At 34.3% G+C, this 72089-nt stretch overlaps 4 protein-coding genes across 4 annotated transcripts; 1 reads left to right on the top strand and 3 right to left on the bottom strand.

Moving 5' to 3' along the window:
• Positions 1–36567: 36567 nt before the first annotated feature.
• Positions 36568–38071, bottom strand: LOC110736633. The gene is made up of 3 exons (XM_021916908.1): positions 37939–38071; positions 36937–37165; positions 36568–36868 (listed from the first exon to the last, which is right to left on the bottom strand). The coding sequence occupies exons 1-3, from the start codon at positions 38069–38071 to the stop codon at positions 36568–36570; spliced, it is 663 nt and encodes a 220-aa protein (XP_021772600.1).
• Positions 38072–42282: 4211 nt separating this feature from the next.
• LOC110736642 (protein MAIN-LIKE 1-like) lies at positions 42283–44047 on the top strand. Its single transcript, XM_021916920.1, has 2 exons — positions 42283–43827; positions 43925–44047. The coding sequence occupies exons 1-2, from the start codon at positions 42283–42285 to the stop codon at positions 44045–44047; spliced, it is 1668 nt and encodes a 555-aa protein (XP_021772612.1).
• A 218-nt stretch (positions 44048–44265) lies between these two features.
• LOC110736649 lies at positions 44266–44824 on the bottom strand. The gene is made up of 2 exons (XM_021916933.1): positions 44476–44824; positions 44266–44360 (listed from the first exon to the last, which is right to left on the bottom strand). Exons 1-2 carry the CDS (start codon positions 44822–44824, stop codon positions 44266–44268), a joined length of 444 nt encoding a protein of 147 aa, XP_021772625.1.
• Positions 44825–47943: 3119 nt separating this feature from the next.
• On the bottom strand, positions 47944–55840 carry LOC110736301 (ras-related protein RIC2). Its single transcript, XM_021916498.1, has 2 exons — positions 55339–55840; positions 47944–48707 (listed from the first exon to the last, which is right to left on the bottom strand). The coding sequence occupies exons 1-2, from the start codon at positions 55557–55559 to the stop codon at positions 48275–48277; spliced, it is 654 nt and encodes a 217-aa protein (XP_021772190.1). The 5' UTR covers positions 55560–55840; the 3' UTR covers positions 47944–48274.
• Between the last annotated feature and the right edge of the window lie 16249 nt (positions 55841–72089).

Here is a 72089-nt window from a genome sequence, read left to right on the forward strand (position 1 = left end):
GCTAGGATTGATGAATTAGCTAGCTAGTAAACGATATTTACAAATTAAATGTGATGTAGGTCGCCAACATCTCTCGAATTACATGGAGTTCCTCGCTCGTGTATGGCTGTCCCGTTTGCCCCTTGAAAAACTTAGAATACACAAAACGTGAGTTAGTAGAAGTGAATTAATAATAATTGGGGTTAGTTAGTAGGAATGACCCGAACAAAACTTGGAATAATACACAAAACGTAAGTGAAATCATACTTAGCTTACTCATAACAAAAACATGACATTATTACTTAGTTATATGTGACTAAGGAATGAAATTACAAGAAAATAGCAATATGAGGTTTTAGGTCGCATTTTCGATCAAAATAGCCCAAGGAAGGCCATTTTGGCTTCTATGATGCCTATTTTCTATAATTCTTGTCTATTGAACTCATAAATAGTTAAAACATGTCATAATCACTTAGTTATAGGTGACTAATGCTTGAGATTACAAGAAAAGAGCAAGTAAGAGGTTTTGGGACGCAATTTCAACCAAAATGGCTCAAGTAAGGCCATTTTGGCTACTAGGATGCCTATTTTCTATATTTCTTGTCTATTGAACTCATAAATAGTTAAACAAGTCATAATCACTTAGTTAGGTTCCTAATGCTTGAGATTACAAGAAAAGAGCAAGTAAGAGGTTTTGGGACGCAATTTCAACCAAAATGGCTCAAGTAAGGCCATTTTGGCTACTAGGATGCCTATTTGCTATATTTCTTGTCTATTGAACTCATAACTAGTTAAAACATGTCATAATCACTTATTTATAGGTGACTAATGCTTGAGATTACAAGAAAAGAGCAAGTAAGAGGTTTTGGGACGTAATTTCAACCAAAATGGCTCAAGTAAGGCCATTTTGGCTACTAGGATGCCTATTTTCTATATTTCTTGTCTATTGAACTCATAAATAGTTAAAACATGTCATAATCACTTATTTATAGGTGACTAAGGCTTGATATTTCAAGAAAAGAGAAAGTAAGAGGTTTTGGGACGTAATTTCAACCAAAATGGCTCAAGTAAGGCCATTTTGGCTACTAGGATGCCTATTTTCTATATTTCTTGTCTATTGAACTCATAAATAGTTAAAAAATGTCAAAAAAACTTTGTTATAGGTTCCTAATGCTTGAAATTACAAGAAAAGAGCAAGTAAGAGGTTTTGGGACGCAATTTCAACCAAAATGGCTCAAGTAAGACCATTTTGGCTACTAGGATACCTATTTTCTATATTTCTTGTCTATTGAACTCGTAAATAGTTAAAACATGTCATAATCACTTATTTATAGGTGACTAATTCTTGAGATTTCAAGAAAAGAGCAAGTAAGAGGTTTTGGGACGTAATTTCAACCAAAATGGCTCAAGTAAGGCCATTTTGGCTACTAGGATGCCTATTTTCTATATTTCTTGTCTATTGAACTCATAAATAGTTAAAAAATGTCATAATAACTTTGTTATAGGTGCCTAATGCTTGAGATTACAAAAAAAGAGCAAGTAAGAGGTTTTGGGACGCAATTTCAACCAAAATGGCTCAAGTAAGGCCATTTTGGCTACTAGGATGCCTTTTTTCTATATTTTTGTCTATTGAACTTATAACTAGTTAAAAACATGTCATAATAACTTATTTATAGGTGTCTAATGCTTGAGATTACATGAAAAGAGCAAGTAAGAGGTTTTAGGACGTAATTTCAACCAAAATGGCTCAAGTAAGGCCATTTTGGCTACTAGGATGCCTATTTTCTATATTTCTTGTATATTGAACTCATAAATAGTTAAAACATGTCATAATAACTTACTTATAGGTGTCTAATGCTTGAGATTACAAGAAAAGAGCAAGTAAGAGGTTTTGGGATGCAATTTCAACCAAAATGGCTCAAGTAAGGCCATTTTGGCTACTAGGATGCCTTTTTTCTATATTTCTTGTCTATTGATATTAGAACTAGTTAAAACATTTCATAATCACTTAGTTATAGGTGCCTAATGCTTGAGATTACAAGAAAAGAGCAAGTAAGTGGTTTTGGGACGCAATTTTAACCAAAATGGCTCAAGTAAGGCCATTTTGGCTACTAGGATGCCTTTTTTCTATATTTCTTGTCTATTGAACGCATAACTAGTTAAAACATGTCATAATCACTTAGTTATAGAAGACTAATGCTTGAGATTACAAGAAAAGAGCAAGTAAGTGGTTTTGGGACGCAATTTCAACCAAAATGGCATACCTCTTCAAGCTGACGTGTGTCTGTACAATGACTCATCACTATGTCATACATGAATCTCATCACGTATAGGCCACATTCAACTCCGTTTTGTTGTTGTGCGCACTAGCATGAGGAACAAAGCACATGAATCAAAATGCATAGCAAATAAGCAACATCTTAAGCATTGTAAAGTAAGAAAATCACAACATCATGGGTGAATTACCTTGGGTGCTTTCCATGTAGGACCTCGAGGAGATCGAGGATTTATCTTCTTCATGGTACTACAAAAAATCAAAGTAATAAGTTCAAATTTGACTAGTATAATCAATACATATGAGTTACGATATGAAAATCAATAACAAGAATTGAAACAAACTAGATATTTACTTTTGCAGTATGGACCTCACGAGGCGCTTTCTTACTTGAGGTAACCGAGCAGAATCAAAGTAGAAGATTGTATTACTGGAAACACAACTCACAAGTAGGGTCCAATGATAACTACACACGAGACAAACAAATCAATAGTTAGCCTATTACAACAAATAAACTGGGAAAACAAATGAACTTGACTAGCATAATCAGACGTACTCCTCATAATACGGGACGAATATAAACTTGTCTCCCACACTCATTGATTGCCTGATACCCCGTTTAGCATAGTACAACACGTCAGCGGAGTTGCCTAAGACTCTAGCAGTGGACATCTGCTCAGGGCATAACCACCCAACTTGACAAGGAGATTCAAGCTCCCATATTTGCTCCTAGAGTGCTCTGCATGCATGATAACAAAATATTAATCGAAAACCAAACGACAAACACCACTAAACTGAATAACATAAATTGAGTACCAGTTGAATTACCTCATGCATATTTGAATGAGGGAAATGTTAAGCATTGCACCACTTAGAAATTCCTTCACACCTTCTTTGAATAGCCATGCTGTTGCATCATCATCGTAGTGGAACATTTCCTTAGGAAGTTTAATTTGGATGAGGCTGTCATTAGGCAACACGCAAACACGGTTATGCAAATAAGCTAACTCCTGAGATAGCGATTGAAGCACCGTGTCTTCAACTAATGGAGTAGCTTGTGTAGTTGAACCTCGTGAGCTTGCCTTCATCGACGCTTTTCCACTCACCAAGCCATGTTCACTCATCTCCTTTGGCCCCTCCACCCTCTTCTTTGGAGTTTGGCTTTTCCTCGATGGCTAATAAGACAAATAACACAAATGGTTAGAAAAGATTTCCATCCAACTCTTGGAAAGAAAATCGGGTATAGATTAAAGCGTGAAATCTAAATCTTAATTACCTGGTTCATCAACCGTATCCAAGCAGATGGCCATTGCACAAAACTACCTTTTGCTGCCCAGAGTGTAGTGTACTCATCCTCCTCCACGAGCACAGGTATTAAGATGTCCTCGAACCCGGGAACCACAGAATGGATCCCGACAGAATAATGCTCAGGCAGAAGAGGTCGCAAATGGACCGTACCTTGTTCGGCCGATTGTGCACTACCATAGGCAACAACATTCAAAGGTCCATCAAATAATTCGCCCAGGTGAAGAATTTCACAACGGGCCTCTTCCTGCACCAATTAGGAAGATACTTCATTTAAATATTCATAACTAAATATCTTATGTGTAATATAGGAGTTAATTCAAGCATTGAGCTAAAATCATGAAAAATGGGCAAGTTAGAAGTCATTTTGCCCATTTTGAACCGTACATACTCTAAATGAACCTAAAACTTGTAAATTTTCTTTTTTTATATTGTTTCAAGCCATAAATATTCATAACTAAGTATCTTAGGTGTAATATAGGAGTTAATTCAAGCATTGAGCTAAAATCATGAAAAATGGGCAAGTTAGAAGTCATTTTGCCCATTTTGAACCGTAAATACTCTAAATGAACCTAAAACTTGTAAATTTACTTTTTTTTTATATTGTTTCAAGCCATAAATATTCATAACTAAGTATCTTATGTGTAATATAGGAGTTAATTCAAGCATTGAGCTAAAATCATGAAAAATGGGCAAGTTAGAAGTCATTTTGCCCATTTTGAACCGTAAATACACTAAATGAACCTAAAACTTGTAAATTTGCTTTTTTATATTGTTTCAAGCCATAAATATTCATAACTAAGTATCTTAGGTGCAAAAAAAAAGAAAAAAAAAAACCGAAACGAGTGCAAACAAAAAAAAAAAAAAAAAACCGGGCGGGAAGGGCAACTGCTGCACAGCTGCTGCGAGGCTGCACAATAGCACAACAGCAACAGCAACAACAAAACCAGCAACACAACAACAATTACATACAGCAACACAACAACAACATACAGCAACACAACAGCAACAGCAACACAACAGCAACAGCAACAGCAACAGCAATTACATACAGCAACATACAGCAACACATCAACAACATACAACAACACAACAGCAACATAACAGCAACATACAGCAACACAACAGCAACAACAAAACCAGCAACACAACATCAACGAACAACAACATTAGCTTAGCAACAGCAATTATAAAAGAACAACAACAACATCAACATCAACACCACCAACAACGACAACACAAACACAACACAATCTAAAAAAGTAAGTAAAAAATCACTTGTAGAATAGGAATGTCATGAGGTGTCGGAGTATCAAACCCCCTTGAGTACGCATGTGAAGGAGTACCAATCTGCAATAGTGTATTGATAGTGAAACATTAATTAGAACCGTACCCACGTAACTCAAACATATCAAAACTTATAGAGTTGAATTCTAATCATGTACCTCCTCGCGTGCATTTATCTCCTGTTCTCCTTCTCTTCGTGGGTGGCTACTTGAGTCGACCGGTGTTGTCGAGGAAAAGGGCATGGTCGGCAAATTCATTTGCTTCGCCCATGCATTGAACTCTTCGCGCATCTCATTGCGCACTTGTTCTTTAATTGATGCCACCGTGGCATCGAAGTTCTGTGGCGAGTTCACACTTGCTCGGGATCTTCCAGATTTGGTATATTCGGGACCCATTACCTTCTCCCATCCTAGCAAGCTCCCCCCAGCACCTAATACCCATCCTGGATGGTAGGGCTTTCCCATAGCCAAGGTGAAGGGGTCCTTCTCTACCGTCGGGACGAGCTTGCCTTCAACAAGCTCTCCAGTGTACTCAAGCTTTAGCAAAAACAAAATGGCAACATGAAGTAAGTGTTTATATAAAGTGATATACATGCAAATGAATAATGTAGTTCACTAGTTCATAGTTGCTTACTAGCTTATCTGTCATTTCTTTGGTTTCCGGAGCCTTGATGGACCATTTTCCGGTTTTCTTGTTCCGCGAATGCATAGAGCAAAAAAAATCCCCAGCACGACTCACCAAAGTACTGGTCGTGGAGTCAGATGGCACTGTGGAGGACCCTAGAAGCGCGGTGGGGTATACTCCTTCACTCACCCACGTATCCCTCCATTCATCATACGTCATTGCTCCCAGATGATGGTGGTATTGCTTTTGCAATGCATTCTTGAAATTCTGCTCCCTCATTTCCTACATAAAAAGATATGTTAGTTTCATTACTAATAAAAAAGAAGATATATTACAACACAATTTTCATCAGAGTTCTTTAAACTTACAATTTCTTCTTTTTTAAATTTTTGAAGAACGAAAGCTTCCCAATCATCCTTCGATATGCTAGGCCATATTTGCCATGGGAGTTTCTCTTCATCGATGACATCATCATCACTGGCATCTCCTTTCTTGTTCTTTGGTTTCCTCACAAGTTTCTTTGTGATAAACCGACGAACTAAGTTACACTTGAAGCTTCTGAATCTTGCCGCAAGTAAGGATTCAAACACCCTTCGCTTGGCGTACTCATTTGGAATGTTAAATAGACTCTGCAAGCACAAATAACAAACATTATTAGTTTGCCCATAACATAACAATAAATTGAAATTGTTTATAAATAACCCTTGTATCATTCCAAAACATGTCAATCAAGCTTGTAGGTACGTCGCTCATACGAAGCGTAATGGGGATTTTGCGCGCACAAATGCCAACTTGACCAGCATACTGACGACGCCATTTACTTGAGGGTTGGCCTACCCTGTCATACTCCAAGACCATAGGACTAACAGGTTTCTTGAAAGCTGTCGTCGGACCCCTCAGCTTTTTCTTCGATGGTGCCTGCACCCCCCCCCCCTCCACTTTGATCCTCACGAAACAACTCCATAATGGCATTATCGATTGGAGGCGCTTGCTCAGCTGCAATTTCAAAGTCATCTATCATTCTCCTTAATACATCTTGCGCCTGATCTTCTGGCTCACCCATATCAGGTTCCTTGTTCACATCATACAGCTGGTCCCCATCATTAGATGAATCATCATCATTAGATTCAACATCCTCAACTCAAACACGGTATTGATCGTCCGCCATTAGATGTTAAAACCTGTCATTACAAATATAACATGTTATTAGCTGCTGAATTGTAAGGTTAACTTATAATCATATATAAATTGCTGAATTATAATACAAATAAACATAGAAAATGGTGAAGCAAGTTACTTTATTCATTATAAAGAGTATAAGAAAAATGGGCAAGAAATTCAACAATTTCATTCATTTTCACCTAAAATGTGATTTTTTAATTTTTTCTACGCCTGCAATTCAAACTAACAGAAAATATACAGTACCTCAATCTAATATTCCTTCATCGTGGTCTGATCTCATGTAATTGGCTTGGTCGTCTATCTCATTTGGCACAGCAGGTCTAGGAACAGTGAAAGGTGTCGAGTCATCAAAGGGATCATATTCTTCCTCATCCTCGACATCTCCAATGCCAAGGATTCTTCTTTTGCCGGCTAGCACAATAGACCATTTTGAGTCGGCAGGGTTAGATACATAAAACACCTGCTTAGCTTGAGATGCAAGGATGAATGGCTCCGCACTATCATTCAGGTTGTCAAGATCTACAAGAGTAAAGTCATCAAATTTGACGTTACGCCTGATATTATCAACCTACTTACACCGGAAAAGAGCAATCATGAAGTCACAATAATCAAGCTCCCATATTTCTTGAATTCGACCGTAGTATGACAACTCTGCATCAACGGGTGATTTATCCTTAGCACTTGCAAACTCCCTTGACGATGCCACAACCGTTACACCACTGTTTTGGGTCGAGGATGATTTCAAATCTTGACGCTCAGTCCAAAATGTGTACCCATTTATGTCATATCCCTCAAATGAGCGAACATCATCCCTAGGACCATAAGCAAGCCACCTTACTGTAGGTGTGACACCCTCATCCATTCCACCCATCACTCGATCACGAAACCAACTCACAAACTTCTTATTGTGCAACTGCATCAGTGCTCTTTCACCTTTCGACGGAAACTCATCACACAAACTAGCCATGTGCTCGTCTAAATATGGGTGAACATCTGCAACATGGTGCAACACATATAGGTGTGCTTGTAAGAACTTCTCTCGATCAGGTGACATTCGTTTTGACCCGATTGTGCCATGACCATCAAGTCTCCCTTCATGTCGAGAAGTAGGAATGACAATAGGTTCAGCAACGGCTATATATTCGGCCACAAAATTACCAATCTCCTCGACCACGGTCCCTTGAATCATACTTCCTTCCGGGTGAGCCCGATTCCTAACTTTATCTTGCAATGTACCCATGTGTCTTTCAAAAGGATAGCACCACCTCATGAACACTGGACCGAACAACTTAATCTCACACACCAAATGAAGAATCAAATGCACCATTATGTCGAAAAACGAGGGTGGGAAGTACATCTCAAATTTGCACAAAGTCACAACCACATCTGCCTGTAAAGCATCAAGTGTACAAGGATCAAGCACTTTGCTATATATTGTATTGAAAAACGAACAAAGGCTTGTAATAGCTTCCCTCGCGTGCTTTGGTAAAATACCACGTATTGCAATTGGTAGAAAAACTTGCATCAGAACATGACAATCACGGGATTTCATACTTATCAGCTTCAATTCTCCCTAAGGATACAAATCTTTTCATGTTATATGCGTACCCTGATGGAACCTTAATGCCATACAGACATGCACAAAACATCCGTTTTTCTACCCTTAACAATGTGTAGCAAGCCGGAGGTAAGTAGGCCTTCCCCTCCTTGGCTTTTCCCTCATTTTTCTTCTTCGACGCATCCGCAGCCTTTCCCTTTCCCTTGCTCTTCTCCTTTCCCTTTTTCGAACCCATTTCTTTTTCCTTTTCCTGTTCCTTTCCCTTACTAAACCTTTGCTGAACCCACAATTCTGGACGCACCCCCATCTTTTCCAAATCTAAACGTGTACCCTTTCCGTCCTTTGTCTTGTTTTGAATATTCATCAGCGTTCCCACAAGAGCGTCACACACATTCCTCTCTATATGCATTACATCAAGACAGTGCCTAACGTCATGTTCTTTCCAGTACGGGAGCAACCAAAAGATTGATTCTTTTTTAAAGAGAGCAACTGATTCCGCCGCTTTTTCAGATTTCCCAAATACTGTTCGTACACCCTTAACCCGAGCGTAAACCTCCTCACCAGTTAGTGGCCTAGGAGCAGTCCCCTCTTCCACTGTCCCATCGAAAGCCTTTTTCTGCCGACGGTACGGGTGATCGCGCCTGAGCAACCTTCTTATCCTCAAATACACCTCTTTGAAAGAATGATCAAGGCGTCTGCTTGGCGTATCATCAATACAAATGGGACATGACTTTTTCCCTTTATTCTTATACCCAGACAAGTTGCCATATGCAGGAAAATAATTAACGGTCCACATAAGAGCTGCACGCAATGTGAACATCTCATTCTTATGAGCATCAAACACGGAAACCCCTTCGTCCCACATCTTTCTCAAATCATCAACCAGTGGCCCAAGATACACATCTATGTCGTTTCCAGGTTGTCATGGCCCCGATATCAAAAGTGAAAGCATTACATATTTCCGTTTCATGCATAACTAAGGAGGAAAATTGTAGATCACTAAAAGTACCGGCCATGTGTTGTGCTGGTAACTAAGAGTGCCAAATGGATTCATCCCGTCCGTGCACAAACCAAGCCTTAAATTTCTGACTTCGTCACCAAATTCCCCAAACTTCATATCAAGGTTCTTCCATTGCGGGGAGTCGGCTGGGTGCTTCAGAATTCTGTTTTTCTTTCTTCCTTTTGCATGCCACCTCAAGTTTTTAGCGTCTTTTGGTAAAGAGAACAGACGCTTAAACCTTGGAATTATGGGAAGATACCACAACACCTTAGCAGGAGGTCCCTTCGTACCAGCATTGTAACTCTTGCGCTTGTAGCGCGAATTCTTGCATCGTGGACACTCCTCCAATTGTTCATATTCATTTCGGTAAAGAATACAATCATTAGGACATGCATGTATCTTCTTATACTCCAAACCAAATGGACACATGAGCTTCTTAGCGTAATATTAAGACTTTGGAATTTCATTCCCATCGGGCAACATCTCACTTAACACGCTCAACAAGGAAGTAAAACTACTGTCCGTCCACCCATGCTTCGACTTAATGTTAAAAAGCGTTAGCACATCACTTAGTTTGGAGTATTTTTGGCACCCAGGATACAAAGGCTTTTTAGAAGCCTCTGATAATGACTCAAACACGTCACCTTCAAAACCACGCATCATCTCATCCACACCTTCATCCTCAACCTCATCCACATGATCATCCTAAAATCCCTCCTCAGCACCATCATCAACAATATGTTCATCATTCTTGTATTCCTCGTCCACACGGATATCATTGCTTCCATCATCATGCACATCATACCCAATAACATCCCCACTGTACTCTCCTTCTTCACCACGCCAAATCCACACATGATATTTAACCCTAAACCCACGACAAACTACATGATCTCTAATGATATCAACACTATTGTCCACCTTCACATTATTACAATCAACACAAGGACAATAGAGGCACTCGAAACCCATTCTGCGCTGATAAGATGAAGCCGTCTTGCAAAACTCTTGAACCCCATTAAAGAATTCCAATGTACCACGTCTACCATACATCCATCCACGATCCTTTTCCATTAAGTAAATTGTCTCTAAACATGGCAACATATTATGAATAATGTATTTATAATTGCTACATCTATTATATATATAAATCAAATTCAAACACACAACATTCATATTAAAAAATGCATATATGCTTCCAAAGGGTCCTTATCACTCCAACCTAAACCATCATTGAACGTTTACTCTCACTAGTGAATGTATGTCAGATTTCCAATTTTAAGTAAAATCCGGCAGCATTTCCCCCCAGTTCTCCAAGTACACGACGTAGGTAATAACTTACCCACATATGTACCCAGAGAACATGGTGATCGAGGAAATGGTAAGCCAAGATGTTCCTTAAAATCGGAAAAAAGGACATACATTCACCACCTAAGTGAGAGTAAACGTTCAAGAACAGTCCCAACCGGGGACTATTCAAGACTTTCTCCTAATGAGAAAGCCTTGAACGGGTATCTAGGCATATGATGATACATGCAATCAATTAAAAAACAATGGATTAATCACACATCATGATAGAAGATGCACTAAAGTTATATCACACACCATCTCCACAAAAATGTGCAACCAGGAACTTATTTAAAGCACATAAAGTTATATATATATATATATATATATATATATATATATATATATATATATATATATATATATATATATATATACCTGAGTACCTATAAAGGCTCAACACTCTCAAATAGAAGGTCAATGCCAAGGTCTATGCTTCGCCCAAAAATTCCTGATAATCTTTTTTATTGTAACCTATATAGAACACAAATAGAAAACCAGATTAAGTGAAAAGATAAGAATGATATTAGTGAGCAAGAATAAGGACAGTCAGAGTAAGATACCAGGATGTTTTCCGCCCACTCTCCAAACTGATGATCTTACCCTAGAAGCCCTTGACACCCATTTCTTAGCCTGAAACACGCATATATATAGTGAGAAGCAACTCATAAAGAAAAGTATATTCAAACCCTAAACCCTAAACCCTAAACCCTAAACTCTCAACTTTGTTCTCTTAAATAAAAAGGACTATTTTATCCTATAAACAAAATAAAATTCTCAACTTTATTAGTGATGATAAATAAGTTCTCATAACAATTTAGAAATATAGGTAAATGTAGCTTGTACTAAATACAATTCTTAGCTTATAAACAGCAACAATAACAACTAAAAAAGGCCTTACATTTGTGGAGGGGGAGCCTTATGCGTTCAATGGAGGGGGAGCTGAGCCTTGCGCGTATAAATGGAGGAGTTAAGTAGCAATTATTGACAAACCCTAGCCATTACAAGAAACTTGTCAATATTAACTAAAGACCAATTCCTCAAAAACCATAACAATGGAGGAGCGCTATTACGACTTACCTAGCTAGGTCTACGCTGCTACATACTTCAATAATGCAAGCATATATGGAGGGAGGCAGAAGAGAAGATCTGAGTGCGCGTGAGGAGAAGAACAAACCCAGACCCACTGCGTGCGTGAGGAGGCAAAAGCTTCAATGGACCCTTCAATGGAAGCTTCAATGGAGGAATGGTTTGGGGAGAGCTGAGGGAAGGCGCGCGTTTTTGGAGGTGAAAGTAAAAACAGAGAACTCACGCAACGAGGGAGTATACAGTACGTAGTATACAAAAACCCGGGGGTTTTTTTTTAAATTGGCAACGGTTTGGCAACAGTTAACCGTTGCCAACTCTACCCCCTTTTTTTTTAAAAAAAAAAAATTTACAATTGGCAATGGTTAACCGTTGCCATAGGGGGTATACAGTAGTATAAAAAACCCGGGTTTTTTTTTTAAATTGGCAACGGTTAACCGTTGCCAACTCTACCCCCTTTTTTAAAAAATAAAATTTAATCAATTGGCAATGGTTAACCGTTGCCATAGGGGGATATTAAAAATGGCGCTCACTTAAGTTTGCAACGATTTTCATGAACCGTTGCCGTAGGGAGGTTGCCTATTTCTTTTTTTCTACTAGTGCAACCACAACCCTCCATTAACACAACTCAGCATTCATATCAAGCATTTAAAGGTCCAAGTAGCCAACCTGTTACTAGGTCAAAGAAGTATGGGAAAGGAAAGAACAAAGTCTAATCTGTCCTGTAGCTTACTGAACTAAGACCAAGTTGGGTTTTTTTTTTTTTTTTTTTTTTTTTTTTTTGTAAATGACAGTGTAATTGCTTAGCTTTGTTTTGGTTTATGAACTAAGGTTTATATATGATCTGTACTTTGACTTGATCATATGTCTTTTTTTTTACATTGCCATGGAATTTTAATTTCATGTTATAATGCAATCTCATTTAGCTCTTGAGTGCTTTCTGGAATGTTGGAATAATTTGAACTCTGTGCAACTTTTTAATCTGTTACACTACATTAGGGACTAAATTATCATGAACCTCAACTTTGTTTCATTAACAACACATGTAAATATAATAGAAAGCAAGTACCATAACTGAGTTTTTATTTATACTTGGTTAAATTACATAACTGCATTCATAAAACCCATACAAATTGCATCACTACCCTGATTACATAACTTAATTAGGATTGAACTACTTGATACTCCTCTTTCCTTCATTACCTTGTTTACATCATTTAAGGTAAAAAAAAGAAACAAATTAATAATATGATATTAGCAATCTTCATATGCCTCTTGCAGCAAACAAAAAGGTCTTCCACCATGTTATGTATTACGACAATCTCAAAATTTGATGAAGCATCATAAGAACTCACATCATCTTCAGTCACCCAGTCAAAAAATTCGCAACCTCTGAATTTTTCCCTGCATTTGTAGTATGGCTTGTTTGGATTGCTCATGGAATCAGAAAACCTAACCTCAGTGTTTTTGGGAGGGTTGCAATTGCAGTGCTTCATCCTTACCCAATTGAAACTTCCATCAATTGCGCCCCTCTTCCTTGAAGAAACTCCATGAAAATTCATGGTGAAAACCTTTTTGAAGAAACTCAACGATTGTGCGAATTCCGTGGAGGTTAGGTTTTGGATTTGGTGGAGGTTAAAGGAAGAGGAAAGGGTTTGGGATTTTTTTCTTGATGCATGTCGAGCAAACACTAGAAATGCAGTGGCCATTAATGAAAAGAGGAGGGAATCAATTAATTCAGAGGTAGGTTAGTCTTTTTGTGTAATGTAGTTAAGAAAATGAGCCATTTAGTAGCTGGTTAGCCCATTTAATGATAATTAGGCCATTGAAATCAAATTAGTGAAACCAGAGTGCCACTAAAGAGAGTTAAAAAAAACTTCGTCTTCCACGTAGAAAATTTAAAACCATGAGGCCACCATGTAGAATTTCCCATTTTTTTATTCATCATATGACATATATCATATAGAAGCTATTGCGTAAGGCTTGCCTCACGCATAGTTTCGTGAGGCAAGCCTTAAAACAAAAAGCCCATCAATAATAAAAAGTGTGCGGGTTATATCAGCCAACTGATCGACGTCTAATATCAGCCAACAATAGGATGATATCAGCCAACAGTGATATGATATCATCCAATTGATGCCTGATATCAACAACCAATAGGATGATATCAGCCAATAGTGATATGATATCAGCCAACTAATACCCGATATCAGTCAATAAAAGATGATTCAGACAACAAAATAATGATATTTGTAACACCCTAGAAATTCCTTTCCTTTAAAATACCTTTTTTGCTCCTTTTTAAATACGAAACAGGAAATTCTAAGACATTACCGCCACCGTAAAAAAAACGGCTAAGGCAACTATCAAAGACACACAACGGAAGACTCCCTTTAAAACCATTCAAAACAAGTAAACTTAAAAAGTTAAACCAAAATGAAAGTAAAGTCAACCAGATTCAAACAAAATCAACCTACAACTTGAAACCATTGTAAACCCTTAACAAAACCGAGATAAAACATTTGAAAACCTTTGCGTTAGTCTCACAAGCAAAATATACAAAAATCAAAGCAATAAACCACATCATATTCTTATGAAAACTAAATATGATTCACTCTTCACCCATGCCCATTATGAATATGCTTCCACACCTAAAAAGCTCCTCTTTACTTTATCCCCACTACTCGCCATTAGAAATGGGTCGTCGTAGGGCCAAGATAAAGACAAGGCCAAATCAACATACAAACACGGGAGCTAACCGTGCCAGTATAAAAGAACCAATCGTAAGTGGCGGAATTCCTGCGCATAATAAAAAGAAAGTACAGCGTCCTGTACCCCCAGTAGAAGTTATGGTCAAATATAAAGTCGTACAACGCCCCCCATATGTTCATACTCGAGGTATATACGTTCCAAGAGTTTTGGTGTGTAATCTCTTTCACTTTACGTTGTTTACAAATTTTAGACTTGGTGATGACTCTCAAACCATCATACAATCAATCATAATAAATCATTTAAGCAATCAAACATACCAATTTAATTCTTGAATAATCAGTGACCACATAAATTTTAATGTTGAACCATTTTTTAACTATCTTGGTGTTAAATAACACCTTAAACGCATAATGCGCCACAAATCCTATCCCTCGATGTTTAAAACACCTTAAGTGCACTTAGGCACCAAAATATAATTAATCCTCGTGTACGTAGACACTTAAATAGCTCTTTTCCCATGCTTATAGCATCAATAAAAATTATATGAACCATAATAAAATTCCCTTTTTATATTCCAAATCAAATTAAACATTTAGTTTAATTAAACATGCTCTCAATTATGCCAATAATAAAAGTGTGGTTCATATTCAACATGCCAACATAACTAATTCCAATCATCGATTCACCACAAGTAATCCATACTTCACAAATCAATCACCAACATCATTCCAATCAACAATTCCAACCAACACCTATCATGATACTACCTTGGAATTAATTAAACAAGCCTAGCATGCTTCTATATACTTAAATAATTACCAAGTACGCGAACGTACCTTGAATATGATCTCAAAATCGTCACAACTACACGAAATCACTCACTTGGAAATCTCCTACAACCCAAAATTACTAAGAGACATTAATACCTATTCAATATAAATTTTCAACAATATATACAGGCTTTAAATCACTTATAAATCCTCTAAAACAAGCTGAAAATTAATTTTAAACCCCTACTTTTATTCCCAATTAATGGGTAATTAAAAATCCTTTCAAGAAACATAATTCTAACCTTTATATAAAAAATCCAACTTTATAAAAACATGTAAATTGCTATAATTATGTTAGAAACATCTAATTTAATAGTTTTAATCACCTACAATCAATTTCCATCAACATACATTAATTTAGAAACCTATGGTTTTCAATTTGGGGCTTTTTAATTCAAAAACTAAATCTGAAAATTATATACATAATAATTATAATCAAACATCATAAAAATCATCACACAGCCCAAAAATAATATTTGAATCAAGGCTAGAATAATTTTAAAACAAAAGAAGAGTTTTTTTTTTCAAAACACGCGCACAACAAGGGTAAGGGAGGACGGCTGCTGGCGGTGGCCGACCGGTGATAGTGGTGGTGGCAGCCGGCCACCGTGTGGGGTGTGTGTGTGTCGTGTGATGTGATGTGAGAAGAGGGGAGGGGATCGGAAAAATTAAAGGAGAGAGAAAGATAGTTTACCTTTAGGTATTCTCCACCTTGGGCAAGATCTAACTTGCTCATAAGATACCCCTTCTCTAAAAACCCTCCTAAGCTTAAATTTCCTTTCTACCCTTAATGATCCCTTCTCTTAGTCAAACTAGTCATTTGACTTTCTTTAAATATCATTGACTTTAAATTTCCTTTTATAAAATAATATGCCCCAAAGTTTCTAAATAATAAAATAAAATATTTTTACAGCAATTAAATAAATAAAAATGGACCTTTAATTAAAATAATTCTTTTTTAAATTAATAAAATGCCATAAATAATTCATTTCAAGTTATTTAAATACTTCATAAAATAATAATTTAAATTAAAATACGTATAATAATACGGGGTATTACAATATCAGCCAACAAAAGGATGATATTAGTAAATTGATTAGTGATATAATATAATACACATAATCTAACATGTAGTACATATCAGCCATCGATAACTTCATATTGGCTATCATATTACATATATCATCTATCTTGAAACATATTTCACCTGTCTTATGAAACATTAGATGTGACATATTATCTAAACTATGGTACATATCATAAATCATGTAATACGTACATATAGCTAACTATTGATAGATATCATCCAATAGAAGATTAATATCAGTCAACTATATGATGATATCATTCTATAAGGGTGATATTATTCAATAACACATATGATATTATCAGCCAACAAAAGATAAAATATTAGCCATCAGAAATTTAATACTACGTATTAGCCAACAGTAGGATGATATCAGACAACTGATATCTGATATCAGCCAACGGTCGGACGATATCAGCCAACCAATGCATAACATCAGCCAACAATAGGATGATATCAGCCAACTGATAACTGATATAATATAATACACAACTTCATATCATCTATTCACAACTTTATATCAGCTATCATATAATATATATCATCTATCTTAAAACACATTTCAGCTATTCTATAACACATTATCTATAACATATCATCTAAACTAGGGTGCATATCATTAATCATTTATCATGTAATTAATCATATCATCCACGACTATTAATATCATCTAATCAGTTAATCATATCATCCAGTCTAGACACTTAAAGATATCATTGAAACAATTAATCGTATCATCCAAACAATGAATGATATCATTAGACCTAGAAATTAAAGATATCATCCTAATAGTTACTGAAATCATCTAGACAATTAACCATGCCAGATATCATCTACGGAGTACATAATTAGTCATATAATAAATCAATACTCCATAAAATTGATAAATTTGCAAATCAACTCTAGAAAACAATTCAAAACACTTGTTACATTATACGAGTACAGATTATTCCACAATTGAAATATCTAAACTAAGAAATTAAAATTTAATTCCTAAGGGCTACACCCCACTTAGGCATAGCTCCCTACACCCCACCCCCCCCCCCCCGGAAATTACCATATACCCCTTACCCACACCCCCTTCCCCCCACTAATCACACAGTACCCTACAATAACTTCCAACCAACCACGGTTACTGCAAGTAACCGCCCCTACCCCACATATATATACAAAAAAAAAAAATTAAAACCGCTATTTCAAACCCAAAAAAATTTCTTCGTCAATTTAATTATCTTCAAAACCAAAAAGTCGCAACAACATCACTACAAATTGCTTCAAAATTACTGCAAATTGCATCAAAATTACTAAAAATGTCTGACATTCGCGATGAAGTTCTTCAATCGCAACTACATTCTGAGAAAAAAGAGTAAGAATTTGTTCATTTTAGAAGAATTTTGTGTATAAACCCTAGATTTTAAATTTTAATTTGCGTTTTGATGTTCTGAAACATAATCTAATATGATTACATTTATTTCTGTGCAAAAATGACTAAAATCTACTATATTTGGTGGTATTTTTGTAGAATCGAAACAGAGAAGAACACTTTGAAGAAGAAAACTTCAGAGAAGATTCCGTCGGAGAAGACAGATTCAGAAGAAATGTAAGTTTCATTTCAAATAAATGTATAATTGTTAGTTAAATAATGGATTTATTTGAAAAACATTAACAAATTGGTTAAAAAAACAGAGATGATGATGATCAACCTATTCAAACAAGAGTAGGAAAACTTAAAAAAAGCCGCGAACAAAAGTCACCAGTTTTAGATCCAGATCTTATAAATGAAATAAAAAAAATCTTGTGGTACTGATCTAAGGTAATATATGTTCATGTCCTGAAAATTATGTGTTCATTTACCAAGTAATATATATTCATTTGTTTAATTGACTTTATATGCCAAAATAACAAATGTTCATTTTCATGAGACGTTATGCACATTTATGAAATTCATAAATAATCATTTGAGTATGCAGATATATTTATATGCCTACGAAAACGTTTGATCATTTATGAAATTCGAAATGTTCAATTATATGTATAGTATGTTCATTTTTAAATATATGTTTATATTGGTTTATTTGTGTATACATATATGTTTTTATGCCTAAATATCAAATGTTAATTTCTTTTAAACACACTGCACATATAATATTGATAATATGCATTTTATTTGTATGCCTAAATATAAAATATTCATTTCTATATTGTAATGATGTACCATCTAAAGTGAAACACTTGCTTCAATTTAAAGATGGAAAATCTGAACCATAAACTCTAGAGAAGGTTATAGGAAAATATGAATTGGGTTGTAGTTATCAAAGATACACATTGAACAACAAGTTTATACGTATAAACATAATTATTTTTATATGCAATCATTGTGTATTGTGTGTATATATATCAAACTTATTAGGTAATTCTTAAAATTTTAGTGAAAAAAAAAGGTTCGACTGAAATTTGTATTGTCAAAATCAAGACCACCAGAGACAAATCAACCAATAAGGTATAAAAACGTTATACCAAATATTCGAGTTCTCATCATTATATAAATTAGTTCATACTTGAATATAATATTATAACAATGATTCTAATTTTTTTAGTGAACAAAGTGAGAATGTACCCGTTGTTCATATCACAACTGAGATTAGAAATCAATCTGAATCAGTGGAGCCAGAGTATGTTCAACACCAATTACTTTTTAGAATGTTCAATCTAAACAAATTTTTTCATCTTGATAATCCACATTCTAATCTATGAAATGTAAATAATATTCAGAGAGGACAAACAGGATGAAAAAGATGACAAACAAGAAAGGAATCAAAGGTATGCTCAATATTAATTCATATATGATACAATACAAAAACAATGCTCACTTTTGTATACATAAATGTCCATTTTGCATACAATTTTTGTTCATTTGTTATAGTCCACATTCTAATTAATGAAATTTAAAAAATATTCAGTGAAAAGGACAACGGGAAGGATGTGGAGCAAAAACAGGATACAAATACCTCAGAAAAGGACTGTGCATTTTTGTTAATAGTATTACTTAATATTGGTTTTAGCAAGCTGGAAGCTATTCGGATCAGATTTGAAAAAAAATCCAGAGAAGAATACTGAAGATAAAATACCTTCGGCCCAAAGTAAGATATATGAAATGTTCATTTTTTGTACACTTTATGTTCATTTTCATATTTTCTTGGTCACAATTATAAATTCAAAAATATTTCTAAATGGTTTATTAGAAAACCCAAAGGTGATGGTCAAGTGAAGCCAGCAAGGAAAAAGAATCAATAAAAAATAATCACTCTAAAGGGGAAGATGTAAAAAATACAATTAGACATAGAGAATAACCCAAAGTATGTTCATAATTGAATAACTAAATGATATTAAATAATTATAGTCCATATATTAAGATTTCATAATACTATCTCACATTTACAGGCAGTATAAAGAATCAACTATCAGAATTATGCAAAATCTGAAGAGAATGGAAAAGGCAAGCAAAATAAACAAAAAGGTGGAAAAAGAAAGCAAGAAGTTGAAGGAAGGTAAATGTTCATATATAAAACATATATTGAATATTTTCTATTGAATGTTTATAAATATCTATTATAATAATACTATTAATTTTCCAGGTGGATAAAAATCAACAAAACCAAAGGAAAAAAGCCTTGAAAAGATAACAGAGGTAAAATGTACATATTTATTATATAAAATGTTCAACTTTATTATTTATAATGAACATTTTTATTGTATTTACATCTGATAAGAAAGATGAAACAAACACATTAAAGGACTATGTCCTAGTTGAGGATGAGACTCACCTCCTGCAAAGAGAAAACGAAGCAGATAAAGAAAAGGAGACAGCTGGTCTATTAGCTGGAATAAGTAAAAAAAAATAACTTCATCTGATTTGAGTGAAGGGGCATCACACAAAAAAGAAAAAAATGACTAAAAATGGTTGCAAGAAGAGTTGGGAAAAAAAACAGCCCTTCAGTAGATGAGATATCAAGTGGAAGAATTACAAGAAGCAAGGGTATATATAATTGTCCTAATCTAATTTATAAAATTTTTATAAAGCTTCGACATTGCCATATAAACCTAGAGAAGTAGGAAATGCTGAATTTGAAGCATCACAATCTGCACCTGCTGAGAAGGGAGTTGCTCTTGCTGGAGCAAAAACATCAACACCTGCTAAAAAGAATCGGTAAAAGGAGTTTCTCCTATTCAAAAAAGGCAGGTGCTCCTACTGAAGCAAAACAACCAGCACCTGCTGCAAGAGGCCAAAAAACAAAATTACTCCTATTCAAAAGAAGGCAGGTGCTCCTACTGAAAATAATCACAAAAGATCAATTAAAGGACATTAGTCCTATTCAAAAGAGGGCAGGTGCTCCTGCTGAAAAAATAATCACAAAAGGTAAATGTTCAATATCTTATAACATAATTATAAAATTTATAAATTGTGAAACTAGTAACTAAATTTATTTGATAAATTTATATAGGAGGAAAAAAGAAACCTGCTCCCACACCAGCAGGAGGAGTGAAGAAGATTTCTAAGAAATCAGGTATAATCGTGCTCTTTTTAAATGTTCATTTTCAAAAAAATAGAATAATCATATATAGTAACATTTATGTTCATTCATTGTTTAGAATAAAACAGCCAATGAACATTATATATATAAATGTACATTTTACATATATCGAATAATCATTGGTAATAACATTTATACACCATTTAATGTGAATAAGAAAATGTAAATAATCATCATTTGATAAATGTTCATTGTCAATACATTGACTTTTATATTGATTTCAATTTTTAGTTGTCAACCCTCCCAATAAGAATGTTGGAAGAGGAAAAAAAATACAAGAAGTTCCATCTGATGAACCATCTCAGGATCCAACTGATGAAAAATCCACTAACGGTGGTGATGATAGTAAAGATTCTGTTTATAAAGCTGAAACGGAGCCTGCCAGTGAGGAAGCAGAAGAATTGGATATTGTATAGTTTTGAAGAGAGTAGTCAGACTTTTAAATTGCCAAAGAATGGAAAAAATAGAAGTTGAGGTAGATGGTGTGAGCGTAGTTTATGGCTTGCCTACAGGAGAAATTCCCATTGTTGAGGCAAAGTCTGAAAAAAACAAGTGAGGAATTTGGGGAATTTCTGAAGAAATGGAAAAAGACATGGGAAGGAAAAATTCCATTGGTGAGTCAGGTATGATCATAAACTATACAAATGTTCATTTTCAATACATTAAATGATCAAATATTGTAAATATTTTGTTCATTTTCTTTTCAGATTGTGAATAGATACATACATGAAAGTTTCAAGAACAAAAAACCACCAAGTGAGCATTTCATAACCAACTTTTTAGCAGTAGCTGTGAATTGCAAGATGAAATGCAAAGCAAACAATCAGTATCATTTCAAGTTTCTTTATTCAATGATGGATAAAGAAAGAATAAGAAATTTGAATTGGTGTCAATATGTAAATGACTCAATTATCAAAAGCCATGTTGATTGGAGAAAGCAGCAAAACAAGGGATTCTACAAAGGCCCTCTTCAATTTTGATGGTAAATTCATATATACAAAGTTTTATAAAATGTTCATTTATATCAAAATTAATGTTCACTTTATTTTCATTAATGTACATTTTCTATTTTTCCTGTAGCTGTTTTATTTTGATAGGGTTCAAAGGTTAGACAAACGACCTCCAAGAACATTCCCCATTATATCTGCATGGAAAAAAGACATGGTTCTTGAAAGGTTAAAAACTGAATATGAATTGGGGTTTGGAAGAGGGAAAATTCAACCAAGAATTGCTATAAAAGTTGAACAAAGTCCTCAGGTTAGAAAAATGATCAATTTCATTGACATAAATTTTCAGTTTTGTTATCGGTAAATATAATTATTTGATTATAATCTAGATTTTCATGGATGATTATTGTTACCCTGGTGAATGAAACTGGTGCATGCCTATCAAAAATCTCAACTAAATTGGTCAAGGCAAAGGAAATATTTCCTGAAAATGATTTGTTCAAAAAAGTTGATGAAGTTTTAGGAAAGATGGCTACTAGGAAACAATCAATCCTAAGGCAAGATGAAGCAACTGAAAAGGAAAGGAACAAAAAGGGAAAGCAGAAAGCACAAGAATATGACATCAGAAAAGCATTCACCTTACTATTAACTCCACCATCTCCGGCCATTGGTAAATACTAACTAAAATCTGTTTATTTGCAAAATTCTCTTTCACTAACTAGGTTTAATTCAAAACAAAAACAGGTCCAACTTCTTCAACAAAAGTTGTTATTATTGAACCTATAGTTCCTGAACAATGTAAGATGTTCATATTCAATTTTTTTTATAATAAATCATGTTATATAGTTTAATTTCTAAAATATATTTTCATCTTCTACAGCAGATAAAAATGTAGCCTCTGCTTCAGAATCAATTGGAAAGGCTAATGAAGGAACTTCTATTTTAGGTATAATATGTTCATATTTAATAGTAATAATGTTCGTTTTCAAATTTCTAAATATATTTCATCCTCAACGTTCATGTCTATGATGTATAATAGAATTCATTTTCTATATTTGAATTTCTAAAATAATTTTATCATGTCTTACAGAAGAAAGGAATGTAGCCTCTACTTCAGAAGCAACTGGAAAAGCTAATGAAAGAACTTCAGCTTTAGGTAAAAAATGTTCATATTTAATAATAATAATGATCATTTTCAAATTTTTAAATGTATTTCATCTTCAATTTTCATGTCTATAATTTATAATGATCATTTTCAGTTATTACAGATGTTACAGATCCAAAGAGTGGTGCAACAAACCTTGATCAACCAGAAAAATTAAATTAAGAAAGTTTGCCCACTGGAGAAAGAAATGAAGAAGATATTTCTGACCTTTTATCTTCCCCAACATGCACAAATGAAGTTTAAATGATGACAAGGCCAACAAGGATGGTGCACAGAGGTAAAAACAACACTTCAAGATCTGTTGTGTACTAGTGGTGTTTATGCAGTATAAAATGAACAATTAAATTATTTTGGTATGTAACTATTATGGATATTTAGTTTAATTTACAACAATTAAGTAATGTAATTTATGTAATTCATTATGGACTTATTATGGTTGTATTATTAAAGTTTTTAAGTATTGAGTATAAGAATGTTGTGCAAAGAAAGTTATTTTAAAATGAACATTTAATGATGTATGATTGTTCATTTTCATTACCTACTAACTTTCTTTGATGTTTCAGTGAAAACAAGGAAAAAGATTCATCATCAGCAAAACTCAAAGAAAGGTAAACAATGCTTAGATTATTTCTTTTCTAATAATAATAAATAATCATATTTTTGAAGCCACATATACATGATCATTCTTGTAAAGGTAAATGTTCATTTGTAAAATGTAATATGTTCAGGAAGATGAGAAGAAGCTCATTGAGGACAAAAACAAGGAAACAAATCTAAGGTATTTTATTCAAAATCTATCTTAAAGTTGATAATTTCTAAATAGGAAAATGCTCATTTTTTATTTTATTTTTTAAACAGTGAAAAAAAGGTAGATGAAAAGAAAGTCTATTGTAGAAAAGCACAAAAAGCTTGGAAAGGAAATAGTTTAAAGCTATAATTTCAAACTTCCTCATATACATTATAAATGTTCATTAATAAAAGAAATAATGTTCTTAATTTAATTGAACTATTTTTAATGAAACAACCAGACCACTACGTGAAAGCCAAACGGTTCCTCTTGCTTTCCGGTCTCCGTACATGGTCAAATACAAAGATCTATTCAAAGATGAAAAAGCAATGAATCAAATTGCAGTAGACTTTGCTCTCAGTGAAAAAGATGACAGGTAATTACTTATACTGATTTAACTTAAGGTTAAATATGTTTTTAGACAATATATTTAGATTGATATGACCAAATGTTCATATTGCAGTGCACTTCTACATTCTGATGGGATGAATCTCATTAATAGAAAAGAAATGAAAACACTTGGAGATGATGTTGAAGTGACAAATTGTGTGATAGATGCATGGTCAAAATTTCTTAATCAAAAAGAGTGAGAAGTAAGATTTACTTCTCAACAATGCTTCATGTTAGTTTTACATCCTTTAATTATAATACAAGTGTTGTTTTATATGATTGTTTATATTTCCCTATAATATTTAATTACAAAATTCATTAATTTTGTATATGCATATGCAAATCACTGCACATTATGCGTACAAATAGAGTTTATCCAGAAGGCTCATCCATGGAGACAAAAATTAAAGCCTTCATAGAAAGAATTGACAATGAGTTGAAGCTAAATAAGATTGATAGCATTGTTGGATACAAATAGGTATTGCTATGAAGTTCATATAAAAATGTTCAATTATGCTTAGTTAAATGATCAATAACACTTTATTATTTGTTCAGTTCTTCTTCCCAATAGCAACTTCTCAACATTTTTATCTCTTGTGCATCAATCATATGGAAGACAAAATTCATATAATTGACAATAAGAAACTACCACAACATGTCACAGTCCAATCGAAGTATCTTGACCAATTAAAAATGATTATGAGTAAACATGTTCAATTATGCTTAGTTAAATGATTAATAATGTTTAATTATTTGTTCAGGTCTTCTTCACAGTAGCAACTTCATAACATTTTTATCTCTTGTTTTTACTAATTCATTGTACTTATGTATCAGTTAAAAGGAATGGCAGAATACATGAAAAACCTTGGATATGAAGATGCAAAGAGAATTGAAGACTATGCAGTTGTTTTGGAGAAAATGAAATGGTGTAGCAATGCTGATTATACGAATTGCGGAGTACATATTATGAAACACATGGAGACCTTCACTACTAATCCTAATGAGAGTTGGATTTGCGATTTGAAACCAAACAATGTAAGTGTGTTAAATGTTCAACAATGTAAGATATATTGTTCATTTATAAAACAATGCATAATAATTAACATTTTTTAATTCATTTTGTTCAACAGGTGGACCAAATTAGGAAGCTAAAGATGTAATACATAGCAGAACTGATGTTATTTGAAGAAAACACTGAATCTAGGTTAAATAGAACAAAAGCAAGAAAGAAAGTTTGCAAACGAGTAGTGTCATATGTTCATTTATGAATGCATATATGCTCATATACATATATAGATTTAAGATTTTATGTTTTTTACAAAGTATTCTATATGATATTTATTTTAATTATATTTATGTAAACAATATTTCTATATTTCTTAGATTCAATTTATATGAAAATTGCGAATTTTATAAATTTGTTCTTGTCCTTGAATTTTAATTATTTATATGTAAACAAAATAATTAAAATGTTAATTACCAATAGGGAATATGCTCATTACCAAAACCAAATTTGTTCATTAACATCACTTATCAGAAAAATATTAAAAGATTGAACTCAACTTGGAGTATAATAGTTCAACAAAACAAATTATTACTTGTTATTGTTTGCCAACCTCTTAGCTACATTAGTATCAAAAAAAGCTAAAAACCTATCGTACTTATAAGAAACATGTTGACCACCATGTTGAATGCCTTGAACATGTGAAAAAGGTTGAACATTTGAAAGAGGTTAATCATTTGAAGGAGGTTGAACATTTGAAGGAGCTTTAACAGTTGTGGTAACTTTAACTCTTCTTGAAGATGGTGGAGGAACTTGAACATTTCTTGAAACACTTAAAGAATCATGAACATTACTTGAAACATTTAAATCCTTCTCCTGTATACAAAATATTAAAAATTATCAAAAATATAAATGTACATATTGAAAATTATAAATGACATTATAAAAGAATAAATAAACATGATAAAAATCCAAATATAAAACCGTAGCAATGGCAGAAATATCTTCATCAAAAGATAAATTGGATCCAAAAGAACTTTCAACAACAACCTATAAAAAATAATACAATTAAGCAACAAAACAATAATATAAAATTATATTAACATAATTAATATAATTTTTAAAATAATGGAAAAAAATAATTAAAAACAAATACCTGATTAAAACCATTAAAAATACTTTCATCAGATTCATTAGAACAAAAAGGAACATTTTCTACAGAAGATGTCTTCCTAGCAACCTAAAATATAAAAAATAGAATCGATCATTCATAAAAACATAAATGAATAAATTTAAGGAAAAAAAAGAATTATAAAAATATTTTAGAAGGTGGGTTTTTCAATATGACCAATTCATTAGAATTAGCATAAAAAACTGGAAGTCCATTCTCATCCAATTCCTATAAAAAGGAAATGAACATAAGTATGAGACTAACTGATCAAACATAAAAGCTTTTATGTTCAATATTACCTGAACTCCTGCTTTTCATGTCAGGTGTATATGATGACTTTCTCTTCCTCCAATTACCCCTAGCTTTATTACTCTCCTTTTCTACAGTACTCTTAGGCCGTACATTTCTCTCACCAACAGGCCTTTTTTTGGGAGGAATATTAAATTCATGATCAACAATTTCAATACCTTCAGTAGCCTCATTGAAATCAACTGTACCCTTAACACTCTCAACTTTGTTTTTTAAAATATTAAAATAGCAGTAACTTCTGCTCTTGCAGGCAAAGAATTTTGACAACTAGTTACCAACTTCACAAACTTCCTTAGTGTTTGTGACCTCCAAACAGTAGAAGATACAATATTAGTTCTCGAAAAAGGTTTACTAACAGTAGTATGAGTACACATGGCAACCTTAGTCCAACACTTCACCAGGGGCGAATCTGGGCCGGAACGAGACGGCCGACGGAACAGGACCCCAAAATTTGAGGGGCCCCAAAATCTAGATATATGTAATTAAGTTTGGTATAATATCATGAAATTGTAGTTGGAGTAGTGGTTAGAGCAAGTATACCGTGTATACAAGATCTTGGGCTCGAGCCATGCATGATACAATTTTTTAATTTTTTGGGAGCTGGACAGCTGGCATTGAATGTACCATTCCTCTAGAAACCTCCAAATACATTGAATGTACCCTCCCTCTAGAAACCTCCGCCCAAACCAGCAAACCCATTATAATTCCCAAAATTTCCCAAAAATTCAGATATCTTTCTTCCCAAATTTTTTTCAATCTACCATTCTAATTCCCAAAAAAAAACTCTATATCTTCTAAAACTCTATATTTTCTTATTTACTTTCTATTATTATCTTCATTTTCTTCAATTATTCAATAAATTTTCAAATTTTTTCATCTCCCAAAATTATTTTTCCCATATTAATTCATAATTTCAACGGCTAAATCTTCAATTTTAAGATGAAATTAATTATTAAATCGTTGTTAATCTCCCAAATTTTCCTATATATTCATTTTATTCACTCTTTCAATTTTACAAATAAAAAAGAAATCTTTAAGATAATCTTAATTCCAAAATTCTTTGTAAGTATTGTGAGTATAGGCCATAGCTAGTAATCGGAAAAAATTTCATCACAAACCTCTTCGGATTCAACACTGGATACAACTTTTTGTTAAATTTTAATATCTGGGTATGTGGAAGTATTTCATGTTGTTTAATTTAAGTGCATTTTTCTGATTTTTGTTAACTTTTTTTTTGTCGATATAGAGAATGTCATCGATGATTTTGCTACAAAACATGCAAAAAGAGCTACTCTTTTTAAGTGATTTCTAGGATTTTAATTTAATTTTGACGAATTTTCTGATGTAATGAATTTTTTTATCAAATAAAAATTGGGTATTAAATTTATCGAGTAGAAGGCCTATTTTGAAAAGTTGAACAGGGCCCCATAAATAATTTGCAATTTTAGCCCCGGCACTGCGCTTCATAATATATTCATCCGGAATCTTAGGTACACAATGTAAATGATATACTTGAAGAGAATGAGAGCAAAACAATCCCATTTCACTAAAATACATGCATGTGCAGCATATAGCATGAGTTTGCTTGTTGAAAACAACTTCATGCCTAATCAAATCCTTCCCAGATCTCCATAAATAGTATGACTATTCAGGGAAATGAAGACCAGCATCAGAATGATCATATGTAGTACCCTTAATGAACTCTTCTTCAAAAATAATATATGCTTGAATGGTGAACAAAGATCTAGCATGAACTAAAATGCTAATGCGAGCAACAGCAAGATGACGATTACCTTTCAATGTATTACAATCATTTCCATTTTCGTTGCTCCTCCACTCAGAGATAACATCAAGGAAAACATGGTAGAAGTCACACAAACCTTGTGTTTTATTAAGCCTTTCCGAAACAGATTTATTTATAGTTTCACTTTGTTGAGATGATAAAACACCACCAGACCAATGCTTATTAGAATAGACTGGACACCACATCTCTTTAATCTTGTATAAATCACACAACCAATCATCCTTTTCACATTCATATTTCATTAACATTCTGCATAAAAAAAAATGATCATTAGATAATGTGAAAATGAACAAAGTGTATATCAGAATGTACATATATATAAAGTAAAATGATCATATTTCTAAAGATAAATAAACAAATTCAAAATAGATGTTATATGAACCAATCATCCTTTTCACATTCATATTTCATCAACATTCTTCAAAAATAAAGTGATCAATACATAATGTGAAAATGAAAAAGCTATCTAATAAAATGTACATATATGTAACGGAAAATAATCATATTAGTAAAGGTAAATAAACAAATTCCAAAATAGATGTTATATTTAAAAAAAAATTAAAATACCTATTTCAAACATGTTCAAATTAAACAGTAGTTTCACAAACTTCAGCAAATAACCAAACAAATCTGTAAACCATCCAAAGCTCTCAAAGCACCAATATGCTTCTTTGAATTTTGCTCAATGTGCCAAACACGAAGACGATGATTGATGGGCGTTAGAACGGTCGCACATTCCACACTCAATCAAATAAATTTATAAATCCTAAAACTAACCCCTAAACAAGTCTAGTGGTAAGTTCGGAGTCGAACCACAAGGAACGATAATGCTATATTGTTCTTAATCTAATGCCTAAGTTATGCCGAAGTCGATTTACGGATAAAGGACACTACAACTACACTAAAACACATATAAAGAACAAGATATGATAAAGTCTACTAGGGGAAAAGATCCACTTAGAACAATTAATAAGCTAATGAGAATCCATTTGATAATCAATCACGCAAAGAAAGAATTATAATGAGAATTAACTACACTCAAAAGTAATCTCTCAAATTCCTAGCCTAGATCCCTCATTGACTAGGTGCATAGAAGAAAATTACCCAAAATGCAATCAAATATATCAATTCTAATTCACAATCCCTTGTCAAACTAAAACCAATATGCAATTAAGTGTGCTATCATGGGAGATCAATCCAATCTAAAACAAACAACATGCCAACATCAATTCAATCAATTTAATCACACAATTATCATCAAATTTATCTCAAATAACTCAAATAATCATTACAAAGCCTCACTCAACACCTAGTAGAAGGGAAACTACTCAAGCATAATGAAAGCAACTAAATAAAGCATAAAGAGAAGAGAAAGTAAGAAATGTTCATTGATATAAGATGGAGATCTTAAAATTCCTCATTTGATTATCCAAAATCTATGAAAACCATTGTGCTCCTCACTTTCTCTCTCTAAAATTTTGAGAGTTTCTCTCTCTAAAACCTAAAACTAACCTAAAATCTATTCTAAACTGAAAAATCCTTTTTCTTTAATGAGCAAAAAAATCTATTTATACCCCTTACAAAATTGCTTAGGAAGCTCCGCAAAAAGTCAGCTGAAACGGGAAAAGGTCCGACCGAACTCTGGGTAGGTTCGGTCGGACTCAGGGTAGGTTCGGTCGAACTCAGGGTAGGTTCGGTCGAACTTCCCTGATCCTTTTTTGGTCGAACTTTCCTGGTTCGACCCGTCCTGTAAACATGCTGAAAACTTGGTTGAAACTGCCTTGGAGGTTCGGTCGAACTTTTCAAAAGTTTGACCACACCTTGGTTCGACCGAACCTCTTAGAGGTTCGGCCACACCTCCTCTTGAACTTCCTCTTCTTTCTTCCTCTCCTTCCCTTTTGCTCCTCTTGTCTTTGTCCATGCCTCCATACTTGGCCAAGGGGCCTCCTACCGTGCTTAGGACCGCCATGGAACCTGCAAAAGATAGCAAAGATCACGAGAGCATGGGGATGATAAAATAATGCATAAAGATTATCAAAACAAGCGCAAATAAGCATACTTTTCATCCACAAAAAAAAGGAAGCCATAAGAGGAGAAAAGAGGTAGAAAAACCTAAGAAAAACAGGAGAATAGAGACCAATACACTACCCCTAAGGGTAACATAAATGTCACTCATCAAACACCCCCAAGCTTAACTTTTGCTCATCCTCGAGCAAAACAAAACAAACACAACGGAAAACGATGTATTTTTTTTTTTTTAAAAAAAAAAATAAAATAAAATAAAACTAGAAGAGAAAGAATATACACTAACTCACTTTCGTAGGAATCACGAATGCATTTAGCGCATGCATCAAGCACTTTAAACCCCATAGATCGCTCTAGAGGACGAGTATGCTCTCGTAAGGGTATCCTAAGAGTTTAACCCATAACTCTTGACAAAAATCAAGGCAAAGCAATAAACAAATAGATAAAATAAATTGAAGTAAAAGAGAGGTTACAAGCGTTCATAAGTGGATTTTTACAATGGAACAAGCACTAAAGAATGTCAATCTTTCTAAAAAAAAAAATAAAGGTATGCACGTTCTAAGATGTCCAAGGTTGATTGAAACATAGCATATGCTAAGCATAGAGAACTAACAGAAACACATTCCACCTTTTGTTCCAACTAATCAAACCACAACCTCTCTACAAGTTTCAAATCCACTTTCAAGTTAGCTTCTCATGATTCCACGAAGGAACCGGAAAATAAGTACGAAATTCAAAACATGAGAAGGTTACCCAACATCTTGGCTATGCAAACTCGCTCTATAGGCTTGATTCCTATTTCCCGCCACCACTAAATGACTTAACCCTCTAGGATCAAAAGGACTTTTAAGGTTGTAATACATAGGCTAGGAGAGTAAAGGTGTGGAAAACTTTTGAAATTAGTGGTAAACCTACATGTGAAGCTCGGGTGGAACTTTTTCCACAAGATCCAAACGAATCCAAAACAAAAGTACCAACTATGCTCATAAAATAAATTTCCCCCAAGCTTATTTAAAACAAACTAACAAAAATAGGGGAAAAAAACAACTATAACAAAATCATTTTGTGCTTTTCATTCTTCTTTTACCCTTTTTTTTCGACAATTTTTTTTTTTTTTCATTTAAAAGTCCTTGCCTCTTTAACTTTGGACGACTTTTTCTCAAAATGCATTTGCTTTTATGCACAAACTTATATACAACACATACTTGCTTTGCAAATAAACTCATAATTCTAAACTTGCACCATAAACAATAAAACAAGCTCGAAAACTAAATTGCTTCACAAAACTAAAGGTAGAAAGTGAAACCAAGGCTTCAAGGCTTGTATTGTGGCTAGAGAAAAGAAGGTATATGGCTCAAAAGGGCTAGCAAGAGGGGCAAATATAAACTAAACTCAAAAATAGAAAATCTATCCTATAAAAAGAGAAATTCCTTTGTCATCCCCTAAAGTGGCACGGTCGCGATCTTGGGAGCTAAAGGTCAAGTTCTAGATACGAGAATGCAATAGCCAAGGATTCAAATATTCCGCTCAACAAAGTATGATGAAGGCTTGAACAATTTACCTCACTAGGGATAGCAATAACTAACTCTTGATTTCATATCCACCATAGAGAGCAACTCCATCTTACCACAAGCAAGTGAACTAGGGCTTCATGGTCTCAAAGTTCTTAACAACTACCTTAGCATATCATATCCTAGAGTCAACCTAACACATTCTTAAACGGTCATACCTTTAAAATTTAGGAATAAAGACATTCAAGAATACAAGTCCAAGCGTATTATGTCAAAAGTAAGAACAAAACAAAACACATTGCAAATTTGCCTTGATAGAAACAAAATCTTTTTGGAATTTTCAAAATAAAGAAAATGGAAATGCATATACAAATGTGCATGGCATATATGAATCAAAATTCCACCAAACATGATAGAATACCCTCCCCCAAGCTTGAATGAGGCAACATGCTCAAACTTTAAACCAAAGAATCCATGGGAGGAGAAAAGAAAGAAAGTCATCCAACCAACCAACATATGTCCAACAAGTCACAAATCATTAGAGGAAGAGCAAGGAAGGATATTACCGGATATTAGGTGGGTATAGTACCCGCAAATGACCCAATTAAACCTTCTTGAAGCCGACTACCTCTAAAATTGAATCTTGTTTTCCATGTGCTAGCAAAAGTGGAGTCAAACTTCCTTGATTCTTGATCCAAACCAATGCATAAGAGTATATTAAGTTATGTACCTAGCACCAAGCACACAAACATTTCCATGAGGCAAAAACTATTCTAAAAATAAAAAAAATGAAAGCAATAAACACGGGTTACTTCCCGAGAAAGGCTTGCTTAAGGTCCAAGCTTGACCGCTCTAGTAAATAATATTGCAAGGATCGTAAGAGCTTATCAAATTCACTACTACACATTTCATAAGAAAGAAGGTAGGCAAATGACGGGAAGATAACGTGCAACAAGGATAGTGCACGCAAATGAGGAGAGAGATGCCAAGAAAAAGAAGAAGAAGAATCAAAAGAAAATTCAACAAAAGAAGAAGAAGAAGAAAAAGAAAAGGAAGGCAAACTCTCCTTAAAATGTTTTTTGGTGGCAAAATCACCCTTTTCCTCAATAATCGATGAGTGGGGAGCTTGAAGATCACAAATAGAAAGAGGGCCCCCAATAGGCTCTTTGAGAAAATAAGGGAGTGACATGGGATAGGAGGGAACATGATCAAATTTTCTTGAAAATGGAATATGATGACGTGGGGGAATAGGAGAAATGGTCTCACAAATGATCTCATTTTCACCACCTTGCCTCTCATCACTAATAAGGGAATGAAAATTAATCATTGAATTCTCAAAAGAAGAACACTCATGATCTACATCTCCCTCAAACAACCAATCTCCAAGAGAAACAACCTCATCTTCCAATTCCCTATCACGACGATAAACAACATTTCCCTTAGAAATCTGAAAGCCTAAGATCTCAAAACCATGCATGAATGGATGCAAATTCATCTCAAATTCATCTCTTTCCCATGAAGCATTCTCAATGAACTCACTCAAAATGTCATTATTTTTCATTTGAACCTCACAAAATAAATGGGACATAATCTCAAATGAGTCCAAATACTCATGAATAGAGGAGTCACAAACATGCACTTGGTCAAAATAAGAAAGAGGGTTTTGATTCATAAAATCATCATTTAATTCACTCTCAACTCTCTTTCCTTCACTCAAAAGCTCATTGTTGTCTTCCTCACAATCTTTTGATGGCACAAAAACATCATCATCATCATCTTCAATACACACATTGGATTTGAAAGATTTAAGATCATGCAACAAAGATGACAATTGGCTTTCTAGCTCTTCCTTTCTCCTTATTACCTCCTCAATACGCTCTTCACTCCTATTCATCATCTCCAATTGACTTCTCATAGAATTTAAAAACAACTCCTTACTTGGCCCAAAAGTAGAATCAAGCTCAACACACCTAATAAGGGATTCTAAATAATCAATCGGACACTCACAGGATGAAGAAAATTGAGGGTTAACAAGGGGAGAAGGATCACAACCAAGATTGTAAGCATCAACTTTAGAAGGATGAGTATAATCATCATCACGGGGAGAGGGGGCACAATCAAGCATATAAGATTCATTATTGGGAGAAAAAGTTACATCACAAGAAGGCATGCTAAATAATGAAGAATATTGAAACACACCATGCTCATCAACATTGGAATGCACCTCATCATCATGAACAATAGGGGAAATAGAGTTTAAATCATTTGTTCTAGGTTCACTAATGAGATCATGTGACAAATCATGGGAATGCATGCTAACATTAGAAAAATCGACACATTGCACATCAATATTAGAAACATGATTACCCTTATTGTAAACATCCCTAGCAAACCATACATAAAAATCCCAAGCATCATCAGTTGATAATGCTTTAAATTCACCATTACACATGCTTTCAACAATATCCCTAGTTTTCTTATTCAAACCAAAATAACAAATCTCACAAGCCTCCCAAAGACTATAACAATTACGATCTACAAGTCCCTCAAGTCTATTGAAATAATCACAAAAAGGCTCATTATCATATTGAGGAAATGAGAAACATGCCATTTTTTTAATTTTTTTTAACAAAAAACAATCAAACAAACAAAAAAAAAAAAACAAATAAAAAAAAAAAGTATACACAAAGACCTAGACTCAAGCAATCAAAAACAATCAAGCATTGACATCGTTCCCCGGCAACGGCGCCATTTTGATGGGCGTTAGAACGGTCGCACATTCCACACTCAATCAAATAAATTTATAAATCCTAAAACTAACCCCTAAACAAGTCTAGTGGTAAGTTCGGAGTCGAACCACAAGGAACGGTAATGCTATATTGTTCTTAATCTAATGCCTAAGTTATGCCGAAGTCGATTTACGGATAAAGGACACTACAACTACACTAAAACACATATAAAGAACAAGATATGATAAAGTCTACTAGGGGAAAAGATCCACTTAGAACAATTAATAAGCTAATGAGAATCCATTTGATAATCAATCACGCAAAGAAAGAATTATAATGAGAATTAACTACACTCAAAAGTAATCTCTCAAATTCCTAGCCTAGATCCCTCATTGACTAGGTGCATAGAAGAAAATTACCCAAAATGCAATCAAATATATCAATTCTAATTCACAATCCCTTGTCAAACTAAAACCAATATGCAATTAAGTGTGCTATCATGGGAGATCAATCCAATCTAAAACAAACAACATGCCAACATCAATTCAATCAATTTAATCACACAATTATCATCAAATTTATCTCAAATAACTCAAATAATCATTACAAAGCCTCACTCAACACCTAGTAGAAGGGAAACTACTCAAGCATAATGAAAGCAACTAAATAAAGCATAAAGAGAAGAGAAAGTAAGAAATGTTCATTGATATAAGATGGAGATCTTCAAATTCCTCATTTGATTATCCAAAATCCATGAAAACCATTGTGCTCCTCACTTTCTCTCTCTAAAATTTTGAGAGTTTCTCTCTCTAAAACCTAAAACTAACCTAAAATCTATTCTAAACTGAAAAATCCTTTTTCTTTAATGAGCAAAAAAATCTATTTATACCCCTTATAAAATTGCTTAGGAAGCTCCGCAAAAAGTCAGCTGAAACGGGAAAAGGTCCGACCGAACTCTGGGTAGGTTCGGTCGGACTCAGGGTAGGTTCGGTCGAACTCAGGGTAGGTTCGGTCGAACTTCCCTGATCCTTTTTTGGTCGAACTTTCCTGGTTCGACCCGTCCTGTAAACATGCTGAAAACTTGGTTGAAACTGCCTTGGAGGTTCGGTCGAACTTTTCAAAAGTTTGACCACACCTTGGTTCGACCGAACCTCTTAGAGGTTCGACCACACCTCCTCTTGAACTTCCTCTTCTTGCTTCCTCTCCTTCCCTTTTGCTCCTCTTGTCTTTGTCCATGCCTCCATACTTGGCCAAGGGGCCTCCTACCGTGCTTAGGACCGCCATGGAACCTGCAAAAGATAGCAAAGATCACGAGAGCATGGGGATGATAAAATAATGCATAAAGATTATCAAAACAAGCGCAAATAAGCATACTTTTCATCCACAAAAAAAAGGAAGCCGTAAGAGGAGAAAAGAGGTAGAAAAACCTAAGAAAAACAGGAGAAAAGAGACCAATACACTACCTCTAAGGGTAACATAAATGTCACTCATCAATGATGCACGCTTGGAGGGAAAACATTCCGAATACCGGCTGCAATTGCTTGAGCTTGATCTTTAATAATTGTGATAGGACTTTTCTTCCCCATAAATTTTAAGAATGTATCAAAGAGCCACACAAAAGATTCAGTTCGCTTATTGAGAATAATACCCATACCAAACATAATGTTATTAGCATGATGATTCATGCTAACAAATGGAGTACAAATCATTCCATGTTTATTCGTCCTATACGTATTATCAAACACCAGCGAATCTCCAAAATACTCATAATATCTCTTCATCCGACCATCACGCCAAAAAAAGTTAACTAAACACCCATCCTCATCTTGTTCGAAATCGTAGTAAAATTCAGCTTCATCAAGTTATCTTTTTGCAAAGTATTTGATCAGTTGATGACTGTCACAACCATCAACTAAAGATCGCTTTTCAGCAGATAAAGCATTATAGGCATCGGGTCCCGTAAATCCTAAATTAGGAGAACCACCAATATCCTTCTTCATCGCTCTCAAAGTTGCAGAAATTTTAACTCCACTACACCTTAATGCAGACGAGAATTGCAAATTTTCTTTAGAAACACTCCTTTGAGATCTTAACAATTGTCTCTTTTCAAGAGGAATCATATGATGATTATGTTTCATATAATGCTTGTACATGTCCATAAACCTAAACGATCAACCTTGTACTAAATAAAAGCCAAACAACCAGTTCTTGTTTCAAGTCTCTCATAAGACCTTTTATTCTTAGCCTTATCATCCTTCCAACCTTCAATGCAACAAACAAATCTTTTCATCTTCAAAGAATAATCATTTCGTGTTTTACTCTTATCAATTCTAATACCAAACCCATGCCTAAATGCATATTCATTATAACTATCATAAGCTTCTTGTTCAGTATTAAAATCTTTACCAAGTAACTCTAATTTAGTTGCTTCTTCAAAAACAATTTTATCACTAGTACCCACTCCATAAGTTTTTAAAAATGAACATAATCAATAACATATATGTTCAAATATAAAAAAGTAAACAATAATAATAAAAATGATCATTTAGCATTATCAAAATGATCAAAATAATAAAATAAAATATAGTACTAAATATCAAAAATATCATGTAAATAACTATAACAGAATATTAGTTTGAATAATAATGATCAGTTAGAATTATGAAACTGATTAAAATGATAAAATTACAAAAAAAAAACAAAAAAAAAAACGTATCTACAAAATTTACTGATCATAATAACAACATAATTGATTAAATCATTTCAATTAGATCAATTCTAATAATTCTAAACCAAAGACAAAAATGAGTAATTGAATAAACATACATTATAATCAAAAATTTCGAATAAACATATAATAACAACCAAAATAACAAATCGATTAAAATTGAACTAAAAAAGAAACAAAATCAAAAAATTCTAATACACAATAGCGTAAAATAGCAATCAAAATCAGAGTTCACAAATTAAACTAAATTAGAGACAAAATCAACTAATTCTACTACAGATTAGCGTAAAATAGCAATCAAAATCAAAGTACACAAAGTAAGCTAAAGCAGAGACAAAATCAACTAATTTTACTACATATTAGCGTAAAATAGCAATCAAAATCAGAGTACACAAATTGAGCTAAAGCATAGACTAAATTGATCTAAAACGGAGATAATTTAATCAAAACAAATCACATTGATAAAACAACTAAAACAGAAGCAAAATTGATCAAAACAACTCACATAGATCAACAAATGAATTAAGCAATCCAACAGAAGAGGGAAAAACAACTTCACAATCACGATCAAAATCGGAAATCGAGGAATGCCGAAATTCACAATCACGATCAACAGCTACAAACAATGATTCATTCATGAATGAGAGAGAAATTAACGAACTAGAGAGAGAAAATGCAAAAAAAAGAATCAAAAATACAGGAAATTAGGTTACAAATCAAATATATACGTGGCTTGGATAGTAAGTAAGGAAAGTAATAAGAAGGAAAGGGTAAAAAAAAAACAAAAAGGAAAAACCAGGAAATGATTAAACAACGTAATTCAAAGGGGGCAGTGAGCTATGCCTAAAGGGGGGTGTAGGTAAAAAATTTCAACTAAAATTGGGGGAAAATATTAAAAGCTACGACCCTCTGTTCCCATTCACCGTACCAGGTGGTTTCGAGTCCTCTAGGCCCACTAATTTCACCACTATCTTCATTCACATGAACACTGCAATCATCATCATCATCATTACTAATTTATTATAGCTATCATCTTTAGTATTTTCTCTCTCCTCTTCCTCAATCTGAGTTAGTTGCCTTGTTAATTTCTTATCGTTGTTTGCAGAAGTAGTCATGAAAAAAGGTCGAAGCTGAGTTGGGTACAATCCGAGTAGCCGATTCTACCAAGTGAGTCTGAGTTGGTTTTGTGATCGTTATGACTGATACAATCTATAAAATAAAGAAATTTGGAAGTAGATTTGAATGATATTATGAGTATTAAAGGAAAGAAGGAGAAGAATGAGAGTGTCTATGTTCTGTTTGAGTTCAAAAAAAAAGGGATGGAATCTGAAGAAATTGAATAGAAATGGTGGTTGGGTGTTGGTCGTCTCACCAATGGTTTGGTGAGGGCTTGCCTCACCCAATATATATTCTGTGTATATATATGCTTTTGAAAAACAAAAAACCAAAAAATAGAAAACCACAGCAATATCAAATGAATCCTAAGCTTTTGGTTAAATCATATTTTTCGTATGAGTTGTTGGAAATATGATGTTGTAACCATGAAAATAATAGAGAAATTAGTGCAAAAATAAAATAGTCAATTGTAGATCTCATATAAGCTATGACGCGTTTTACGGCTATCCTAGAAGCGTATTACGCCACAACCGGTACGAGGCTCTCAGTGACGAATGCTCCCCAAGGGTAACACAGCTACCTTCCAACTCCGTACCCCGATTGGAAGGTTGGAATTACTTCAAGAACTGCTCAGGTCTCTATAGGAATGGTTTTGTGTTTATTGTGTTTAGGGTTTCACAATACTCTGTGTTTTCCGTCTCTCATAAAAATAATAATTCAAGGGTATTTATAGGTTATGTAAAGGAATCAAAAATACGAATCATAACCCGGCCAAAAACATGTTCTCGAAGCCTTGCCAGGTCGAGCCAAAGGCCCGCCAGGCCGAGCGCGACAAACACAATTCAAAAAGCTCGGTTTTAAGCTCCGTCCGGTCTGCCAGGACGAGAACGCCCTACGAGCACGCGGGATAAAAGTTCATACGGAGTATTTCAAAGCATTGCCCTGTCTGCCTGGGTAAAGCCGCCCTGGCAAGGCATGTGGGATAAGATAATTACGGAGTTAACTACTTTGACGAGAAGCCTACTTCTCACCGCCCTACCCCCAGGGCATACATGCCCTAGCAGAGCATATGAGATTAAGATGCTTAACATCAAAATAGCTTTATACAATTGACCAATCGAATCTTTCGACTTGCATTAACCCCAACATGATTACTATGTATGAAAGAAGGTTACGAGTTTCAATTTAATCATCCACTCCATAGGAGGTTCACGCATCCACAATAATTCAAGCTCACCAATCCTACGACTTTCACTTTGTATTTTGACAAAAAACATACTGTTTGACTCACGAGAAAATTAGCAACGTTAATAACTTGTTGAGTTGGAAAAGGAGCCGCTAAGCCCGCAATATGCTAGTTGCACTTTATATGTTTCCTTGTACAATTTTGTTTGAGCTATTTAACCACGTTATTAAGTTTGAAAATTAGACCAAGATCTACAATGAGTAAAAATAAAAAAGAAGAAGAAAGACTTTAAGTGCCAAGTGAGGTTACATCCATAAAATTGGCAATAGGTGTAGTTTACGAAACATATAAATTAAACTATCAGTCATTTTATGATATATAAATTATATATGTATGTCCTTTTCTCTATATTCACGTGTGGGTTGTCGATATAACTTGCTTGGCATAAGGATTATTTGACTTAAATGACCACCCAATTTTCGACAATCCACTCATATCATCTTTTTGAGTTTATTTTTCTAAAGTATTTTCTATGATTTTTATGAATATACGTTACAGCAAGAGCCAACGCTTATTTGATACAATACAAGGATATAGAAGCAATAAACGTCAACTAGTAGAGTTTATAAAAATAAATTAATAAGAAGAGATTGTTATATACACTTGGGTGTATCGTATATCTATAAGTATTTTATTCTCATTTTGAACATATTGTTTTTCATTTAATCATAAAATGAATAGCAAAAACTAATCTTGAATTAGTTGGGTGTACGGTACACCCGGGTGTATCCGTGTATATAAGTTGGGTAAAGTAAAAATAGATTTAAATAAGTAATACTCCCTCTGTCCCATAATACTTAAGACGTTGGGATAAACACGTAGTTTAAGAAAACTACAAGTGAGTCCATTTAAAACATTTGTTTATTATATAAAATATTCTCCTTTATATTTTTATATTATAAGAAAATAAAAGGTGGTGCTAATAAGGAGAGAGAAAATGTAAGAATTTAATTGGATTTTGGGGTTTGTGGTCCCAAAGAAAGTATAAGAAAATATTTTTTATTAGTGATTTCATTGCATATTTAGTAACGTGTCAAGTATTTTATGATAAACGAAAATGGTAATTGTGTCAAGTATTATGGGACGAAAGAAGTAAATGGTAATTTTCAAATAACAAAAAGAATAAATTTAAAGAGCAAGTAGAATAGGGCGGCTAGCTGTCACCACCACCACCCATTTTCTAATCCTTCACCACAAAAACCGCACATCCTCCTTGCTGCGCCACCAATCATACCTTGCTGCCAACAATTTTGCAGCCACCGCCACAACCAACATTCCAAGCCAGCACCGACGTTGGCAGACCGACGGAGAATTAGGCTGACGCTTGGTGGTCGTGGTGGCGGTGTTAGTGGCGGCGAGCCGGTGAGTTTTTTGTTTTTGTTTTAAATTTTTGAATTTTGAAAAAAAAAATATTCTGGAAACTGGACTTCCGCCCAGAAATTCCGGAAGTCCAGGGAACTTCCGGAAATTCCAGGCGGAAGTGGGGTTTCTGCCTGAAATTTCCGGAAGTTCTCCTGGACTTCCGGAATTTCTGGGCGGAAGTCTAGTTTCCAGAATTTTTTATTTTTTTTTATTTTTCTGATATTCCCCTTTTTTCTGTTTTTCCGTTTTTTTTTTTGGTTTTTGTGTTTTTCTGTTTTTTCCCCCGTTTTTTTTTCTGTTTTTCCTTTGTTTTTTAATTTATGTTTTTCTAATTTTATTTTTTTTGTCCTCGATTTTGTTGATTTGGTGCATGTTTTAATTTGAAAATATTTGTGTCCATTTTTTTTTTTTTTTTGAAGTAATTTGTGTCCTTCATTTGTGGCATTAAAATAATTTTTTTCTTGATTTAGTTTTGCAATAGTTATTGATATGTAATTTTTGTTGATTTAGTTTTACAATAAATAGTTTAGCAATAATTCTTGATTTTATTTTAATAAGTTTGTTGTTGCTATGTATTGTTATTGTTATGTAAGTTTGGTTTGGTTTGTATTGGTTTTTGCTGCTGTTGTTGTTATGTATTATGGTTGTTTACTTAAATTGTTGTTATTGTTATTGTAATTGTTTTTTTTATTGGGTTGTCGTTGTTGCGTTTAAATTTTGGCAGTTTTGTGGTTAATTATAGTTTTGATTTGGTCTGTTATTGTGTTGAAATTATTTTGTAGTGTGTTAGTGTGTTGTTATTGTTAGTAGTGTACTAGTATTGTAAGAATAATATTATTGTTATTATTTGTAATGCTGTTATTATTGTTTATTTGATTTTATTTATTATAGTTTTGATTTGATTTTTTTGACTATGAATTATTATTGAAATATGATTCTGTACTTATTTTTTTAATGCAGCTTGAGGGTTCTGGTCCTCGTCATGCAAGATCAAGACGTTTGAATGCGTCTGTTAGGAGGGAGTTAGGTGGTGCAGGACCTTCACATGCACCGTTTCAGCATGAGCAGCAGTATGGGACTGTTGGTGCTTGGTCGGGGGAGCACTAGTCACAGGGGAGTGCCCCCATGTATTCTTCTACTGGAGTGCCTTCATCAGATCGGGAGGAGGATGAAGATGGAGGAAGTCAATCTGCTGGAGATGCACAGTACAACCCTCGGGATTACCGTACTGTGTATAGGGGTGACCATGGGAGATATGTTAGCAGTAGTGAACCAGGTCAAGCTTCTACCAGCTCGTCAGAGTCATGGTTGGTGCAGGAGCCGATGCCAGGTGGGCCTGAGGATGGTACCGTTATTCCGAGTTTTGGGGGTCACGTGTCTGCCTACATATGGGGTGGGCAGGAGCGAAACGTGCTGCGGTGTTTGAGCAGGACACGGTTGTGTTCTGAATTGGGTAACTGCCGCGCTCGTCTTCCGCCGGAGCACCTGGAACCGATTGATGGCACTGGTCTATCTCATTTACCCGGGATCGTGTTCCGGCGATTTGACTGGCCCTTAATTTCTGCTTTTGTTGAGAGATGGCAGCCAGACACGAACACGTTTCACATGCCTTTTGGGGAGATCACGATCATGCTGCATGATGTGTATCATATTCTAGGGCTTTGTGTCGACGGTTCCATGGTTTCCACTACTCCTAGCACGGACGTTTTACGGGACGCGTGCTCGGTTACCTTGGATATGACTGAGGAAGAGCTGAATGAGAAGTGCGGTACCAAAACCGTATGGCAAAGTAGTGGGGTCCTGACTGAGAGGATAGTGGAGTCGACCTTGGAGGCGCAGAGGCCCTTCAGTTTCCATTACAGGGCGTACCTGTGGTTAGTACTCGACAGTTGTTTGTTTTTGGACAAGAGTGGAAACCGTACTCATCCTTCCTTCCTCAACGAGCTGTTTGTTGAGGATGTTCAGATTAGTGAGTACTCCTGGGGTTCTGCTGTGCTAGCATACATGTACCGGCAATCGGGTACAGCATCACGAAGAGATGCTGATTCTATCGCTGGATGCCTTACGCTTCTGCAGGCGTGGATCTACGAGTACTTTCCGTGTTTTCGGCCTCAGCAGGGGACCTTGACCAGAGAGCTTGCTATTCCTCGTGCATCCGCCTGGGATGTTGGATCGGGGTGCCCTAACAAGAGCATGGAGCGCCTTCTCGCTTTTCGGGCTAGGTTGGATCATTTGACTGACAATGAAGTTAACTGGCTACCGTACGGAGTTGATCCAGCACGACGCGTGCCTGCTACTCTTTTCATTGGCTGCATCCAGTATCGTAGCATCATTGAGCCATACATGCCTGATCGAGTGGTTCGGCAACTTGGATACGTCCAGGGCATTCCACCAGCCATTATCAGGCGTGAGAAGGCTAAGAGACCGACGAACTTGAAGATGTATCGGGTTGACTTTCCGCCAGAGATGACATCTGTGATGTGGAATCGGTTTGTCCCTGGTATGTCTTTTAGTGTCGTGGTAGGTGCCCTCAGCAGACTTGGTGGTGGTGCTCCTACAGTCGGTCCTGGTTACATGCAGTGGTTGTACCGATTTTCTCATCCACGTGTTTCTCCAGTTGCGTCATCACATGAGAGTCGTACACTGCCAGAGAGGACTAACACGGATTACGTAAGTAGTTGTATTTTTTGGTATAATTTAATAAGTTGCTATTTTAATATGTTGTTTATAATATGTTGTTTTTAATATGTTGTTTTTTTAATTGAAGTGGATGGGTCGGTCTATGGAGGTCATCAACAGGACCCTGGAGGAGTATCCGAGCCTATCGCGTGATACAATAGCAATGGCTGAGGCGCTACGAGCTGATTGGAGGGTGATGATGGGGTTGTGAACTTCCTGTTTTTTTTTATTTCCCTTGTACGCATTTCGTTTATGTACTATTTATTCGTCCCGTATTTTAAGTATTGAACAACTGTTTTGGTGGTTTTCTAAATATTTTGTTTAATTAAGTTCAATTCGTTTACATTTTACATAACGACTACATAACGACAACTGCTTTACATTTTACATAACGACAACTGCTTTACATTTTACATAACAACAACATGTTCACTGTCTAATTAAGGCATCCCACATGTTCCTTCTAGCTTCGTAACGCTGATCCCAACCGTCAACACTTGGGTCGTGGTGCTCGGTCCACCAACCTGCAACCGGGGGAAGTGGCGAATCAGATGCAAATTCAAGACAAATAAAATGTCACGCTAACTATCTCAAAGAACGGCATCCCGTATCGGTTAGTCTTGTAAGTGGAATCCATACCGATCACATAGGGGTACGTCTGTAGGATGTCTACCATGACTGGGTGCGCCATAAAGGCATGCTGTAAAACGCCTTCATCATCGGACATGACCCAGTAAACATACTGACTCTGTCTCGCCGAATGTAGAAATTGCTGAACAACTCCTCTCCCATCAGACATCTCCTCTCTGAAGTCATTCCGGCAGTTGTAGATGTGTCTGATGTTTGGATGATCAGCAGGAAATTGCTCCGCAATAGACGCCATGATGTTACGCGGTGCAACCTTAGACTTCGTCATGTCACGCACAACCTGCTTCGCATTCGGGCTCAACCCACTAATTTTACGATGACCCTCTGGATACGCAATCATTGGATGGTTGTGGGTCCCAGTTACATCATCTTTCGCCCGGATAAACCAAGTATTGGTGACGAACTCGTAACATATCTTGATGTAGAAAGGACAACCAATGCCCTTGGTTTTGGTGTCCTTCCGAATTGCGTTCTCAAGATTTCTCGGCTTACTCCTGCGTCCCCGGTCACATCTTAAATATCAAACTGGTCGACCATCCCTCTGTTTGTTGAAAGACGATTTCATCAAAATAAATCCCAGATTTATTACAACAGCATCCGCCCATGTAAATGCATCGTCAAACGTTAGAAAAACCGTGTCTGTCACAAAATGTGCACTGTAATTCACAACGTCACCGTCGTTTTCAACCTCCGAATCCTATCAAAATAACAACACAAACAAATAAAACACGCAAGGATTAGTATTTTAAATTTAACAATAATAATACAAATAATCATAATAATAATAAAAATAACAATAATAACAATAATAATATTAATAGTATTAATAGTAGTAGTAGTAATAATAATAATAATAATAATAATAATAATAATAATAACAATAATAATAATACTAATGATAATAATAATAACAATAATAATAATACTAATGATAATAATAATAACAATAACAATAACAATAATAATACTAATAATAATAACAACAATAACTACGTAACATTAACATATAATAACTAATATAATAATAATCATAATCATAACAAAAATTTACAAAAGTAATAATAATAATAGTAATAATAATAATAACAATAGTAATAATAATAATAATAGTAATAATAATAATAATAATAATAATAGTAATAATAACAATAACAATAGTAATAATAATAATAGTAATAATAACAATAACAATAGTAATAATAATAATAGTAATAATAACAATAACAATAGTAATAATAATAGTAATAATAAAAATTTACAAAAATTTACAATAGTAATAGTAATAATAATAATAATAATAATAATAATAATAATAACAATAACAATTACGTAAGAAAAAAAAAAGGGGACATCCGCCTATTTTTTCCGGAATTCTGGGGGAGATCCGCCCAAAATTTCCGGATGTCCCCCATGACATCCGGAAATTTCATCCGAATGGGTACATCCGCCTGAAATTTCCGGATGTATGTGGGGACATCCGGAAATTTTGGGCGGATCTCCCCCAGAATTCCGGAAAAAAATAGGCGGATGTCCATTTACATAAAAAAAAAATTCCGAAATACTTACAGATTCTTCCGTCGAATCCTCCGGCGTGTGAACGTTGTCGTCGTCCATCATAAAACACCACTCCGTACACTTTTCTTTTATGCCCCGGGATTTTTAAATTCCTCGGGATTACCGTACAATGGTGGAACCGGGATTTTTTAATGCTCGGGAAATTTTTAACACAAGTGGTGGGCTCGGTAATGTTTTTATGTTGTCGGTAACTAATTTACCCATGGTGGACCTTTAAATAGGTAAAATACCCACAAGGGCAAAAATGTAATTTCAATTAAAAATGTTAACGTCACCCAGTAATTTGCGAACGACGAATAGCGATTCAGAATAGAATTTGTGAATCTTAGAGGTCACAATGTAGAATTTCTCAAAATAAAATCAACGAAAAAACTGTACGAGGACTTATAATTTTGGTTTATCTATTAAATATTCATAACGTCTATCTCTAGTGGAGAGATTATCCTCTAAATTATTATATCTTGTTTTGTTTACCTTATTTTCACTTATTTTACGTCTCATAAGTTCAGATAACATAAGTTGAGGTCTCACGACTAAGTTGAGGTCCATATTAAACTATCAAGTACTTGGTATGAACTTTGTTACAAGTCTTGAGATTCATACACTCATACTAAGTTGTCAGAGAGAGTGAGGCAGGGATAGCTTAAGTGGTTAAAACTTTCCTCCCGCTTCTAGGTGACCTTGAGATCGATTCTCATCACTTACCCTTTGTGGCTCTCTAAACACCAAAAATACTAAGTTATCAGAGACTCTACATAAGTCTAAAGTTAAACTAGATCTTTGAATGTTATAGCCTTTTTTACATGAATCTTGCATCTAGGAACTTTATCCATGCCCTTTTTATTGTTAAGCCTTATTGCTAAGCCTTTCATATGCCTATCAGCCCACAAACCCTAAACAAACTTTAGCCTAAAAAGCAACTTTAAGGTCAACCTATAGTGTTTCCTCCGCGCTAATAGGAATAATTTATATCTAAATCTGTGAACACACTAAACACCATCAAATTAGAGGGCTCAAGGTAAATGAGAGTCACATGTTTTGTTTATACTAGGGGTTTTAATCCGTGCGATGCGCGTAATATGTCTAGCCCTTTGAGAATTATAATCGGTAGTCCTTTATGTCATATGCCTGTTTGCATGATATTTTATTATAGCAATTTGCATATAACGATAAATGTGTTGGATGTTGTGTAATGTTCGAAACTTAATAGGGCTACTTTGATTTAGCGAGAGAACGATAAAAAAATATTGAGTTCTAGAAATATAAATGTCTAAATTTGAAGTACTTAATGAGACGAAATTGAATAAATTAAACAAGACATCACACATTATACGAAAAAAAAATATCACACAAATACACAATTATATACTCCGTAATTTTTCTGCTCCATATATATTGAAATTAAAATTTAGAATACTTTCTACTAAATAGGGTTTAAATCCCAAATAGGGGGGAAAAAAAGTAAACAATGGCTTAAACATTGAAATAAACACAATTTTAGACAATTTTAAAATCAAATGGGGGCAAATATGTAAAAAAACATTTTTAGGGATATAAATGTTCATGCACTATTCACAAGTGTTTTGTTAAACTTTTTATAAGGTAGGGAGGGATATTTATTTTCTTATGAAATAGTTTTCTCGAATTTCTGTAAGAACTTTCTAAGAAAAAGAAAGAATTTCTGTAAGAACTTAAATCAAAAAGGTTTCAAAATAATTTTGAAAATTGAATAGGTCAAAAAACTCTCTGCACAGACTGTATTCCCCTGCCTCACTCTTCATCCACCGCCCCTGCCGCTATTACCCAACAGTTCACCTGAAGCCTAAACTCCTGAAGCATTGAAGAAGTTTTACACAGCAGATACAATATGAACATCTGATCATCTGTGTGAAACATGAACCTTAATAGATGAGATGTGCAAAGGAAAGATAAAGGACTCCTATATTACACAGCTTACTGAAAGATTTTGGCTACTGATCTTTCTATTCAACCAGCTGAACACGATTCACAAATATTTCAGTGAACAAATAATGTCTAAGAGAACTCTTTTAGGAAAAATGAAATAAACCAATAATCCTCTACCTCCTATAGATGGGAACATCTCAGAAAATTATACATATCAGGGTGTATAAAAAACTGTGCAGCATCAACAACCCAGCTGCATATCTGCGCCTCAACCAATCTGATGAAATCTAGTTATGAATAAGCAAGCCCCTTAACTGGAGCAGCAACCACCCTTCTTCACGGCTGACACTTCTTTGCCAATGTCTATCTTCTCACCAGCAGGGATAGATGAACCATTTGCATCCTCACCAGCCTCCATAGCCTTCTTGCTGACAATACGGTAAATCTGAGTAAGAACTTCTGTGAAGGCGTTCTCTACATTTGTTGCTTCCAAAGCAGAAGTCTCCATGAAATAAAGAGACTCCTTTTCAGCGAATGTCTTCCCATCCTCCATTTGTACTGCAACAAGGTGACGAAGGTCTGATTTGTTCCCGATAAGCATCACTACGATGTTGGGATCTGTGTGATCCCTCAGCTCCTTTAACCACCTTTCCACGCTCTCAAAGGTAGCATGCCTAGTCACATCATACACAAGAAGTGCACCAACAGCTCCTCGGTAATATGCACTGGTAATTGCCCGATACCTTAAAAAACAAAAGAAAGGTCAAACCCTTTCATATTATATGGTCCAAGTCTCAAACCTTAATATACCAAATTATCTAGCATCATGCATGAAAAACACAAGAATGAGTTCATGGCTTCATGCAAAGTCAATTCAAATGTTTATATTACGATATGCTAGTCGATTCAAAATGAACAGATGTAAACACAGAACAGAAGCACACTTCAGAAACTCCTCATGTCAGAATATTTTAGTCACATATACTATAATAAGGAAGTTAGGAAATATCATTAAATTACTGCATATAGTTATAGTTTGTGAATGGCCTTACTAAAATACCCTTACTAAGATCATGCAAATGTAGAGAGTGAAAATGGTGCAAAGTTGTGATATTGCCATAATCATGAGCTGATAGAACAATGTAGCTATTATTTATCCTGGACGGAGATTGTACTTGATAACAAGATCATTCCACAATGTATAATAAAATAGCAATTTTCTGAATGATAATTATCCACATTCACACAATAACTTGATGATTATGGCCAATTTTTTAGCTAAGGTTGTTAGAATCCAAGTTCAAGAGTATCAACTCTCAAAGGAAGTCAATCCCACAACACAGGGAACTGTATGATTCAAGCAAACTAAACAAGGAACTTAACAGGCACTTGCAGCTACGATAGGACATAGTAACAAGCGCAAGGATATAAACTACGTTAGAAACAAGGAATTAAAGAGTAGCCTGAACAACTTACCAAAGAGGCAAAAAGAAGATGATAGCATAAGTTAATAAGAAACCAAGCAAATGCACATCAAAAGAAACTTCAGTAGAAGCAGTGTATCAAGGTGCAACAGTAAGTGTTTGTGAGTAATTATTAACACAACTAATAATGAGAGGGGAAACACAGTAAAATCAAGCCATAGTGAAGAAAGGAACATTCTAAGAGCTAGAAGAAAACTTTATAACTTATGTTCTATAAAGTAGACACATTGTGTTGTATGACTTGAATCCTCAAAACAAAAGATTTGAAAAGATTTGCCAATTTGTCCAAAATACCCTTTACGATACTACTTATCGACCCATCCATTTTCCATATAAATTTCAGGTATCTTGGAACATTTTAGGAAATTGACTTTCTTTAAAAAAAAAACGGATATTCCAATATAGTATGCATGACTTGCTTTGGGACTAAGGCAGTTAAACTGTTTCCTTTTGGCTTATGAATTCTTCGATTTAGAGCTAGTATATAATATGTAGTATGGGTTATGTATTTAAGGGAAATTTCCACCTCCACTCAACATAGCCATATGGCCCATGCTCATGCATTGACAGCACTGCCCCCACATTATCCCCAAACACAGCACCCCACCCCCACCCCCTCCTTCCAAACAAAAATAAGGGGAGGAAAGAGGAATGAATTCACTTATAATGGACTTTTGTTTGTAACTAAATTCCATACTCTAGCAGCATTACAATAAAATTATAACAAAAATCTGCATAATAGGACTAATAGTCATCTTATTTGTATTTTGACCAATGTTAGCTCTAGAGGGAATAAATAAATTCATTTGGAAATCCAGGTGCCTGGTCATCCTTTATATTTTGTATTTATAGAGGAATTACATAATTATTTGAGAAATAAATTGGCTGGGAGCAGCCTACCTTTCTTCCACTCTGTTCCTTGGGGATTATACTTCATAGAACAGGTTGTCCACAAAGAAAAGTGTAAGGAGGAGGGGGCAGGTTTGATATAAGAAAATATAAGAGCAGTAAGCGAGCATGAGGATTTGACACAGCATGGACTAAATACGAACTTTCAGGCTGATATGCAGAAGGGTTGGCTGGATCTTAATGACAAAGTTGATAAGATATGGAAATTCTTAAACAACAAAGAACAGATGCAAAGAGGTTCTTTCTCAAAGACATTGATGATTCAGCTAAGCATCTCAATCATCTCAGAATGTAACTCTTTTGCTCATCACAAGTATAATCCGATCCTTAAAATTCATGTCAAGTAAGATTCTTACAAAAATGGAAACAAAAGGGAAACAACCTAGTATCAACCTGCCTATCTTGGACTATTAACCATAACATCTAATATGTCAAAACAATTGGCAAGATCCATTGAATCAAGTTTTTTGAAACACGCTCTTTTTGGTTTTAAATATTAGCAAAAGAAATTGCAAGTAATAAAGAGTAGCTTATTTTCAATGCTATCATAACAAGTCTCCCATTGCTTCTTTTGGCCCAAATTCATAAATTGCAAGTAATAAAGAGTAGCTTATTTTCAATGCTATCGTAACAAGTCTCCCATTGCTTCTTTTGGCCCAAATTCATAAATTGCAAGTAGCTAAGGGGCTGTTGACACTTCAAAGGAAATGAAAATAGTGTATTCTCTTTACTCATGTTTGGTTGAATTGTTTATTACCATTTCTTCCATCTCATTGCCATATAACTGGATATCTCACATGAAGAATAGTTCCATCCTCATATTGAGATTTCAGAGTTCAAAAAGTTGATGAGCTAATACTCCATCTATCTCATGATTCTCATCTCGCAACAACATTAAGATAATCCCAATGCCTCTAAAAAGGCTCCCACCCAAGGTAAGGACAAGATATCCCAACCCTTAATTCAACATACAAGCCTGTCAATTACTTCACAATATAAAGAAAAGTCAATTTTGTGACAGAATAATTAAGGAAAGTCTACCAACGTAGCAATACTTAGATAGACCCACAAGAAATGGACCAAAGTCATGTATTAAACCAATAAAATATGTGCAAGATCTACAATAGTGCACAGATTAATAGCTTCCATAACTACGTAAGGTAACTCTTAAGTCACATAGCTTGTTCAACAAGACTCCAGATTAGCCGTGCAGAAGCAGAACTGACCACTGTGCAGAGGGCTTCTAAACTTCAACTGGAAACCATTATAAAAAGAGGTCAAAAGGTGGTGGTAATGACCAGAATAGATAAAATGTAAAAGACGTAGCCACGAGCTTAGTCCTTATTCTCTAAGAAAGACTATAAATAACCATGCAAATCAGAACCATTCCAAAATTACAGAGCTAGCCCTTTGTTGCCTAATTTTTCACCTTTTTTTTAAACAATCTGTCTGTACAGGAACAAATTATACAACCAGCTCTTGTTAATACTTCATTTTGATTATGAGGAAGAGAGAGGGAAATAACACAGCCATTGGCTCTTTAATCCATCTGAAATGTTCAAACATCAGACAAGGACCACAGATATGAGGAAGAGAGAGGGAAATAACACAGCCATTGGCTCTTTAATCCATCTGAAATGTTCAAACATCAGACAAGGACCACAGATACTAAAGAAAACATAAACCATTAGAAACACTAGACTACAAAGAAGGAGCCCTTCATTCCGATAAGCAAACAAGCCACCATCATTAATATAGTATAGTGCAACCAGTAGGAAAAATCTGGATGTTTATTCCTGATCTCTCCAGCTTTGACCCTAATAATATCACAGTTTTCACATCCTAAACAAAAAGCACCTTTGCAACCAGCAGATATTTAACCCCCATGCATCTTAAATACCTAATTTGCTACCACCGCCTAGAGGTGCAAATGATCTGAAATGTTCAAGAACTACTCGTGAACAAGCACCAATCAAACTTCGCTTGTTAAGTTAATGAACATGCTTGAACATAAATCTAAATCTCAATAAGTAAATGAGCCTAGCTTGAACAATCATTGTTTAGCTTGTTAATTTTCATGAAAAGCCTTTTTAAGTTTGTTTGTAGCTATTGTAAGTGTAATCATGTTCAATTTTAACTCATTAAAGCTTGTTTGGACTCAAAGAAAAAAAAAAGTCTCTGGCATTTTAAAAAATCTTTAAACATTTCTTAGACATTTTATAGGAAATTAAAGCTTTTATGTCCAAATGGAAAGTTGGTCATAAATTTTCAACAGAAATCTTGAAAAAAAAAAATTAAAAAAAAATATAGGTTTAAATTAAATTGATGCATAAAATGGTATATATAAAAAATAATAATAATAATAAATTAAATTAAATTCACTTTTTTAAGAAACAAATACAAGGCTCGTTTATTAAATTTAAAAGACAAATGATTGTTCATGAACTAATCTAGAACAAGATGAAGGTAATCAGGAAAAAAAAAAAAAAAAAAAAAAAAAAAAAAAAAAAAAAAAAACAGGTTACATCTATTGAGAACATGTAGAATTGCCCAATGTGATTTGGCTATGTAAGATGGAGATCGAGCTGCTCTGGTAAGAATGCTTGAAGAGTGGAAAAGTGATAAGATCTTGAAAGCTTAGAAAATTGGGGATCAAGGAAAATATGATGTTGGATAGGGCATAGTGGAGGGATAAAATACACGTTGTCAACATGTCATGACATCAAATACATATACTATTTTTCCATGGTTAAGGTGTTCTCAAACTTTAATTGCTTTGATTCCTCTCTTACCTTAACACTCTTCCAGAAAACTTCCTCTAATTTTTCTTTAATATCTTTATGAATTTTCACTTTACATTGCCCTCTTATGCTTGTTATGTGTTTCTTGTTTTTCATCCACTCTCCCTTTATCACATTTCCTTAAAGTGATTCATGTTAGTCCACCACAAATCATATTTGTTGTTGTATTAAAAGACTGGTAAGGTGTCCTCCCCTCCTCTCCTCAAGGATCTCAATCAGTAGGCCTTACCCCCCCCCCCCCCTCCCCCTCTCCCTTTTTTCCATTATACAAATTCCCATCTAGAAACAGAAACAGGATTTCTACTTTATAAAACAAGAAGTGCCCACTCAATTTTCCAGCTAGCTCACCAAATTGCTTTCATCTATTCCAACAGTTGTTCTCAATTTTAAGAATTTGTAGATCCTTTAAAATTCAATACAAGAAAGATCATTATAATAAGACCACATATTGAGTCAAGCAATAGAGGGCTAGAGGCAAGTCAAGCAACAAAGGATAATAGTGCATTATTGAGCATTAACATATTTTGCAACTAGGATCATACAAAAGCAAGCATATTCAGGTTGTAGGCCCGCGGTATTACAAAAGGTCAACTGAACTTCCAAAATTTTTATAATTTATCTACTTACAGAAGCTACCGTCCTACATCTGAACAAAGTACCAGCATCTACATTGGAATACAAGCCACTCCACAATCATATGCAAGACATCTAAATCTTGCATGCAGAGTTCTTACAGTTTAAAGACCATGAAAAGACGCATTAATGCAGATACAAAAGATAAGCTACCCAAAAAACTACTAACAGTTTCTCTTAGGGGAAATTTTGACTACTATGAACTACTTTCTCTGTTCCACAAATATTGCAACAAAGATGAAATTACGCATCCCAAAGCACATTTTATATGTTAAATATGTATAATTATGTAAGAGTAAAAATTATAAAAAGTTGATATTGTGAAAGTATTTTACGAGACGAATTTAACAAGACCCCACATGACTATATTTACTTTATGTATAAATCATAATTTGTGGTCAAACAAGCATGATGAATAGTGCAAAAGTCCAGTTGTTGCAATATTACTCGAACGGAGGAAGTATATTCAAGCACTGCAACTTCAATAAATTTATAAACCACATCTGTGACTCTAAGAACAAAAAACTAGAAAAAAAATCATGAGTACAGAATAAGGGCCTAATCTCTATATTTTTAAAAATGTTTATATGACACTAACATTTGAACTTTGTCTAAATTGTCTGGATTGAAAGAATGAGTATTTTGATTAAAATTATAAGAACTTTTGAGTGCATTTGATTTACCAATTTTCAACTCGTGTTCAAGATGATAACAATAGCTATGTTATTCAGTCTACTTGTTAACCACAAAATTTCAATGTCAGATACACTCCAACATGATCAAAAATATTTTAACACTTAATTTTGGAGAAAATAAAAGATCATGCAAAGTTTTTGCTAAGTGACTGAGTCTACGAAGTATAAACATCCGACACTAGTATCCAACTGCAAAACACAAAAGAGCCAAGCATGAACCATAAGTAATAATGAAACAAATATATATATATATATATATATATATATATATATATATATATATATATATATATATATATATATATATATATATATAATAGACTGAATAGGCTGGAATCAGCATTCTATTCTGCCAATTCATAATTAAAATTACTACTTAAATATAAATCTCACACAATATCAGCTACCAAGCCTACCATAGATCCAAAAATCTCCAAACAAACAGCAAAGTTACATTGCGCAATTCCAATAAACTATAATGAAATCAAATGCAGTATGCTAACACATATCAATATGTTAACATAATTCCATCTCAGGAAGTCAGATTTCCATCAAAGCAAGCTCCAATCCATTACAACTATCCAACATACTACTCAGATCAAATCAGATCTACCACTCCATAGTAAAATACCCACAACACAAACATGAATTCATTAACAAAATTGTAAACACCCATTATCAAAAAATCCATTAAACTACAGAAATTATGCCAAAATTTAAGCAGATAATAAACTACACTCAAAATCACAATTCTAAGCAAAATATATAACAAGATCTTCAAATTGAAGCAATACCCAGAAAAATCAACACAAACTTGGAACAAAAATTACCAAATTACAGAAGAAATGTCACCTTTCTTGGCCAGCAGTATCCCAAATCTGAGCTTTAATAACTTTGCTATCAACATTCAAGCTCCGAGTTGCGAACTCAACACCAATGGTGGATTTAGACTCGAGACTAAACTCATTCCTAGTAAATCTCGAAAGCAAATTGGACTTCCCAACACCTGAATCTCCAATCAAAACAACCTTAAAGAGGTAATCATAGTCATCTTCTGCTCTGTAACCCGACATTTCTGCAAATACCCCCTTAGATTTTTTTCCCTTTTTTGCTCAATTCGATTGTATAAAGTGATAAAATTGGGGGATTTTGAAGTTCAAAATTTGAAATCCCCTATATTATTTTCTGGGTGTAGTAAAGTAAGGCAAAAAAATGTGGGTGTTTCAAAATTGTATAAAGCATGTGAACGTAAAAGGGTGTAATTGGAAAATTAGGACTTTGAATAATGGTGAAGATAACCCGCGTTACTACTTTCGGACGCTAATTTATCGCGCTGGATCGCCGCGATGAGACTGCTGTCTACTTGGTTGGACTACTTGAGGTTTCGACAATTGGACCCCATTACTTTTGCAATACTCCCAGGCTAGCTTGCACAAGAGCGAGTATTGACACGAATACGGGTACGAACACATACAGAAAAACGTCTACCTCAAAATAAGGGACACGGATACGGGATGTCAAAATTCATATACTCCCTCCGTTACATATTACTCGCAACAAACATAAAGATTGCGGACTCCTAGACAAAAGAATGAAAGGGGGTTAATTAAAAATAGAGGTATGTAATTAAATGAGTTAGAAAAAGGTAGAAAAGTTTGTGGACCCATTGTTTTGATGAGAACATGTGACTAACTACTTGAGGGGTTTATTTTTCCCTCCTTTTTTAAGTCAACCATCTTTTTTAGAGGTTGATTTTTTTTGCCTCAATTTTTTCCCTCCAAACTTTTCACAAAAATTTAAATGTAGCTAAAAATTTACACTTTTCAAATTCATCAAATTTGAAAACCAAAAGGCCCTTATAAAAAGGGGATAACAGAGTTTTAAACCCCAGATCCATCTTCAACAATTTCTGGGATTTGGGAGGGGAGGGAATACGATTACCATTGTTTAATTACAAACCATCAACAAAATCAGCCATTGTTTACAAATTAAAAAAACCATCAACCATTAAATTAGTCTTAATTCCTAAGTGCTGAGTTAGTAGCAGCATCAATTGTACTAAATTAGGCTCCATTGAAAGCTCCAAAAAAAAAACCAGTAGCACCCACTTCATCACCTATCATCACATCTGCAAAAAAAGGAAAAGGGACTCATGGCAAACTTCTTTGATGAAGATTTTATAACATAAACCAACTGCCCATGGAGCAAGACACACAAATGCCAGAGCACACAAATAGTTCAAAGTCAGGGTTAGACTCAAATGAAGTAACTAATTTAGCAAGACAATCAAGCAAGTGACAGTGGTGACTCAAATTTAGAGGCAGGTGAGGAGATTCAAGCTCAAAACAATGGCAGACAAAGCAGGAAACTTAACATTCAAGAGAAGAGGCAAATTATTGATGATATCCTACTTAATATGGAAGGGGACCACTTCCACGAGGCCTTCTGACCTCATTGGCAATCAAACACTCTGTTCCCAGATCAACTAACTACAAGCAGATGATTCAAATAAATTAAAAAACGGATACAGCTGGGGAATGTTGTTGATGTCAAGAGCAAGAAGTTAGGCAAGACAGGACCCAAGCCCAAAGAATACACAGATGAGTGGCAGATGTTTGTGCCTCTCTATAAGAGGACCACAAATAGGAGCTATGGTGCAGCCCTTAAGGTTTCCCACGTAACAATACATAGGTTAAAGAAGAAGGGGAGACTCCGGGAGGTCACAGCAAGTAATCACCCAACATTAAGTGATAATCACAAAGTAGCAAGGCTTAAGTGGGTGCTTAATCATGTAAACCCAGTTTCAAGTGAAGGTGGCCCTACTTTTGTGGATATGCAACACTATATCCACATTGATGAGAAGTGGTTCGATCTGAACCCAGAGACAAGGACCTTTTACCTAACACCAAATGAAGAAACCCCATTCAGAGCACAACAATAAAAAAAGGTTCAAGTTCAAAGCAATGTTCATAGGAATGATAGGCTAGCCCCTTCATGATGAGGAAGGGAATATGATTCACTTTGGAAAGTATGGTCTCTTTTCTTTTGTTAAGTATGAGAGGGTGATAACTTGTTATTTGGTATGATTTTAGGGTACTTTTGAACCTTGTTTTCATTATTACTTGGCATCAAAGTTCATTATTTATCCTATTTTTATGCAAATTTTGTACCATCCATTCTTCACGGGTTGTTTGTGTTTTTGATGTAATATAGCTATTTTTAGCACTATGGATGTGATCAATCATGAGTGAACAAGTATAAGGGAACTTGGTTGATAGAGCCATGGAGGAAGAAGGAGGAGTGCCTTAAAGAGAAATGAAAAGCTTTTGGAGAGTCTTGAAGGGTTGTTTGCGTAAGCGTCAATTTCAACTGACCATAACTTTTGACCTACTCAACCTTTTAAAGTGATTCAAATTAGAGATTAAAGTTCGTCTCAAGAGCTTTCCAACAACTGGTCACAAGTCCATTTTTGGGAAGAAATGAAGAAGTTACAGCCTCCCAAAGTTAGGATGTCAAGGCGAGAATTCTACATGGACGTGCAACAAAATGGCACGTCCGTGCAAGCTGCACGTCCATGCAAGCTGCACGTCCGTGCAGTCCTGCTCGATTCTTGGTAGTAGCTACTGCCCACTGTTTTGCCCTTCTTCATGTCCGTGCCAAACTCAGCACGTCCGTGCAAGCCTGTTTCCGAGCTCTTTCCTCATTTTCTCCGTCCTTTTTGTTTTAAGGGGGGTATATATACCCCTTTGAGCTCATTTTGTAGGAGTATTGAATTTTGTAGAGCTTTCTCTTAGTTTTTCAATTTTAGAACATCAAAACTCTTAACCATTAGTTAGATTTTAATTATTAGCTTAGAAATATTCAACTTCAATCATTGTAGAAGACAAGTTCCACCATTGTTGCTCAATTTGAAGCTTCATAGTAACTATTTCTTACTCTTCTCTTCCATTTCTTTATACTTAGTTGTTAATTAGTTTCTTAATTCTTGTATGCTTAGATTGTTAATTATTTTAATTTTTAGTTTAAACTTGTTCATGAATTGTTTGAAATCTTTAATTGCTTTAATTTCCATGGTTTGTGAGTAGTTTAATTTTAGGGTTTGGGTAAAACCCTCAATGTAGTCACTAATAACTAGTTGCAGGTGTTAATTTGGTTATTGTGGGATGTTAATTAGTTGAGCTTAAATCTTGTATATGGTCATCGGTAGAACTACTTATCCAAGCTTCCTCAACGAAGGATCGAGAGATGAACTTGAGTTAGCTCCCTTATGCTTAATTGACTTGAAATGCCATGAGAATAGGAATTTCCGGTAAAGGGAATGTTTTATGTCATCGTGATTATGCTTTAACACTTGTTTTATGCTTTGTAACCACGAGAGTAGGTTGTATTCATAATTCAAGTAGTCCCTCTAGCTTGAGAGAGTAGTTGAGTGCCTTAGATGTCTTCCCCTATTTTATCCCCTATTTTACCTTGATTGTTGCATGCTAATTGTGATTTGTGATGAAGTTGAGTGGTATAACCCAAGCCCTAAATTCCTCTTAATATTGTTAATCTCCCGTTAGCTTTTAGTTGTTTTGAACTAGTAGAAGTTACTTAAAACCAAACCAATTTCGACTTCATTTGGCTTATTTGAACGGTAGTATCTCGATGGTTGATTGAACGCCTCTCTAAGGTTCGACCCTTTCTTATCCTTGCTATTAGTTAGTGGACCAAGATAGGATTTATTTTGGTGGCTCGACGACGGCCTATCAGAGGGTCAAAAAGAAAGCAAGAACAGAGAAGCAGGAACAATAGAAACCAAAGCAATTCAGAATGTCAACAGAGAAACTATAAGGGACATGCTGTTGAACAAAATCATCCCAACTATTCATGTAGAGTAGCCAGCACAATTGTCAAAGAACATAGTCATACAATGGGACAATGCAAGGCCTCATCAAATACCAAGAGATGAGGAATTTTTGGCAGCCACTCAAGCAAATGGGTTTAACATCCAATTTGTATACCAACCTGCCAAATCCCCAGACCGTAATGTGTTGGATCTTAGTCTATTTAGATTTATACAGTCAATCCAATATCAATCATTTCCAAAAGATCTGGATGAACTACTTGAAAAAGTGGCAGAGGCATTTGAGGTATTTGATCCAACACTAAACAGGTATTCATGGATCATTCCATAGTCATGCATGATTCAAATATTGAAGAAAAAAGGTGGGAATAACTCTAATCCACCACACATGGCAAAGGCAAGATAGGATAGGGAAGGGACTTTGGAAGAAATACTAGAGGTAAGCAGGGAGCTCATAAGTGATACTGTGAACTAACTCAACACTATTTTCATTCCAACCACTGGAATGCAAGCAGACACACAAGATATGGAAGTGGATGCTGACTGATCAAGTGAAGATGCAATCAACATACTTTTGAAGATCATGTACTGCCACACATAACCAGTAATAGTTACACTAGTTTTTTGTTTGTTTTTGTATTGGTTATGTGTATTTTGGTAAATACCATAGGTCCATTCTAAGGCAGTCATGAAAGTGTAGTGTAAATGAACTAGGCCTTTTGTGAAATCTCAATCTTTTGGTAATGAAAATGTTTATTGCACCCATGCATGTTCATGTATGACAGTGAATTAGGTAGCTATATCCATCAGATAGGATTTTTTAAATCATACCATATTCCCTTAACAAGGACCCTCAACGACAACCTCTCAATGAAGTTGTTGGAGCAATCCTTTGTTAAGGGAATGCTGTCAGATGAGTCCCTTCATCATGGGGATATCTATGACACTATGATGCATGCATGGGGAGGGACTCAATGCATCAACAACACAATCAACATTTGGGACTTAGAATAGCCATCAACAGCAACCTTATCCATATGATTCAATGGGGCATAATGAAGAAACTAAGGTCATCATCCATGTATAACAACATTCCCCAAACTTGGACCAGCAAGAAAATCATGGCCACAAACTCAAACCAGCAAGAACAATCTCCACATTTGGGACTTAGTAACATAACCCATGAAAGGATCTCAGTCAGCCAAAACAACATTAAACCAGCAACAATCATGTACAACAACAATCAGCCAACATCAATCAGCCAACAACAATGAGCCAACATCAATCAGCCAACAACAACCAGCCAGAAAACCATGTACGCATATTTAAGCCAAAAGCAAAATCAACCCAACAAATACCATGAAAGGGACTCAATTAGGCAACAATTAGGCTACAACTTAAGCACAAGGTAATCATTCAACCAACAAATACCATCAAATGGAACTCAATCAACCAACCACCATAAGTCAGAAAAATAAAATACAGAAAATTACTAGGATTAGGGTTTAGAGAAAGGGTTACGTTGCAAGCTTAGTTAGGAGGGATATAGTACTGAGGGAAGTACATATGTAGGTAGGCCATGTACACTGGGTCTGGCTCAACCCCCTCTGGAAGCCCAGATCTAATGCGCTTTCTTCCCCTAGAAGGCCCATCACAAACGTCAGTAGTTTCAAGCGCGTCAGGGGACTTAGGGGCCACCTCCTCCACAGATCCCGCCACATCACGACCACCAGTAGGATGAAGGTCACCACCAGAAGCCTTAACACCTTATGCAGATCTGCTACTCGGAAGGTGGGAGGTCAAATCCACCATCATCAACCACCTCCAGATCTGGTTTCACAACCAGATCTAACCCAGAAGAGGGAAGACCAACTTTTTCCTCACCAGCAACAGCCTCAGATGGCTTTTCATCCGTCTCGTCGTCGCTTGAGATGTACTCAGTGAGTTTAGCCCCCTTTATCTTCCTTTGGGCAATCACAGATGCGCGTCGAAATGGTTTCATGATCCCACTTCCACGCTGCACTTTGTACCTTTTTGGTTTATCAGATAATTTAGCCTTACCCCTTTAAGATCCAAAGGACTCATAGGAGAATAGGTCGTTGTTGTCACCATCAGGAGAAGCCATGACAGTGAATAAGGAAGATGAAGCACAAAGAATGAAGATGAAGAGGAGAGAGAAAGTGGCGACAGAAGGAGAAAGCTCAAGAGAGGAGAGAGATTGAGAACAGAAATTGAGGAACAATGGTTAGGGTTTGAGTTCTGGAGAGTTCTCCAGATTTCTACCCAAAAATTCATCATAATCAAGATGAATTGAATGCAAAGCAATAAATGTGGTACTTGAGAAGATGAAGAAATCAGATCGTTATGAATGATTTTAGTGGGAATCATTAGATTAATCTAATGTTGTTATGATTCTAATCAAATCCGATTAAAAGAATTAAGTAGTTTCTAAAATTTTAAGTAAGGGCATTATAGTCATTTTACAGTTAAAAAGTTACCATAAAAGGAAAGAAATTAGTTTGTTGCGAGTAATGTGTACCAGCCATTTATAGTAATTGTTGCGAGTAATATGTAACGGAGGGAGTAATTATTTAAAAAAAAAATTGACATATATTTGTCATTTCGTCCTCTCATAGACCATTCTTTATCATAATAACAATGAGGTATATATTTACTTAAATTTTCTCATTAAAAAAAAGTTAAACAACCCATATAATAATAGGATACGGTCACCCAAACTAACAATACCTTCTCTTTCACCCATATATATTTTGGGTGAACCTTCACTTTCACCCAAAATATAAAAAGATCTATGTTACCTCCTTAATTAAAAGTATAAAGCATTATTATTATACATCAAAAAAAATTAAATTAATAATCGCCAAAAGATGACATGTGCCATTAAATTGCTAAAATGTATCTTTAATATATAAGGAGTAGTTATTATTGTCCTTACTTTATCGATGATTATTGAACTTGGACCTCATACATATTAGTGCAATCTCCGGTTGTTCATATCGAGTTCACTTAAGTAGCACGGAAAATTGGTTTAGTTTGCATTTTGGAACATTGATAGATGATTTCATTTGGTCTAGGGCTCTAGGCTAAAATGATCATATGTATAGTAGTACGGGGTACGCCATCAATAACATAATATTGAAACAGACACCAGGAATGACACGTGTCACTTCTTGGTGTTGTTTTTTCCCCTCCAAAACTCCCACTCCCTTTTTAGCAAAAAACTTTTATTTCTAGAGTATTTGTATAATACAACTACAATAATATATTATTCATAATCTTATATATAATCTTTATAATAATTGCATTCCTTTTTATTTCGTATTTTATTTACTTAAAATGTTATATAAGATATTGAGACCTTTTAATTAAGGGAGAACAAGCTATAATGTAGAAGGTTGATATATGATGGAGAGTATAAAATAACAGAGCAAAAAATAAAATATTAACATTTAAATTACCATTATATTTTTTTTAAAGAAAATCACCATTATATAGTTGTACAACATTGGGTTCAATGAAAAAAAAAAAAAAAAACAGTTTTATTCATGGTGTTGATTTGAAATCTTATGAAATAATAATAATTGAGTTAGTTTTCTATTAAATTTTTTGTGATAATTTTACCAACTTATAACTTTTTTTCTTTCAAAAAATCAATTAACTATTACTAAAATCCACCTGCATGAGGGGCGTAGGCTGCTGCGATGGTGGTTGTTGCGAGCTACTTAGTTGCAAAGTTGCACGTTTGGTGGCGGCTGGTGCAGCGGCTGCGCAATAGGGTCGAGTTTGTGGGGTTAAGTAGGGTTTCAGGTGGGATTGGGTTCAGCTAAGGTGGGTGTGAGTGGGAGCTACAGTTAGGGGAAGTGGTTGGAGGTGGTGGTTTCAGCTTGGGGTGAAGGTGAGGTGGTGGAGGTTTGGTTTAATTTGGTAGGGTGGCAGTTGAGGTGGTGACGGTTGGGAGGTGGCTAGGTGTAATACTCAGTATTTTTATAAAGTATTTAAGTATTTATAAAAATGTATTTCTAAGGGCTCAAGTATTTTAGTTAAATATTTTCAAGGGCTAAAGTATTTTAATTATAGAGTTTTATAAAAGTAAAATATATTTTGGGCTAAACGTTTATTAATTATTTAGACTCATTTAAATAATTGTATGTAAACAATCTTTACATACTGTTACTGAATCTACCCTATGCTATTTAACTAAGCCCAATTCATTTATTTGAACCCTTGTGGGTCAAATATTTCATAATTCAAGCCCACTTATTTATTAAGCTCAAACCTGCCCTAATTTCTATTCTCTATTTTATCAATATCCCTCAAAATCCCAAAATTTTCCCACACAAAGAGGCTCAAAGAAATCTGATTTTCTCATGTAAGTTTTCTTTCTTTTCTTCTTTTCCCCCTTATTTCTCCTTTTCTTTTCCTTTTATAAGTGAACTTGGGTTCACGCATGGATTACCATGCTCAACCCACTTGCTGCCACCATAGTTGTCAGGATTTGGATCATACTTTGGATCGAAAAGGGGTGATAGGATCGAATCGGTAAAATCGGATCGTAGGATCATAAGATCCTACAAAAATTCATAAAAGGGGTGATTAAAGACTATAATAATACTTGTTATATGTGATTTGGGGTGAAATTGATGCTAAAACCAATAATTTTGAAATAATTAGCCATGTTTAAGACAATACAACCCAAAAAACAATTTAGATACAAAATTATCTAGAAATCTAGTAGGATCTGGTAGGAACGTACGATCCTACGCGATCCTATCCGATCCAACCGCAATCCTACCATGACTTGGGCTAAAATTTCTCACCATTTAGTTGATTTATAAGATCGGGTGGGATCGTACGATCCTACCGATCTTATACGATCCTACTGGATCCTACTACGATCCCACCTTAATTGTGATTTTGCTAACGATCGAAATCGTTTGGTAAAAATTGACTACGATCTGGATCACAATTCTAACAACAATGGCAGCCACATGTTGCGCCAGCTGCCACCCCGAGCTTCAGTCACCGTCCCGCACCAGCCGACCATCAGGTGGGCTGTCGGAAGTCCACCCAACCGCCCACCGTGAGCCACCTCTCTCTCCTCCTTATTTTGATCAATTATTTATGTAATTATATATTTTGGGTATTGATTTTGGTTGTTAAATTATGGTTAGTATGTTTTATAATTATGTTTTGATGATTAAAGATTGTAAATCTTAGAGTATAAAGTGTTTTAATCAATGATCTTATAAAGTATTAAAAGGTAGGGTTTTAATTGTAAAAGAATTGATTTTTAGGGTTCTAACTTACAATTGATTTGGGGGTTTTATATACCTATTGATGGTAAGTGATAATAAAGTTTAAAGACTATATTCTTATGGAGTTTTAATGAGTTTTTAAAGAATTAATATTGCTAGAATTTTATTTTAAGCACTACTATTGTGTTTTTATAAAAAAGGGTTTAATTACCCATAAGTAGAGAAGGTTTTTAATTGGTTTTAGTATAATTTTCAGATTTATTTGAGGGGTTTAAACCTTAAGAAGTATGCTGAAATTTTTATATAAATACTATAATTGAGTTTTTACTTTGTGGTTTTAATTACCCACTTAAAGAAAGAAGTTTAAAGTTTTAAACCAAAATTTCACCTTATTATAGAGGTTTTAAAGTGTCTAAAATTTGCTGGAATTTGTGTAATCAATGGAGTAATTGAGTTTATATATTTGGTATTGTAGGAGACTTTAAGTTGAGTAATTTCTAGCATTGTGGCTAATTGGAAAGATGATTTAAGGTAAGTATGCGCGTAAGATATATTAATTATGCGTAATACCATGTTAGGAAGTTAAATTTGGTATCAAAGTATGAGATTAGTATCATGTTAAGTTGTTGTTGTGATACTTGGAATGATTGATTGTTTATCCATGTCTTATATGTAAGCATGCAAATATGTTGGAATAGTTATTATGAGCTTGATACAAGTTGAAAGTTATTGAATCATCTTACATTATTTATTATTCATTATCAAGAAGGCATGTAATTAATAAGCAAGACTTATGTTTATTGAAAAGAGTTAAAGTTATATTTATTGAGCATGATTCATGATTTTATTCTCACCCATTTATCATTGGTGTTGGGTCAAGAAAGTTAGTTTATTTATTTACTCACCCACATAAGTTAAAGGGTGAGTCAAGGAAGTTAGTTTATTACTCACTCACATAAGTTGAGATTGAGTCAATGAAGTTTAATAGTGCATTTTATGCACCAAGGTAGTAATCGTGCAATTTTGTGCACAAAATTAGGCAAAGAACCTTAATTAAAATAAATAGTATGTGCTCACTAATTAATTCAAGAATGAATTAGAAGTATGTGTTGGTTGTTATTATGTTTATTCTTGATTGATTGGTTGAAGTCATCACAAGTTAAATTGGTAAATCACGTAAAGTGTAAGAGGATACACACTAAAACTCTTGAAACGTATATACCTTGAGTATGAACATATGGGAGGAGTTATGAGGTTTTATATTTAACCATAGCTTCTACAAGTGTACAAGACGCTGTACTTTCTTTTATTATTACGTGTTGGAATTCCGTCACAAGGTGACACTAGTTGGTACTCACTTGGTTAGCTCCCAAGTGAGGGGTCCCTTATTATTAAGGGATAGTTAAGGAAGGAAACTCGTTCGATGCGTTATCCAAAACTATATATTAATAAATTAAAGTAGAGTCATGAGTCAAAAGTAAGTTAACTTGTATTGTATGACAAACATGTTTTACTTATTTATTTATTTATTATTTATTGTTAGGATATTCATGTTAGTGTGGTTATTCCTATTGGTGCATATGTAGTCAGCTTTTGCTGATTTGTACTTTGTTGTTTGTGTTTGACTTTTCTTTATATTGGCCCTAGTATGACCCATTTTATATGACGAGTAGTGAGGTTGAAATAAAGAGAAGTACAAGTAGAAGGAGCATATCAAGCATGATGAGCGAAGAGAGTTATATGTTTCTTTGTTTATTATTTATTGTATTGAATTATTTATGTAATTGTTGACACTAACGCTAATTATTGTTTTAATATTTTAGTTTGGTTTTAAAAAGGGCGTTTAATGGTTTCAATTTATTTTTTAATGTAAGTTGATTTTAAAGTATGAGTTTGATCTTAGTAAACTTTATTTCATTTGAGTTTTTGAAAGTTAGTCTTCCACTGTGTGACTTTAAAATAGCCTTAGCCGTTATCACGGTGGCGGTAATATTTTGGTTATTTCTTAAAATGAGTTTCATTTAGAGTAAAAAGGAGTTCTAAAAGAAGGGATTTTTAGGGTATTACACTAGGTGGGGAGGAGATGAACTTTTCTTAATTTTTTTTTAAAAAAAGAATATTTTTACCTGTTTAACAGGTTGTAGGTCAAATGGATCTTTAGATAAAAATAGGGGCTAAAGGTTGAATTTTTCTAAGATAAATAAAAGGTTGGATTTAAAGGAAAGAAAGTGCAAATGTTGGATTTTTAATTTCCATTTTTCCTCAAAAAAAATAATTTTTTTCTCAATTGTAGTTTTAATAATTTTTGCCTTATTATTTCATCATTCTTATATTCATTGCATTTTGTTTATTCCACATAAATTGCCTCATTTTTATATTATAGCACAAATTAATTATGGAAAAAAAATTATTAGTAGCGACCATCGCACGAACACTAATCTAATTTAGATTAAAGCTAATACGCTTTGTTTTGGAAATTAGGGTCTAATTCAAATGATTTCGAATCTTGTTACTTTTAGGGAGTTGTTAAATAAATTATTATTTAATTGGGTGTGATTTGTTTGATCGAAAAATTTGTAATGATTACAAGATTACTTTTTTTTTGAACACTTAGAGGCGAAAAGTCATTAAAATCATATTAGGATATATAGGGTGATGATTGGCAAGTCAATCCATTGAATTCTACTTAGGAGTTAGGACATTGGTTTAAAATTGAATATTATGATTTTTTAGTTATTTTGAAATTTCAAGAACTTAAGTAACCGTCATTATAAAAGTAGTTTTACTTTCACTTGAACTTGTTTGAATTGAAATTATTATAGAGTAGACTAACTTAGACTTGATCAATCTCGAGTTCACTCAATGTATACACATAATTGTACTTTTCAGCTTTTAAACCATTTTTGTTTTTTGTAAACTGACGAAAACATACTCCAAACCTTCAAGTCCAATCAAATTCATTTCAAGACAAAATCAAGCTATCAGTTATGGAGTTCTGGGTGTTACAGATCACGAGATCAGTTTTACCCAGTTAAAAACTTTGAAAAAGGCATTGGTTGAAAAACCTTTTTGTTTCTGGTTTTCCTTGATTGAGCTTTTTCATGTACAAATATAGCTACTGAATGCCTTTCTGGCTAAAGATCAAGTGAACAAAAGCAAGGTAAAAAAGAAAACGTTACCACTATTCTTGTAAGAAAGAAACATCTCTTTCACTTTCTTCTAACAAAATAAGGACCTCATCTTTATCCCCAATAAGTCAATAAATGCAGGCTTCTCATTTAATAATACTGATATTCATCATAATTTACTTCTTATTTTCGTACAATCATTAACTTTTACCTCCTGTTTACACCATATTCCACCATTCACATTTTACAAGAAAAAAAAAAAAAAAACATCTATCCATGAACAAAATTGAAAATTTTACAATCGAATTACAGCCTATATTAACTTTAATCAATGAATTCAAGAATAAAATAAACAAAATTTCCAATAATTTCAGAAATTAAAAAAAAAAATGTTACATCCTATGCTAGATTAAATATATATTAATCAATGAAATCAAGAATAATACATGTAATAATAACAATAAACCATATATTCAATTATTTCAAAAAAAAAAAAAAAAAAAAATTAAATACACCCTAGTTTAATAATTAATCAATGGGATTAATAATAACAATAAACCATATTTTCAATAATATGAAGAATAATAAACCTTAATTAAGGATCTAAACTTAGCTTGGCAAATTTCACTACACAAATTTATATATCTAAAATATTAAAGAAAATGACATTGTAATTAAAATTTTCACATACCAAATGTAATTTCTCTTCTTCTCTTAACCCTTTTTTGGAAAGTAGTAAACAAAGAAGATATGCAACCCCAAACATCTATACAAGCAGAACCACTTCTTCTACAACTACCATTTCTACCTTCCAAAACACTTTTAAGTCTATCCATCATTTCTTGCTCGGTAAACATCTTTCCTGGCGAACCGACGTACGCGGTTCGTCTTATAGGAGGCGACCATATACCACTTTGCTCGTAATCGAACTCGAACTCGAATGCATCGAAATACTTCTCTAGGAGTCTCTCACTTTTCGATTTCGAAACCAGTTGAACTTTCATACCACCACATTTTGGTGTTGAGTTTGATGTTGAAGAAGTTGAAGCCTCTTCTACTTCATAGATTATTGACATTAATATAGTGTAATAATGTAATATGGTAACACATATATATATGAAATAAATAAACTAAGCTAGCTTATTTTTATTCCTAGTTTTTTAGGCATTAAGAAATATGATTAATAATATTATAATTATTTTGGGGGGAATATAATTGAGATTCTTGAGATTGAGAAGGAGACAGGAAATTGGAGGGGTGTGTATGGATGGATATATATGTAATGGGGGGAATTATTAAAGGACTTTGTTATGATAAAGACGTGTATGGCTGGCTGCTATCAATGATTATACAGGACGTGGGTAGTCAAGTTTTGAGCATGTTATTTTGTAGGACACTTTTTGATTTTGTTTTCAGAGTAATTTCGGGTTTAATATGGATTCTCGTCTCCTTACCATTAAAAATAATTGAATCGCTAAATACCGTTAATGAAATTTTTAAATCGCTTACGAGTAAAAAATATAGGTGTTAGATATCACCATAAAAAATATCAAAATCGTTAATATTTAGTGTGAATGGACAACCATGTCTTTAGTACTTCACCACTATTTTCCCTCTTGCCACCAATCACTAACACCTTGACACCACCACCCTAATCGGCGACGACCACCACCACCACCAGCGACAACCACCACCATTGTGACTGGCAACTACCACACTACCACACTGACCGACGACCCACCACATCCCTCTCAATGACGACCTACCACCTTCCCTCGCTGGCGGGAAGGTGGTGGTTTTTTTTATTTCTTGCAACCGCACCAACCGAAGCCTAAAACCAGTTACCAAAACCGGTTACCGTGCACGGTAACCAATTTTGGGCCCCGGTTTGTACGGCTGCCGGAAATGAAAAAAACCACCACTTTCTCGCCGACTAGGGAAGATGGTGGGTCATCATTGAGGGGGATGTGGTGGGTCGTCGATCAGAGTGGTGGTGGTCGTCGTCGGTTAGAAGGGTTGCTAGGTTGCTGAGGAGGATAAGGTGTGGTGAAGTAGTAAGGGCATAGTTGTCCATTCACATTAAGTGTTGGCGATGGTGATCATTTTTTATAGCGGTATTTAGCAATCCGCCTAAAAAAAGGTTGGGATAGTGAAATAGTGTCTAATTAGATACTATTAAAGCTTAGTTAAGCTGTCCAAATGGGTGTGGGATAGTGTCTAATATCTCTTCCTATATCAAATTCCTGTGTTCTAAGGATCAAGTTTCAAAGACCAGGTTTTCTTATCTCTCTCTTTCTCAAGTGATATTGATTGACGCCTTATATTCTTGTGGTTTAGGGATCAAATCCCATGTGACTTATTTGACGGATTTTCCTTTTCAATTCCTTGAGTGAGTTTATTTCTTCATACATTTAAATAAAATATAAAAATAAATTAATACATGTAGTTTAAGGGTTTGTACTATTATAAGACACCAATAAAGCTAAACTCATGCTCCCATACCTAATTCAGGTGACTCTATACATCCCATAACCTCGGAAAATGATTTTGGCACACCTCTATGTGAGAGCACAATTTTCTATGTTTTTCTCACATAAGAGTGTGCCAAAATCAATTAAGAATGTGCCAAAATCAATTTCCCACAACCTCATATAGCCATATGTACAATCTTATTGATTGTAATATTATTATTGATTGATTAGGCTTTTAATGTCCATTTGATGGACCCAAATTAGGCATCCAATGACTAATTATCTAAACGTGATGGTATATATGTCAATTGTCCTACAGCTAGTCTTTTTTGTTTTTCTTGATTTGGAGAGCAACGTAAGTTAATTTGCTTACTAATTTACTATGCTCTTTTTTAAAAAAAAATAATAAAAAAAATTAATAAGTGTAGATATTGATATTATAGATGGTTAAACTATTTTGATGATGTCTATAATTTGATATCAAATCTGTTTGAGTCCTACAAAAAAGTTTGTGATATCTTGAATTATTTTAATTACTTAATCAACGTAAGTGAAGGCTATATCCTAACTTCCTGTCTATTTTAATTTTGAAATTAATAAACGTCCACTATTCTACTTAGAAATGAGAATATGAGATGATCAAATTGATAGAAAATAGGTATAGGACGAGTAGGCAATTAGGACATGTCACTATCATGATTTGAGATTTATGAACTTTTATGCTATCTTACACAAGTTAAAACATTATTATTTCTATTTAAAATTAGTAAATATTATAAAAAGATCATATATTGAAAACTTATTTCAAAGTTTTCATATCATTATATAATTCATTTTATATAAATATAAAATAAAATTTATGAATAATATAAGAATAATGGAAACGTTACAAATTTTTTTTATTACGGAGTAGTAAAGGTTGTATTATGGTTGATCGCTAAGTAAATTCCTAAGTCCTTTTCTTTTTCTATTTTATTACTTCGTATTTGATAAGAGGGTTTTTTTTTTTTCTTCACAAAATCTAACTATTAGACACCAAAAACAATAAATTGAGAGGAGATTAAATCGAAGATATAAGAGTTACTTTGAGGTTTAGAAGTTGCTAATATGACTGTAAAGTTAAATTAATGCTTGATTTGAAAATAAGTTAATTAGTTGATTAATTAATGCAAACAACACTAGAGAGAAGAACTAGCACATCGAAGGAGTAGATAGAGGGAATCCATCCAAAACAATTAACCATCATACTATGGGCATTGCAAGGAAATAAATTTGGCCAACACTTAAATTTCTAAGACTATATCCTAACTTGAAACTAATAAAGAGTGATAGTCGACCAAACTAGATTACTTCTTTCAAATTTATCTCCAAGTATGGTTTAAAGGTCCCAACTTGTCACATAATACAAAAGAGAACTATCATGTCATTAATTAATCAATTTAATCATACAATAATAAACATTTAAATGTATCATAACATCAACTTTAATTTGGTGTTAACTTTCAACCAGCAACTAATTTAAAGGTATAAAGATTCTAGATATTAAATGACCACCATTATAACTAGCAAGTATAGATTATTTGTGCATGGAAATAACTAACAATCCACCTAAACCAATCTTCAACTAATTAATGACCGTATAAAATCCATAACTAGTCTTATAACCCGTGAACCACATGGACTATTGTGTCATTAGACAGAAGAAAATACAACTTGTTTTGATTAAAAAAAAAAAATGGTCTAGACGAAGACTTTTACTAGTAGACCGCTGAAGATGAGCTTATCCAATCATAATTGGGCCGAAAATATATACCTATAAAAGGTAATATGTTAACTGGTTTCGGGGGTGTGTTCGAGAAAGTCCCTCCAATACCTAAGTTAA

This window comes from Chenopodium quinoa, unplaced genomic scaffold (assembly GCF_001683475.1).
Source record: "Chenopodium quinoa cultivar QQ74 unplaced genomic scaffold, ASM168347v1, whole genome shotgun sequence".
NCBI classification, from domain to species: Eukaryota; Viridiplantae; Streptophyta; class Magnoliopsida; order Caryophyllales; family Amaranthaceae; genus Chenopodium; species Chenopodium quinoa.

Excerpts from the sequence above, each read along its gene's own strand:
- LOC110736649 (XM_021916933.1), bottom strand. The coding sequence starts at position 44,824 with ATGATTGCGTATCCAGAGGGTCATCGTAAAATTAGTGGGTTGAGCCCG. Across the intron at positions 44,361-44,475 it reads GACGTACCCCTATGTGATCG|GTTGGTGGACCGAGCACCAC; the intron begins GTATGGATTCCA and ends CCCCGGTTGCAG.
- LOC110736642 (XM_021916920.1), top strand. The coding sequence starts at position 42,283 with ATGTATTCTTCTACTGGAGTGCCTTCATCAGATCGGGAGGAGGATGAA. Across the intron at positions 43,828-43,924 it reads AGAGGACTAACACGGATTAC|TGGATGGGTCGGTCTATGGA; the intron begins GTAAGTAGTTGT and ends TTTTAATTGAAG.
- LOC110736301 (XM_021916498.1), bottom strand. The coding sequence starts at position 55,559 with ATGTCGGGTTACAGAGCAGAAGATGACTATGATTACCTCTTTAAGGTT. Across the intron at positions 48,708-55,338 it reads GATACTGCTGGCCAAGAAAG|GTATCGGGCAATTACCAGTG; the intron begins GTGACATTTCTT and ends TTGTTTTTTAAG.
- LOC110736633 (XM_021916908.1), bottom strand. The coding sequence starts at position 38,071 with ATGAATGAATCATTGTTTGTAGCTGTTGATCGTGATTGTGAATTTCGG. Across the intron at positions 37,166-37,938 it reads TAATTCATTTGTTGATCTAT|TGGGTACTAGTGATAAAATT; the intron begins GTGAGTTGTTTT and ends AAACTTATGGAG. Across the intron at positions 36,869-36,936 it reads GATAAGGCTAAGAATAAAAG|GTTTATGGACATGTACAAGC; the intron begins GTCTTATGAGAG and ends TTGATCGTTTAG.